Source organism: Festucalex cinctus, chromosome 3, assembly GCF_051991245.1.
Source record: "Festucalex cinctus isolate MCC-2025b chromosome 3, RoL_Fcin_1.0, whole genome shotgun sequence".
Taxonomy (NCBI): Eukaryota; Metazoa; Chordata; class Actinopteri; order Syngnathiformes; family Syngnathidae; genus Festucalex; species Festucalex cinctus.
In genome coordinates, this window is record NC_135413.1 from 9,331,979 (window position 1) to 9,404,067 (window position 72,089).

The 72,089-nt window shown below is 39.2% G+C and overlaps 1 long non-coding RNA gene across 2 annotated transcripts; it reads right to left on the reverse strand.

The window, feature by feature from the left end:
* Positions 1-33,741: 33,741 nt before the first annotated feature.
* LOC144016748 (uncharacterized) lies at positions 33,742-36,583 on the reverse strand. Of its 2 annotated transcripts, XR_013282992.1 has the most exons (4): positions 36,181-36,583; positions 36,019-36,102; positions 35,266-35,467; positions 33,742-34,333 (listed from the first exon to the last, which is right to left on the reverse strand). It is a non-coding gene; the product is annotated as an uncharacterized LOC144016748 (long non-coding RNA). The 2 variants fall into 2 exon arrangements; XR_013282991.1 differs by having other exon boundaries at positions 36,019-36,583.
* Positions 36,584-72,089: the final 35,506 nt, after the last annotated feature.

Genomic DNA, 72,089 nt, shown 5'->3' on the forward strand with positions numbered 1-72,089 from the left:
CTCTGAAATATGCCAACATAAGGCACCACAGAACAAATACAAAGTTCATGAATAACTCGCTATAACACTAAATTGTACAGAGCGGGCCTCCTGCGTGAGCATCACCTGTCGCTGTGAATCTATATTTCAAGTAAGTCTCCTGATATTATCTGTGACTGCTCCTTCCTCTTTCTTCTTAGTCAGAGGCTCATCACTGGGCCTTTTCCTCATTGCAAAGAACCTTCCCAAATATGTGTATTTTACTCATTTTGCTGGCTCGTAAATTTAGTATCAGCGCTATGCGACCGAGGTAATTAGAATCTTGTTATGTCATTAGTCCATCATAGCCAGTTGTACCAAAGAGAACCCAGTCACTTCAAAATAAGATGGGTTTTTTTTTTTAGCCTTGGATAAGAAATAAACTGGAAGTACAGTATGTATTTTTATTCTATCAACTGTCCAGCCCGCTGTGGGCCGGGTGGTTGGGAACTACTGTTCTAAAGGACAAAGCAAGTGGAACATAAAATTATTCGCCAAAAGGATGGGAATTGACAAAAATACAAGTAAGCTGCACTTGGACAAACCTTAGTCAAGTAAAAAGCAGGAGAAAACAAAAGGGAAGGACAAAGACATTAGGTGATAAAACTAGTAGAGGATAATGCAAGAGTCTAAAACTAGTAGAGGGAAACACTAGTAGAAGAGCTAGACAAAGCAAGACAATTATGTTTTGAGGACAAAGCTTATGGAGGAAAACAATTGTAGGAGATAAAATTAGAAACTAACCTGGCAATAGCTAGCTGGGTATGCGCTTCACTCAAGTGATGTCATATGTTTTGGTTTTGGTTAATTTTGGGCGTTTACGTTGTCTTTTGTCCGATTTTGTCTATCCTAGTCTCGTCATAGTTTACCTCGTCCACCTGTGTGTGTGTCTCCCCTCCCTGTATGTGTTGCTAATTAGTGCCCTGTGTTTCCCAGGTGTGTCTTGTTAGTGCCTCATTAGTGTTGTATTTAGTCAGTGGTGTTTGTTCACGCGTGGTGGTAGCATTGTCTTGTCTTGTCCAGTTGGGGTGTGCTAAGCTGTATTGGTAGTGTCTACATCTAATCAAGTTTCTGTACGTCTGGTCAAGTGTCTCCCCTCCAAGCCAAGTGTCTCCCCTCCAGGCCAAATGTCTCACACGTCCATGCTAAGCGTCTGTCTGTCTGTCTGTCTCTCTCTCTCTCTCTCTCTCTCTCTCTCTCTCTCTCTCTCTCTCTCTCTCTCTCTCTCTCTCTCTCACACGTCCAAGCAAAGTGTCTCTGCCATGTCTGTCCACATCATGCCCAGTCTGCCCACGTCCATTCCAGTCATGTCAACCAGCTTCCCCTTTCCCAGTCAAGCCTTGGTCCCCAGTCTTCTCACCTTCCATCCAGTCCTTCACTTAGTCACTGAAAATAAAATTCCTTATATTGTCCTTCCTGTTTGTCTCCCTGCTGTGTTTCTCCGCCTTTGGGTCCATCCACCACATCCACACACCTTAATCCGTGACAAGTGTATTCTCCGCAATATCCATCTGGTACCTCTCCACAGTAATTTGGTCAGGAAAGGCGGGACATTCTGTACAATAATTCAAGCTGATTGGATGATGCGACATTCTACACGTTTGTTTTAACCAATCACGGCCACGGGTGATAATTTCATGTTTGTTCTTGTCGAAGGGGGGAAAAGCACAAGCATCTTACCAGCTAGAAATGCATGAAGCGACGTTCGCTGTTCATCATTCAACAAGGAAACAGTGAGTAATTCTTCAAGAACAGAATTAATTGCAGCGTCCATTCGTCCATGTTAGGTTTGTTTGTTAGCCCCGGTGTCAGCGCTGGCTTCCTGGTTTCATCACAGTTGCATGTTCCGCCCCAAACATAATGTTGCTCTGTGACGGCGGATATCAGCGGGAGCAGTACAAGATGTATTGTCCGGGGTTTGTGAACTCACAAATACCGTGAGAATTCATCTTGCGAGAGCAAGGTTAGGACCAAACTAATAAAGGGTAAAAAATAGTCAAAGACAAAACTATTAGACAATGCAAGTAATGGAAACTAGGACAATGCTAGTAGAGTGTTAAATTAATAGAAGACAAAAAAAAGTAGAGGAATGTAGCAGAAGACAAAACTATCCATCCATCCATCCATTTTCTGAACTGCTAATTCCTCACAAGGGTCGCGGGGTTGCCGGAGCCTTTCCCAGCTGGCTACGGGCAGTAGGCGGGGTACACCCTGAACTGGTTGCCAGCCAATACAGGGTACACAGAGACGAACAACCATTCATACGCACAAGGGCATCTATAGGGACAATTTTGTGTGTCCAATCAACCTGCCGTGCATATCATTGGAATGTGGGAGGAAATCGGAGAAAACCCACGCAGGTATGGGCAGAACATGCAAACACCACCCAGGAAGGCCAAAGCCCGGAGTTGATCTCTGCACTGGGAGTTGGACGTGCTAACCGGTCAGCCAGGAGTCCCAGGACAAAACTAGTAGAGGAAAAATCTAGAAGACCACACCTGAAGGAGCAGTAGAGTACATGGGGATACAGTTCATTTAGAACGCAGACAAAGAAAGAGAGGCCAGATGGGGATATTTGGACCTCTACAGGAATCAACAGTGAATATGTTGGCTAGAAGACTAGAAATTGAGCTACCAGGTAGCAGACAGAGGAAAACCAGATTTGTGAATGTGGTAAGTCAGAATTGCAAATAGGCGGAAAAAAGGTGATTTGCTGTGGCCACCACTGAATTGAATTTTTGAGTGTGGTTAAGCCCAGAGAAATAGAAGACTCCTGGTCTACAAATACCAATATTAGCTGCATAAAAGCACACACATGCACACACCAGCTTGTCTTGATGTCCAATAATGGGCCCCACTCTTACTCTCTTTGTGTGCTTTCATCAGACTATGGATAAAATCATACTCCAGCAAAACGTCAACAAAAGGTTGTGTTTTGTGTGCAAGAACATGTTTAGGATACTTTGGCATTCAAGATGGTGGGTTAAAAGCGGACTAGGGTGTGTTGGCGATCCTTTGAAGATGCAAGTGTTAAAAATTCTCTGTGTGCTCTCTAAGTACCCCTGCAGATACCAAGTGAATCTCTAGCACTCTTGTGCCTTGTTTGCGGGTTTATTTTACTGTCTCTTGTTCGCCCTCGGCTTTATAGGAGTCATGTTGAGTTACTGCTGATGAAAACCCCCCAAACTCCTTCTTTTTGTCCCCCTCGACACAAAATCACTCAGAGGAGAAGATGTGGGGAAGAGTTTATTGTAAATTAAGGGTTTTATGCTGCAGAACCAAAACAAATGAGATGAGGCCCTGCTCATTCATCGGGGAGAATATCAGCGTTATCTCGGGTTGGCATCCTCCGCCGCCCCTGCTGTCAAATATTGCTCATTTGGATAAAGGAAGAGGAAATTTCCACGGGCATAAAATCAACAGTGAACCGGAGGGTGGTTATTGAACCAGGCACGAGCCAGAACCGCCCCTGATAACTCTCATTATCCCGACTGACAACATATTGGATTGGCTCTGAATTGCATGCTGGCTCGATAATAATAATAATAATAATAATAATAATAATAATAATAATAACTAGAGCTGCGAGCAGCTATAAAGGGCCCTCGCAACCTGGGCCACGTTGGGGTATTTGCACGTCGGGGTACTGGCATGTTGGGGTACTGTCAAATAGGAAACCATCTAAATTTTAAACGTTTTTGCCATGCTTTGTGTTTGTAAAGTTTCATGGAAAGGCCAAAAATGATGCACAATTAACAAAATAAAATCAAAATGGATTGGCACATGGCTATATAGAATACTTTTTGAATATATTAGGCATGCCTGCCAATATTCACACATCTAGCTGAATCATATAATCGGAAAGACTTCATAAAAATGTCTAGAGGGCGCTATTGAAGCATTTATTGCAAATTTAATAAGAAATCTCTCAAATATTCATGCTTATGACAAGCCTGATGTGTGTGTAAAGTTTCATGAGTTTTTGCACATGTTTAGACCAAAAAAAAAAGCAGCATTTTACTTGGCAAACAATGCATCGCCATGAAACGGCGTGCGACAAAATAAATAACTTTCGATAACTTTGTATCTTAAACATCTTAAGATGAAGCACACCAAGTTTGAAGACAGTCGGATAAATTTTGTAGGAGGAGTTCGTTAAAATATGACCCCTAAAAAAGGCACCAAAAAATAGCTACAAATCCCAACGTAAATCAAAATGGCGGACTTCCTGTTTGGTTTAGCAGATGGTTCCAAGAGACTTTTTTTGTACATCGTGGGCTCTTATGTATGCCTCTAAATTATCATAGCGCTAGGTGAAACGTACAACCGGGAATGCTTCGTTAAGGAGGAGTTTTTTACCTCAAAATGTGATGACCGGCCCCTACGGGACTTCCTGTTGGGTTTAGCACATGGCACCAAGAGACTTTTTTGTACATTGTGGGCTGTTAAATTTGTCTCCAAATTTTCGTAGCTCTAGCTGCTTCGTACAACTGTGAATGCTTCATTAAGAGGGAATTTTTTCCTTTGCAAACTGTGCATGCCACGGCAACAGCGTGCGACGAAATAAAAAGCTTTCAATAACTTTTCATCTTCAACATTTTAAGATGAATCACACCAAGTTTGGAGATGATCGGATAAACTCTGTAGGAGGAGTTTGTTAAAATAAGACCCCTATGAAATGGCCCAAAAAATGGCAACACGTTCCAAAGTAAATCAAAATGGCGGACTTCCTGTTCGGTTTAGCATATGGTTCAAAAAGAGTTTTTTGTACCTTGAGGGCTGTTACATATGTCTTCAAATGTTGGTAACTCTAGGTGAAATGTACAGCCGGGAATGCTTCATTAAATAAGAATTTTGAAACACAAAATTTGATGCCTCGCCTCTGGCGGACTTCCTGTTAGGTTTAGCATATGGCACCAACAGGCTTTTTTGTAGATCATAGTCTGTTACATATGTGTACCAATTTTCGTGGATCTCAATTAAACGTACCATGGCAATGCTTTGTTAAGTAAGAATTTTGAAACTGTAAATTTGATGCCCCGCCACCGTCATATAGTATGTCAAAAACTTTAGATTTTTTACCATGATGTTGTCCCAGGTGTTGAGATGGTACAGCCCAAGTTTGAAGTCAATCGGGTTAACCGTGTAGGAGAAGCGGGCAAAAGTATGACCCCTGTAAATGTGCAAAAATGGGCCAAAATTGGACATTCAAATACTCATACCTCACTTCCTGTCTATTTTAGGGTACACATATCAAAGAGGTTTTTGTTCATCTGGATGTGCTACAGGTGCCACACAATTTTCGTAGCCATAGGACAATCGTAGCGGGACAGGGATCCGTTAAACCTATGTAGGTGGCGCTACGGAGCCATTTTTCTGTTATCATGTATAGCGACTTTAAAATATCAAATTTTTCGCCAGGCCTGATGTGCGTGTAAAGTTTGGTGAGTTTTCGTTCATGTTTAGTGCGTCAAAAATGTGGTTGTTTGCGGAAAAGAATAATAACAAAGAAAAAGAAGAAGAAGAATAATAACTAGAGCTGCGAGCAGCTATAAAGGGCCCTCGCAGCCCGGGCCACATTGGGGTCCTTGCACGTTGGGGTACTTGCACGTTGGGGTACTGGCACGTTGGGGTACTGGCATATTGGAAGCAAAATTTCTTTGAAAATGGCATAATAAACGTTTACATGTAGAATATTTTTTTGCCAGTGTGTGTGTCAAGCTCAACGGGTTTTGGTGATTGTTAAGACCTGCAAAAATCAGCGTCCTTTTTTATTTTTAGGCAATGAGTTGCCCTGATTGGTATTTTTTTGTAAAAATGTATATACACATCATCGCTCGTTGTACTCATTGCACAATGTTACTTTTATTGTCCAAAGGGGCAATCAAAAATGAATAAAACAAAATGGAAACGTACATACGTTTGGATCGGTGTGAAGCCAGTGAACAATTTGAGTGGTGGAAACTCAAAGAATATTCATAAATGACTTAGTCATCACACTTAGAATGAGTTTAAATTTTTTTGTACAAAATACCGTATGTGGTTTTTTATATATATATATATATAAATGCCTCAAGGGCTAGGTGGCGCTGTATTTATAACTGAATGTTGTCATAGAGATACCTTCAGGCCTTGATTATAAGCATACATGTCAAGTGTGGGATTTTTTTTGGAGCATGTACCGTGGAGTTATTAAGCATATCCTTCATTCACGATATTGCTTTTAATGTCCACAGAGGCTATCAAAAATAAATAAAAATATATATATGTTTGGATAAGTCTGATGCCAGTGAACATTTTGAGTGGTGGAAACTAAAAGAATATTCATAAATGACTTCGTTATCACACTTAGAATGAGTTTACATTTTTTGTACAAAATACCGTATGTGGGGTATTTTTTTTTATGCCTCAAGGGCTAGGTGGCGCTGCATATATAACCGAATGTTGTCATAGAGATAGCTTCAGGCCTTGACGATAAACATACATGTCAAGTTTGGGATTTTTTGGAGCATGTACCGGGGAGTTATTAAGCATATCCTTTTTCAGTGCGAAACACAAATTTTGATGCCCCGCCTTCATCATATAGTATTTCGAAAGGTCAAGATTTTTCCCCCTGTCGTTGGCTCAGGTCTTGACATGGTCCAGGTCAAGTCTTAACTCAGTCAGATGAAACGTGTAGGAGAAGTGGGCAAAAGTCTGCCCCCTGTGAATGTGCAAAAATCGTCAAAAATGGGACATTCAAAAATTCGTAGCTCACTTCCTGTTCATTTTAGCATATGGGTCCAAGAGACTTTTTTGTAGGTCTTGGGCTCCCTCATACACCTAAAAATATTCGTCGTTTTTGCTTAAACGTACAACCGGGGCTGCTTCATTAAGAACTTCTAGGGGGCGCTATTGAGTCATTTTTGTAAAAATAGCACAATCAACAATAAAATATTGCTTATTTTACCAGGCCAGATGTGTGTGCCAAGTTTCATGAGTTTCTGTGCATGTTTAGACCCTCAAAACTGGCGTTGTTTTCTTGGCGAACAGCGCTGAGCCACACCCACAACAATTCGCGAAAACTCACAAACTTCGTGTTGTGACATCATGAAGGTCGAAACCCTCATCTGAGCAAATATGAGGTAGGTCCAGTTAACGTGTGTGGAGAAAAACGTAGAAGAAAATTCGTAAGAAAAAAATTTGCCACTAGGTGGCGCTATCAGTTAGATGAAATATAAGTCAGTAGATGTCTTTAGGGCTGGACTCTCATCAAATGTGTGAAATTTTGAGAAGATAGGATCATCTCGGTCAAGTTAATGCAGCTTTTATTTTCAAGAAAAATCTTCAGACTTTGCGTCACCGTAGCGGCCACACCCTTTGGCGAAAAGTTACAATATTCAGTGTGGGGCATGATCAACATCTTAAGGCTTTTCTGACCAATTTTCAACTGGATCCCTTCAACGAGCTCAGCGCAGTAGCTAAAAACGTAAAGTATGACATTTATTGTAACCACTAGGTGGCGCTATATGTATAACTGAATTTTATCATATAGATGTTTTCAGGCCGTGACTATTACGTTGCCTGATAAGTTTGAGATTTTTTGGAGCTTGAACATGGGAGTTATTAAGCATTTGCTCTTTCTGGACAAATGAAATTTTAAAGGCAATATTTGATGCCCCGCCCCCGTCATATAGTATTTCAAAAAGGCAAGATGTTTTGCCCAGTTGTTCTCTCAGGTCTTGAGATGATAAATGCCAAGTTTGAAGTCAATTGGATGAAAATTGTTTGCAAAGGGGGAAAAAGCATGACCACAGTGAATGTGCCAAAATAGGCCAAAATTGGACATTAAAAAATTCATAGCTCACTTCCTGTACATTTTAGCTACATGGTCCCAATAGACTTTTTTGTGCGTCTCGGGGTGCTACACGTGCCTGCCAATTTTCGTTGCTCTAGCTCAAACATGCCGGGCTTGGTTTATATTTTTCTATGCTAGGGGGCGCTATAGAGTCACGTTGTTATGACGACTTCATAATATCAAATTTTTCGCCGGGCCTGAGGAGTGTGCAAAGTTTGGTGAGTTTTCGTAAATGTTTAGGTACCCAAAATCGCGATCGTTTACGGAGAAGAAGAAGAAGAAGAAGAAGAATAATAATAACTAGAGCTGCGAGCAGCTATAAAGGGCCCTCGCAGCCCGGGCCACGTTGGGGTCCTTGCACGTTGGGGTACTTGCACGTTGGGGTACTGGCACGTTGGGGTACTGGCATATTGGAAGCAAAATTTCTTTGAAAATGGCATAATAAACGTTTACATGTAGAATATTTTTTTTGCCAGTGTCTGTCAAGCTCAACGGATTTTGGTGATTGTTAAGACCTGCAAAAATCAGCGTCCTTATTTATTTTTAGGCAATGAGTTGCCCTGATTGGTATTTTTTTGTAAAAGTGTATATACACATCATCGCTCGTTGTACTCATTGCACAATGTTTACTTTTATTGTCCAAAGGGGCAATCAAAAATGAATAAAACAAAATGGAAACGTACATACGTTTGGATCGGTGTGAAGCCAGTGAACAATTTGAGTGGTGGAAACTAAAAGAATATTCATAAATGACTTAGTTATCACACTTAGAATGAGTGTACATTTTTTGTACAAAATACCGTATGTGGGGTATTTTTTTAATTTTTTTTTATATAAGCCTCAACGGCTAGGTGGCGCTGTATTTATAACTGAATGTTGTCATAGAGATACCTTCAGGCCTTGATTATAAGCATACATGTCAAGTGTGGGATTTTTTTTGGAGCATGTACCGTGGAGTTATTAAGCATATCCTTCATTCACGATATTGCTTTTAATGTCCATAGAGGCTATCAAAAATAAATAAAAATATATATATGTTTGGATAAGTCTGATGCCAGTGAACATTTTGAGTGGTGGAAACTAAAAGAATATTCATAAATGACTGAGTTATCACACTTAGAATGAGTTTACATTTTTTGTACAAAATACCGTATGTGGGGTATTTTTTTTTTATGCCTCAAGGGCTAGGTGGCGCTGCATATATAACTGAATGTTGTCATAGAGATAACTTCAGGCCTTGACGATAAACATACATGTCAAGTTTGGGATTTTTTGGAGCATGTACCGGGGAGTTATCAAGCATATCCTTTTTCATTGCGAAACACAAATTTTGATGCCCCGCCCTCATCATATAGTATTTTGAAAAGTCAAAATTTTTCCCCCTGTCGTTGGCTCAGGTCTTGACATGGTCCAGGCCAAGTCTTAACTCAGTCGGATGAAACGTGTAGGAGAAGTGGGCAAAAGTCTGCGCCCTGTGAATGTGCAAAAATTGTCAAAAATGGGACATTCAAAAAATCGTAGCTCACTTCCTGTTCATTTTAGCATATGGGTAAAAGAGACTTTTTTGTAGGTCTTGGGCTCCCTCATACACCTAAAAATATTCGTCGTTCTTGCTTAAACGTACAACTGGGGCTGTTTCGTTAAAGATTTCTAGGGGGCGCTATTGAGTCATTTTTGTAAAAATAGCACAATCGCCGATAAAAAATTGCTCATTTTGCCAGGCCAGCTGTGTGTGCCAAGTTTCGTGTGTTTCTGTGCCAGTTTAGGCCCTCAAAATTGGCGTTGTTTTCTTGGCGAACAGCGCTTAGCCACGCCCACAGCGACTCGCGAAAACTCACAAACTTCGTGTTGTGACAGCATGAAGGCCGACACCCTCATCTGAGCAAATATGAGGTAGGTCCAGTTAACATGGTTGGAGAAAAACATTGAAGAAAAATCGTAAGAAAAAAAATTGCCAGTAGGTGGCGCTATCAGTAAGATGAAATATAAGTTTGTAGATGTCTTTAGGGCTGGACTCTCATCAATTGTGTAAAATTTTGAGAAGATAGCATCATCTCGGTCAAGTTAATGCAGCTTTTGTTGTCACGAGAAATCTTCAGACTTTGCGGCACCGTAGCGGCCACGCCCTTTGGCGAAAAGTTACAATATTCGGTGTGGGGCATGATCAACATCTTAAGGCTTTTCTGACCAATTTTCAACTGGATCCCTTCAACGAGCTCAGCACAGTAGCTAAAAACGTAAAGTATGACAATTATTGTTGCCACTAGGTGGCGCTACATGGATAACTGAATTTTATCATATAGATGTTTTCAGGCCGTGACTATTAAGTTGCCTGATAAGTTTGAGATTTTTTGGAGCTTGAACATGGGAGTTATTAAGCATTTGCTCTTTCTGGACAAATGAAATTTTAAAGGCAATATTTGATGCCCCGCCCCCGTCATATAGTATTTCGAAAAGGCAAGATTTTGTCCCCAGTTGTTCTCTCAGGTCTTGAGATGATAAATGCCAAGTTTGAAGTCAATTGGATGAAAAATGTTTGCAAAGGGGGAAAAAGCATGACCACAGTGAATGTGCCAAAATAGGCCAAAATTGGACATTAAAAAATTCATAGCTCACTTCCTGTACATTTTAGCTACATGGTCCCAATAGACTTTTTTGTGCGTCTCGGGGTGCTACACGTGCCTGCCAATTTTCGTTGCTCTAGCTCAAACATGCCGGGCTTGGTTTTTATTTTTCTATGCTAGGGGGCGCTATAGAGTCGCGTTGTTATGACGACTTCATAATATCAAATTTTTCGCCGGGCCTGAGGAGTGTGCAAAGTTTGGTGAGTTTTCGTAAATGTTTAGGTACCCAAAATCGTGATCGTTTACGGAGAAGAAGAAGAAGAAGAAGAAGAATAATAATAACTAGAGCTGCGAGCAGCTATAAAGGGCCCTCGCAGCCCGGGCCACGTTGGGGTCCTTGCACGTTGGGGTACTTGCACGTTGGGGTACTGGCACGTTGGGGTACTGGCATATTGGAAGCAAAATTTCTTTGAAAATGGCATAATAAACGTTTACATGTAGAATATTTTTTTGCCAGTGTGTGTGTCAAGCTCAACGGGTTTTGGTGATTGTTAAGACCTGCAAAAATCAGCGTCCTTTTTTATTTTTAGGCAATGAGTTGCCCTGATTGGTATTTTTTTGTAAAAGTGTATATACACATCATCGCTCGTTGTACTCATTGCACAATGTTACTTTTATTGTCCAAAGGGGCAATCAAAAATGAATAAAACAAAATGGAAACGTACATACGTTTGGATCGGTGTGAAGCCAGTGAACAATTTGAGTGGTGGAAACTAAAAGAATATTCATAAATGACTTAGTTATCACACTTAGAATGAGTGTACATTTTTTGTACAAAATACCGTTTGTGGGGTATTTTTTTTTATTTTTATATAAGCCTCAAGGGCTAGGTGGCGCTGTATTTATAACTGAATGTTGTCATAGAGATACCTTCAGGCCTTGATTATAAGCATACATGTCAAGTGTGGGATTTTTTTTTGGAGCATGTACCGTGGAGTTATTAAGCATATCCTTCATTCACGATATTGCTTTTAATGTCCATAGAGGCTATCAAAAATAAATAAAAATATATATATGTTTGGATAAGTCTGATGCCAGTGAACATTTTGAGTGGTGGAAACTAAAAAAATATTCATAAATGACTTAGTTATCACACTTAGAATGAGTGTACATTTTTTGTACAAAATACCGTATGTGGGGTATTTTTTTTTCATGCCTCAAGGGCTAGGTGGCGCTGCATATATAACTGAATGTTGTCATAGAGATACCTTCAGGCCTTGACGATAAACATACATGTCAAGTTTGGGATTTTTTGGAGCATGTACCGGGGAGTTATTAAGCATATCCTTTTTCAGTGCGAAACACAAATTTTGATGCCCCGCCCTCACCATATAGTATTTCCGAAAGTCAAGATTTTTCCGTCTGTTGTTGGCTCAGGTCTTGGCATGGTCCAGGTCAAGTCATAAGTCAGTCGGATAAAACGTGTAGGAGAAGTGGGCAAAAGTATGCCCCCTGAAAATGTGCAAAAATCGTCAAAAATGGGACATTCAAAAATTCGTAGCTCACTTCCTGTTCATTTTAGCATATGGGTACAAGAGACTTTTTTGTAGGTCTTGGGCTCCCTCATACACCTAAAAATATTCGTCGTTCTTGCTTAAACGTACAACCGGGGCTGCTTCGTTAAAAATTTCGAGGGGGCGCTATTGAGTCATTTTTTTAAAAATAGCACAATCAACAATAAAATATTGTTCATTTTACCAGGCCAGATGTGTGTGCCAAGTTTCATGAGTTTCTGCGCATGTTTAGACCCTCAAAACTGGCGTTGTTTTCTTGGCGAACAGTGCTTAGCCACGCCCACAGCGATTCGCGAAAACTCACAAACTTCGTGTTGTGACATCATGAAGGCCGAAACCCTCATCTGAGCAAATATGAGGTTGGTCCAGGTAACGTGTTTGGAGAAAAAATGTACAAGAAAATTCGTAAGAAAAAAAATTGCCACTAGGTGGCGCTATCAGTAAGATGAAATATAAGTTCGTAGATGTCTTTAGGGCTGGACTCTCATCAAATGTGTGAAATTTTGAGAAGATAGGATCATCTCGGTCAAGTTCATGCAGCTTTTATTGTCACGAAAAATCTTCAGACTTTGCGGCACCGTAGCGGCCACGCCCTTTGGCGAAAAGTTACAATATTCGGTGTGGGGCATGATCAACATCTTAAGGCTTTTCTGACCAACTTTCAACTGGATCCCTTCAACGGGCTCAGCGCAGTAGCTAAAAACGTAAAGTATGACATTTATTGTCACCACTAGGTGGCGCTATATGTATAACTGAATTTTATCATATAGATGTTTTCAGGCCGTGACTATTACGTTGCCTGAGAAGTTTGAGATTTTTTGGAGCTTGAACATGGGAGTTATTAAGCATTTGCTCTTTCTGGACAAATGAAATTTTAAAGACAATATTTGATGCCCCGCCCCCATCATATAGTATTTCGAAAAGGCAAGACTTTTTGCCCAGTTGTTCTCTCAGGTCTTGAGATGATAAATGCCAAGTTTGATGTGAATTGGATGAAAAATGTTTGCAGAGGGGGAAAAAGCATGACCACAGTGAATGTGCCAAAATAGGCCAAAATTGGACATAAAAAAATTCATAGCTCATTTCCTGTACATTTTAGCTACATGGTCCCAATAGACTTTTTTGTGCGTCTCGGGGTGCTACACGTGCCTGCCAATTTTCGTTGCTCTAGCTCAAACGTGCCAGGCTTGGTTTTTATTTTTCTACGCTAGGGGGCGCTATAGAGTCGCGTTGTTATGACGACTTCATAATATCAAATTTTTCGCCGGGCCTGAGGAGTGTGCAAAGTTCGGTGAGTTTTCGTGAATGTTTAGGTACCCAAAATCGCGATCGTTTACGGAGAAGAAGAAGAAGAAGAAGAAGAATAACTAGAGCTGCGAGCAGCTATAAAGGGCCCTCGCAGCCCGGGCCATGTTGGAGTCCTTGCACGTTGGGGTACTTGCACATTAGGGTACTGGCACGTTGGGGTACTGGCATATTGGAAGCAAAATTTCTTTGAAAATGGCATAATAAACGTTTACATGTAGAATATTTTTTTTGCCAGTGTGTATCAAGCTCAACGGGTTTTGGGGATTGTTAAGACCTGCAAAAATCTGCGTCCTTTTTTATTTTTAGGCAATGAGTTGCCCTGATTGGTATTTTTTGTAAAAGTGTATATATACATCATCGCTCGTTGTACTCATTGCACAATGTTACTTTTATTGTCCAAAGGGCCAATCAAAAATGAATAAAACAAAATGGAAACGTACATACGTTTGGATCGGTGTGAAGCCAGTGAACAATTTGAGTGGTGGAAACTAAAAGAATATTCATAAATGACTTAGTTATCACACTTAGAATGAGTTTACATTTTTTGTACAAAATACCGTATGTGGGTTTTTTTTTTTTTATATAAGCCTCAAGGGCTAGGTGGCGCTGTATTTATAACTGAATGTTGTCATCGAGATACCTTCAGGCCTTGATTATAAGCATACATGTCAAGTGTGGGATTTTTTTTGGAGCATGTACCGTGGAGTTATTAAGCATATCCTTCATTCACGATATTGCTTTTAATGTCCACAGAGGCTATCAAAAATAAATAAAAATATATATATGTTTGGATAAGTCTGATGCCAGTGAACATTTTGAGTGGTGGAAACTAAAAGAATATTCATAAATGACTTAGTTATCACACTTAGAATGAGTTTACATTTTTTGTACAAAATACCGTATGTGGGGTATTTTTTTTTTATGCCTCAAGGGCTAGGTGGCGCTGCATATATAACTGAATGTTGTCATAGAGATAGCTTCAGGCCTTGACGATAAACATACATGTCAAGGTTGGGATTTTTTGGAGCATGTACCGGGGAGTTATTAAGCATATCCTTTTTCAGTGCGAAACACAAATTTTGATGCCCCGCCTTCATCATATAGTATTTCGAAAGGTCAAGCTTTTTCCCCCTGTCGTTGGCTCAGGTCTTGACATGGTCCAGGTCAAGTCTTAACTCAGTCAGATGAAACGTGTAGGAGAAGTGGGCAAAAGTCTGCCCCCTGTGAATGTGCAAAAATAGTCAAAAATGGGACATTCAAAAATTCGTAGCTAACTTCCTGTTCATTTTAGCATATGGGTCCAAGAGACTTTTTTTGTAGGTCTTGGGCTCCCTCATACACCTAAAAATATTCGTCGTTCTTGCTTAAACGTACAACCGGGGCTGCTTCGTTAAAAATTTCTAGGGGGCGCTATTGAGTCATTTTTGTAAAAATAGCACAATCAACAATAAAATATTGCTAATTTTACCAGGCCAGATGTGTGTGCCAAGTTTCATGAGTTTCTGTGCATGTTTCGACCCTCAAAACTGGCGTTGTTTTCTTGGCGAACAGCGCTTAGCCACACCCACAGCAATTCGCGAAAACTCACAAACTTCGTGTTGTGACATCATGAAGGCCGAAACCCTCATCTGAGCAAATATGAGGTAGGTCCAGTTAACGTGTTTGGAGAAAAACGGAGAAGAAAATTCGTAAGAAAAAAAATTGCCACTAGGTGGCGCTATCAGTTAGATGAAATATAAGTCAGTAGATGTCTTTAGGGCTGGACTCTCATCAAATGTGTGAAATTTTGAGAAGATAGGATCATCTCGGTCAAGTTAATGCAGCTTTTATTTTCACGAAAAATCTTCAGACTTTGCGTCACCGTAGCGGCCACGCCCTTTGGCGAAAAGTTACAATATTCGGTGTGGGGCATGATCAACATCTTAAGGCTTTTCTGACCAATTTTCAAATGGATCCCTTCAACAAGCTCAGCACAGTAGCTAAAAACGTAAAGTATGACATTTATTGTAACCACTAGGTGGCGCTATATGTATAACTGAATTTTATCATATAGATGTTTTCAGGCCGTGACTATTACGTTGCCTGAGAAGTTTGAGATTTTTTGGAGCTTGAACATTGGGAGTTATTAAGCATTTGCTCTTTCTGGACAAATGAAATTTTAAAGGCAATATTTGATGCCCCGCCCCCGTCATATAGTATTTCAAAAAGGTAAGATGTTTTGCCCAGTTGTTCTCTCAGGTCTTGAGATGATAAATGCCAAGTTTGAAGTCAATTGGATGAAAAATGTTTGCAAAGGGGGAAAAAGCATGACCACAGTGAATGTGCCAAAATAGGCCAAAATTGGACATTAAAAAATTCATAGCTCACTTCCTGTACATTTTAGCTACATGGTCCCAATAGACTTTTTTGTGCGTCTCGGGGTGCTACACGTGCCTGCCAATTTTTGTTGCTCTATCTCAAACGTGCCGGGCTTGGTTTTTATTTTTCTACGCTAGGGGGCGCTATCGAGTCGCATTGTTATGACGACTTAATAATATCAAATTTTTCGCCGGGCCTGAGGAGTGTGCAAAGTTCGGTGAGTTTTCGTGAATGTTTAGGTACCCAAAATCGCGATCGTTTGCGGAGAATAAAGAATAATAATAATAACTAGAGCTGCGAGCAGCTATAAAGGGCCCTCGCAGCCCGGGCCACGTTGGAGTCCTTGCACGTTGGGGTACTTGCACGTTAGGGTACTGGCACGTTGGGGTACTGGCATATTGGAAGCAAAATTTCTTTGAAAATGGCATAATAAACGTTTACATGTAGAATATTTTTTTTGCCAGTGTGTGTCAAGCTCAACGGGTTTTGGTGATTGTTAAGACCTGCAAAAATCAGCGTCCTTATTTATTTTTAGGCAACGAGTTGCCCTGATTGGTATTTTTTGTAAAAGTGTATATATACATCATCGCTCGTTGTACTCATTGCACAATGTTACTTTTATTGTCCAAAGGGGCAATCAAAAATGAATAAAACAAAATGGAAACGTACATACGTTTGGATCGGTGTGAAGCCAGTGAACAATTTGAGTGGTGGAAACTAAAAGAATATTCATAAATGACTTAGTCATCACACTTAGAATGAGTTTACATTTTTTGTGCAAAATACCGTATGTGGGTTTCTTTTTTTTTATATAAGCCTCAAGGGCTAGGTGGCGCTGTATTTATAACTGAATGTTGTCATCGAGATACCTTCAGGCCTTGATTATAAGCATACATGTCAAGTGTGGGATTTTTTTTGGAGCATGTACCGTGGAGTTATTAAGCATATCCTTCATTCACGATATTGCTTTTAATGTCCACAGAGGCTATCAAAAATAAAAAAATATATATATATGTTTGGATAAGTCTGATGCCAGTGAACATTTTGAGTGGTGGAAACTAAAAGAATATTCATAAATGACTTAGTTATCACACTTAGAATGAGTTTACATTTTTTGTACAAAATACCGTATGTGGGGTATTTTTTTTTATGCCTCAAGGGCTAGGTGGCGCTGCATATATAACTGAATGTTGTCATAGAGATAGCTTCAGGCCTTGACGATAAACATACATGTCAAGTTTGGGATTTTTTGGAGCATGTACCGGGGAGTTATCAAGCATATCCTTTTTCATTGCGAAACACACATTTTGATGCCCCGCCCTCATCATATAGTATTTCGAAAAGTCAAAATTTTTCCCCCTGTCGTTGGCTCAGGTCTTGACATGGTCCAGGCCAAGTCTTAACTCAGTCGGATGAAACGTGTAGGAGAAGTGGGCAAAAGTCTGCCCCCTGTGAATGTGCAAAAATCGTCAAAAATGGGACATTCAAAAATTCGTAGCTCACTTCCTGTTCATTTTAGCATATGGGTACAAGAAACTTTTTTGTAGGTCTTGAGCTCCCTCATACACCTAAAAATATTCGTCGTTCTTGCTTAAACGTACAACCGGGGCTGCTTCGTTAAAAATTTCAAGGGGGCGCTATTGAGTCATTTTTTTAAAAATAGCACAATCAACAATAAAATATTGCTCATTTTACCAGGCCAGATGTGTGTGCCAAGTTTCAGGAGTTTCTGTGCATGTTTAGACCCTCAAAACTCGCGTTGTTTTCTTGGCTAACAGCGCTTAGCCACGCCCACAGCAATTCGCGAAAACTCACAAACTTCGTGTTGTGACATCATGAAGGCCGAAACCCTCATCTGAGCAAATATGAGGTAGGTCCAGTTAACGTGTTTGGAGAAAAACGTAGAAGAAAATTCGTAAGAAAAAAAATTGCCAGTAGGTGGCGCTATCAGTAAGATGAAATATAAGTTTGTAGATGTCTTTAGGGCTGGACTCTCATCAATTGTGTAAAATTTTGAGAAGATAGCATCATCTCGGTCAAGTTAATGCAGCTTTTGTTGTCACGAGAAATCTTCAGACTTTGCGGCACCGTAGCGGCCACGCCCTTTGGCGAAAAGTTACAATATTCGGTGTGGGGCATGATCAACATCTTAAGGCTTTTCTGACCAATTTTCAACTGGATCCCTTCAACGAGCTCAGCACAGTAGCTAAAAACGTAAAGTATGACAATTATTGTTACCACTAGGTGGCGCTACATGGATAACTGAATTTTATCATATAGATGTTTTCAGGCCGTGACTATTAAGTTGCCTGATAAGTTTGAGATTTTTTGGAGCTTAAACATGGGAGTTATTAAGCATTTGCTCTTTCTGGACAAATGAAATTTTAAAGGCAATATTTGATGCCCCGCCCCCGTCATATAGTATTTCGAAAAGGCAAGATTTTTTCCCCAGTTGTTCTCTCAGGTCTTGAGATGATAAATGCCAAGTTTGAAGTCAATTGGATGAAAAATGTTTGCAAAGGGGGAAAAAGCATGACCACAGTGAATGTGCCAAAATAGGCCAAAATTGGACATTAAAAAATTCATAGCTCACTTCCTGTACATTTTAGCTACATGGTCCCAATAGACTTTTTTGTGCGTCTCGGGGTGCTACACGTGCCTGCCAATTTTCGTTGCTCTAGCTCAAACATGCCGGGCTTGGTTTTTATTTTTCTATGCTAGGGGGCGCTATAGAGTCGCGTTGTTATGACGACTTCATAATATCAAATTTTTCGCCGGACCTGAGGAGTGTGCAAAGTTTGGTGAGTTTTCGTAAATGTTTAGGTACCCAAAATCGTGATCGTTTACGGAGAAGAAGAAGAAGAAGAAGAATAATAATAATAATAATAATAATAATCCGATCGAAAAACAATAGGGACCTCGCAGCGGTAGCTGCTCGGGCCCTAATAATAATAATAATAATAATAATAATAATAATAATAATAATAATAATTTTTACAAAAACAATAGGGACCTCGCAGCGGTCGCTGCTCGGGCCCTAATAATAATAATAATTCTTACAAAAACAAGAGGGACCTCGCAGCGGTCGCTGCTCGGGCCCTAATAACTAGAGCTGCGAGCAGCTATAAAGGGCCCTCGCAGCCCGGGCCACGTTGGGGTCCTTGCACGTTGGGGTACTTGCACGTTAGGGTACTGGCACGTTGGGGTACAGGCATATTGGAAGCAAAATTTCTTTGAAAATGGCATAATAAACGTTTACATGTAGAATATTTTTTTTGCCAGTGTCTGTCAAGCTCAATGGGTTTTGGTGATTGTTAAGACCTGCAAAAATCAGCGTCCTTATTTATTTTTAGGCAATGAGTTGCCCTGATTGGTATTTTTTGTAAAAGTGTATATATACATCATCGCTCGTTGTACTCATTGCACAATGTTACTTTTATTGTCCAAAGGGGCAATCAAAAATGAATAAAACAAAATGGAAACGTACATACGTTTGGATCGGTGTGAAGCCAGTGAACAATTTGAGTGGTGGAAACTAAAAGAATATTCATAAATGACTTAGTTATAACACTTAGAATGAGTTTACATTTTTTGTACAAAATACCGTATGTGTTTTTTTTTTTTATATAAGCCTCAAGGGCTAGGTGGCGCTGTATTTATAACTGAATGTTGTCATCGAGATACCTTCAGGCCTTGATTATAGGCATACATGTAAAGTGTGGGATTTTTTTTGGCGCATGTACCGTGGAGTTATTAAGCATATCCTTCATTCACGATATTGCTTTTAATGTCCACAGAGGCTATCAAAAATAAATAAAAATATATATATGTTTGGATAAGTCTGATGCCAGTGAACATTTTGAGTGGTGGAAACTAAAAGAATATTCATAAATGACTTAGTTATCACACTTAGAATGAGTTTACATTTTTTGTACAAAATACCGTATGTGGGGTATTTTTTTTTTATGCCTCAAGGGCTAGGTGACGCTGCACATATAACTGAATGTTGTCATTGAGATAGCTTCAGGCCTTGACGATAAACATACATGTCAAGTTTGGGATTTTTTGGAGCATGTACCGGGGAGTTATGAAGCATATCCTTTTTCAGTGCGAAACACAAAATTTGATGCCCCGCCTTCATCATATAGTATTTCGAAAAGTCAAGATTTTTCCCCCTGTCGTTGGCTCAGGTCTTGACATGGTCCAGGTCAAGTCTTAACTCAGTCAGATGAAACGTGTAGGAGAAGTGGGCAAAAGTCTGCCCCCTGTGAATGTGCAAAAATCGTCAAAAATGGGACATTCAAAAATTCGTAGCTCACTTCCTGTTCATTTTAGCATATGGGTCCAAGAGACTTTTTTGTAGGTCTTTGGCTCCCTCATACACCTAAAAATTTTCGTAGATCTTGCTTAAACGTACAATCGGGGCTACTTCGTTAAAAATTTCTAGGGGGCGCTATTGAGTCATTTTTGTAAAAATAGGACAATACATGATAAAATATTGCTCATTTTGCCAGGCCAGATATGTGTGCCAAGTTTCATGAGTTTCTGCGCATGTTTAGACCCTCAAAACTGGCGTTGTTTTCTTGGCGAACAGTGCTTAGCCACGCCCACAGCGATTCGCGAAAACTCACAAACTTCGTGTTGTGACATCATGAAAGCCGAATCCCTCATCTGAGCAAATATGAGGTAGGTCCAGTTCACGTGTTTGGAGAAAAAACGTAGAAGAAAATTCGTAAGAAAAAAAATTGCCACTAGTTGGCGCTATCAGTAAGATGAAATATAAGTTCATAGATGTCTTTAGGGCTGGACTCTCATCAAATGTGTGAAATTTTGAGAAGATAGGATCATCTCGGTCAAGTTCATGCAGCTTTTATTGTCACGAAAAATCTTTAGACTTTGCGGCACCGTAGCGGCCACGCCATTTGGCGAAAAGTTACAATATTCGGTGTGGGGCATGATCAACATCTTAAGGCTTTTCTGACCAATTTTCAACTGGATCCCTTCAACGAGCTCAGCACAGTAGCTAAAAACGTAAAGTATGACATTTATTGTAACCACTAGGTGGCGCTATATGTAGAACTGAATTTTGTCATATAGATGTTTTCAGGCCGTGTCGATTACGTTGCCTGAGAAGTTTGAGAATTTTTGGAGCTTATACATGGGAGTTATTCAGCATTTGCTCTTTCTGGACAAATGAAATTTTAAAGGCAATATTTGATGCCCCGCCCCCGTCATATAGTATTTCGAAAAGGCAAGACTTTTTGCCCAGCTGTTCTCTTAGGTCTTGAGATGAAAAATGCCAAGTTTGAAGTCAATGGGATGAAAAATTTTTGCATAGGGGGAAAAAGCATGACCACAGTGAATGTGCCAAAATAGGCCAAAATTGGACATTAAAAAATTCATAGCTCACTTCCTGTACATTTTAGCTATATGGTCCCAATAGACTTTTTTGTGCGTCTCGGGGTGCTACACGTGCCTACCAATTTTCGTTGCTCTAGCTCAAACGTGCCGGGCTTGGTTTTTATTTTTCTATGCTAGGGGGCGCTATAGAGTCGCGTTGTTATAACGACTTCATAATATCAAATTTTTCGCCGGACCTGAGGAGTGTGCAAAGTTCGGTGAGTTTTCGTGAATATTTAGGTACCCAAAATCGCGATTGTTTGCGGAGAATAAAGAATAATAATAATAATAATAACTAGAGCTGCGAGCAGCTATAAAGGGCCCTCGCAGCCCGGGCCACGTTGGGGTCCTTGCACGTTGGGGTACTTGCACGTTGGGGTACTGGCACGTTGGGGTACTGGCATATTGGAAGCAAAATTTCTTTGAAAATGGCATAATAAACGTTTACATGTAGAATATTTTTTTTGCCAGTGTCTGTCAAGCTCAACGGATTTTGGTGATTGTTAAGACCTGCAAAAATCAGCGTTCTTATTTATTTTTAGGCAATGAGTTGCCCTGATTGGTATTTTTTTGTAAAAGTGTATATACACATCATCGCTCGTTGTACTCATTGCACAATGTTTACTTTTATTGTCCAAAGGGGCAATCAAAAATGAATAAAACAAAATGGAAACGTACATACGTTTGGATCGTGTGAAGCCAGTGAACAATTTGAGTGGTGGAAACTAAAAGAATATTCATAAATGACTTAGTTATCACACTTAGAATGAGTGTACATTTTTTGTACAAAATACCGTATGTGGGGTATTTTTTAAATTTTTTTATATAAGCCTCAACGGCTAGGTGGCGCTGTATTTATAACTGAATGTTGTCATAGAGATACCTTCAGGCCTTGATTATAAGCATACATGTCAAGTGTGGGATTTTTTTTGGAGCATGTACCGTGGAGTTATTAAGCATATCCTTCATTCACGATATTGCTTTTAATGTCCATAGAGGCTATCAAAAATAAATAAAAATATATATATGTTTGGATAAGTCTGATGCCAGTGAACATTTTGAGTGGTGGAAACTAAAAGAATATTCATAAATGACTTCGTTATCACACTTAGAATGAGTGTACATTTTTTGTACAAAATACCGTATGTGGGGTATTTTTTTTTCATGCCTCAAGGGCTAGGTGGCGCTGCATATATAACTGAATGTTGTCATAGAGATAACTTCAGGCCTTGACGATAAACATACATGTCAAGTTTGGGATTTTTTGGAGCATGTACCGGGGAGTTATCAAGCATATCCTTTTTCATTGCGAAACACAAATTTTGATGCCCCGCCTTCATCATATAGTATTTCGAAAGGTCAAGATTTTTCCCCCTGTCGTTGGCTCAGGTCTTGACATGGTCCAGGTCAAGTCTTAACTCAGTCAGATGAAACGTGTAGGAGAAGTGGGCAAAAGTCTGCCCCCTGTGAATGTGCAAAAATTGTCAAAAATGGGACATTCAAAAATTCGTAGCTCATTTCCTGTTCATTTTAGCATAAGGGTCCGAGAGACTTTTTTGTAGGTCTTGGGCTCCCTCATACACCTAAAAATATTCGTCGTTCTTGCTTAAACGTACAACCGGGGCTGCTTCGTTAAAAATTTCGAGGGGGCGCTATTGAGTCATTTTTGTAAAAATAGCACAATCAACAATAAAATATTGCTCATTTTACCAGGCCAGATGTGTGTGCCAAGTTTCAGGAGTTTCTGTGCATGTTTAGACCCTCAAAACTGGCGTTGTTTTCTTGGCGAACAGCGCTTAGCCACACCCACAGCAATTCGCGAAAACTCACAAACTTCGTGTTGTGACATCATGAAGGCCGAAACCCTCATCTGAGCAAATATGAGGTAGGTCCAGTTAACGTGTTTGGAGAAAAACGTAGAAGAAAATTCTTTAAAAAAAAATTGCCACTAGGTGGCGCTATCAGTTAGATGAAATATAAGTCAGTAGATGTCTTTAGGGCTGGACTCTCATCAAATGTGTGAAATTTTGAGAAGATAGGATCATCTCGGTCAAGTTAATGCAGCTTTTATTTTCACGAAAGATCTTCAGACTTTGCGTCACCGTAGCGGCCACGCCCTTTGGCGAAAAGTTACAATATTCGGTGTGGGGCATGATCAACATCTTAAGGCTTTTCTGACCAATTTTCAAATGGATCCCTTCAACGAGCTCAGCACAGTAGCTAAAAACGTAAAGTATGACATTTATTGTTACCACTAGGTGGCGCTATATGTATAACTGAATTTTATCATATAGATGTTTTCAGGCCGTGACTATTACATTGCCTGAGAAGTTTGAGATTTTTTGGAGCTTGAACATGGGAGTTATTAAGCATTTGCTCTTTCTGGACAAATGAAATTTTAAAGGCAATATTTGATGCCCCGCCCCCGTCATATAGTATTTCAAAAAAGCAAGATATTTTGCCCAGTTGTTCTCTCAGGTCTTGAGATGATAAATGCCAAGTTTGAAGTCAATTGGATGAAAAATGTTTGCAAAGGGGGAAAAAGCATGACCACAGTGAATGTGCCAAAATAGGCCAAAATTGGACATAAAAAAATTCATAGCTCACTTCCTGTACATTTTAGCTACATGGTCCCAATAGACTTTTTTGTGCGTCTCGGGGTGCTACAGGTGCCTGCCAATTTTTGTTGCTCTAGCTCAAACGTGCCGGGCTTGGTTTTTATTTTTCTACGCTAGGGGGCGCTATCGAGTCGCATTGTTATGACGACTTAATAATATCAAATTTTTCGCCGGGCCTGAGGAGTCTGCAAAGTTCGGTGAGTTTTCGTGAATGTTTAGGTACCCAAAATCGCGATCGTTTGCGGAGAATAAAGAAGAAGAATAATAATAATAATAATAATAATAATAATAATTTTTACAAAAACAATAGGGACCTCGCAGCGGTCGCTGCTCGGGCCCTAATAATAATAATAATAATAATAATAATCCGATCGAAAAACAATAGGGACCTCGCAGCGGTAGCTGCTCGGGCCCTAATAATAATAATCCGATCGAAAAACAATAGGGACCTCGCAGCGGTAGCTGCTCGGGCCCTAACTAGAGCTGCGAGCAGCTATAAAGGGCCCTCGCAACCCGTGCCACGTTGGGGTATTTGCACGTCGGGGTACTCGCACGTTAGGGTACTGTTTCATAAGAAACCGTCTAAATTGTAAATGTTTTGCCATGCTTTTTGTGTTTGTTCACATTGCTATGGAATGCTTTATCGAGGTATTCGGCTGATAGGTATGCCTCCCAATATTCACACATCTAGCTGAATCATATAAAAAAAAAATTCTTTGCAAACAATGCATCGCTACAGCAAAGGCGTGCCACGTTGGGGTACTTGCACGTCGGGGTACTGGCACGTTGGGGTACTGTCAAATAGGACAAGGACCATCTAAAATGTTTTTGACAAGCCTTGTGTGTGCAAAGTTTAATCAAAACGCAAAATATGGTGCGCAATTCCCAAAATAAATTCAAAATGGCGGACTTCCTTTTAGGTTTAGCATACGGCTACAGAATACTTTTTGTAGGTCTTAAGCTAATAGGTATGCCTCCCAGTTTTCACAAATCTAGGTCAAGTCATCTTTAGTTGTGTATCGCTTGAATCATACAATTGGAAATGCTCCATAAAAATGCATAGAGGGCGCTATTGAGCACAACGTTGGGTTACTTGCACGTCAGGGTACTGGAACGTTGGGGTACTGTTACATGGAACAAGGACCATTTAAAATGTTAGTTTTTTCCATGCCTTGTCTGTGCAAAGTTTAATGAAGAAGGCCAAAAATTATGTATAATTCCCAAAATAAAATCAAAATAGCGGACTTCCTCTTTGGTTTGGCAAATGGCTACATAATACTTTTTTGTAGGTCTAGCATAATCATACAATCGGAAATGCTTCATAAAAATGTCTAGAGGGCGCTATTTATTGCAAATTGCACAATAAATCTCTGAAAATTCATGTTCATGACAAGTCTGATGTGTTTGCAAAGTTTCATGAGTTTTCATGTGTATAAAAAAAAAAAAAAGCAGCACTTGACAACTGTTACATGGAACAAGGACCATTTAAAATGTTAGTTTTTTCCATGCCTTTTCTGTGCAAAGTTGAATGAAAAAGGCCAAAAATGATGTATAATTCCCAAAATAAAATCAAAATAGCGGACTTCCTCTTTGGTTTGGCAAATGGCTACATAATACTTTTTTGTAGGTCTAGCTAGCATAATCATACAATCGGAAATGCTTCATAAAAATGTCTAGAGGGCGCTATTTATTGCAAATTGCACAATAAATCTCTGAAAATTCATGTTCATGACAAGTCTGATGTGTTTGCAAAGTTTCATGAGTTTTCATGTGTATAAAAAAAAAAAAAAGCAGCACTTGACAACTGTTACATGGAACAAGGACCATTTAAAATGTTAGTTTTTTCCATGCCTTGTCTGTGCAAAGTTGAATGAAAAAGGCCAAAAATGATGTATAATTCCCAAAATAAAATCAAAATAGCGGACTTCCTCTTTGGTTTGGCAAATGGCTACATAATACTTTTTTGTAGGTCTAGCATAATCATACAATCGGAAATGCTTCATAAAAAGGTCTAGAGGGCGCTATTTATTGCAAATTGCACAATAAATCTCTGAAAATTCATGTTCATGACAAGTCTGATGTGTTTGCAAAGTTCCATGAGTTTTCATGTGTATAAAAAAAAAAAAAGCAGCACTTGACAAACAATGCATTGCTATGGCAACAGCGTGTTACAAAATAAAAAACTTTCGATTACTTTGCATCTTAAACATCTTAAGATGAAACACACCAAGTTTGAAGACAGTCGGATAAATTTTGTAGGAGGGGTTCGTTAAAATATGACCCCTGAAAGTTTTTCCTTGCCCGGTTGGAGGGTTAGATCAGGGGATGTCGCAACTTGTTTGTGGTTAAGTGCTACAGAAGTAAATGTGTCTTAACAACCTCATGATTGAATGTGTTTTCAATTCTCTAGGATGTGATTGGATTGTATCAATTAAATGTTCTTATAACTGATTCAGTGAGTAGTAAAAATAGTGTGTCAAGTATAATGACATGAAATATAAGGAATACAAAAAACAAAACAAGAACCCTCTAAATTACACATTTTGTTCCAGGCTTTATGTGCGTGCATAGTTTGAGTATACACCTAGGTTTAGGCCAGGAGTGTTCAAACCTTTTGCAAAGAGGGCCGGGTATGGTAAGGTGAAAATGTGTGGGGCCTAATCAACCATTTAGTTTAGCCTGACATAATTTTTTTACATGCATATGTAAATATATATATGTGGACAAATGTGTACATATGTCTACAAATTTTTGTAGCTCGAGCTGCTTCGTCCAACTGGGAACGCTGCATTAAGAAGGATTTTTTTTTCCTTTGCCAACAGTGCATGCCATGACAACAGCGTGCGACGAAATAAAAAGCTTTCAATAACTTTTCATCGTCAACATCTTAAGATGAATCACACCAAGTTTGAAGATGATCGGATAAAGTCTGTAGGAGGAGTTCGTTAAAATAAGACCCCTATGAAATGGCCAAAAAAATGGCAACATGTTCCAAAGTAAATCAAAATGGCAGACTTCCTGTTAGGTTTAGCATATGGTTCAAAAAGAGTTTTTTGTACCTCGAGGGCTGTTACATATGTCTTCAAATTTTGGTCACTCTAGGTGAAACGTACAGCCGGAAATGCTTCATTAAGTAAAAATTTTGAAATGCAAAATTTGATGCCCTGCCTCTGGCGGACTTCCTGTTAGGTTTAGCATATGGCACCAACAGGCTTTTTTGTAGATCATAGTCTGTTACATATGTGTACCAATTTTCGTAGCTCTAGATTAAACGTATAACCGGCAATACTTCAGATGAAACATGCCAAAGAATGAAGACAATCTGATAAGTTTTGTAGAAAATATGAGGCCTATAAAAGGCCCCCAAAAAATGGCTACAAATAGCAAAGTAAATCAAAATGCCGGACTTCCTGTTTGGCTTAGCATATGGTTCTAAAAGACTTTTTTGTACATCGTGGGCTCTTATGTATGCCTCCAAATTATCATTGCGCTAGGTGAAAGGTACAACCGGGAATGCTTCGTTAAAGAGGAGTTTTTTAGCTCAAAAAGTGATGCCCGGCCCTTGCGGGACTTCCTGTTGGGTTTAGCACAAAGCAGCAAGAGACTTTTTTGTACATCGTGGGCTGTTACATATGTCTACAAATTTTCGTAGCTCTAGCTGCTTCGTACAACTGAGAATTCTTCATTAAGAAGAATTTTTTTCCTTTGCAAACAAGTGCATGCCACGACAACAGCGTGCAGCGAAATAAAAAGCTTTCAATAACTTTTCATCTTCAACATCTTAAGATGAATCACACCAAGTTTGAAGATGATCGGATAAACTCTGTAAGAGGAGTTCGTTAAAATAGGACCCCTATGAAATGGCCAAAAAAATGGGAACACGTTCCAAAGTAAATCAAAATGGTGGACTTTCTGTTAGGTTTAGCATATGGTTCAAAAAGAGTTTTTTGTACCTTGAGGGCTGTTACATATGTCTTTAAATTTTGGTAACTCTAGGTGAAACGTACAGCCGGGAATGCTTCATTAAGTAAGAATTTTGAAACTCAAAATTTGATGCCCCGCCTCTGGCGGACTTCCTGTTGGGTTTAGCATATGGCACCAACAGACTTTTTTGTAGGTCATAGTCTGTTACATATGTGTACCAATTTTCGTAGCTCTAGGTTAAACATACAACCGGCAATACTACGTTTAGTAAGAGTTTTGAAACTCTAAATTTGATGCCCCACCGCCGTCATATAGTATGTCGAAAACTTTAGATTTTTTACCATGGTGTTGTCCCAGGTCTTGAGATGGTACATCCCAAGTTTGAAGTCAATTGGATTACCCGTGTAGGAGAAGCAGGCAAAAGTATGACCCCTGTAAATGTGCAAAAATTGGCCAAAATTGGACATTTAAATACTCATATCTCACTTCCTGTCTATTTTAGGGTACACACATCAAAGAGGTTTTTGTTCATCTGGATGTGCTACAGGTGCCACACAATTTTCATAGCCGTCGGACAATCGTAGCGGGCCAGGGATCTGTTTAACCTATGTAGGTGGCGCTATGGAGCCATTTTTCTGTTATCACCTATGGCGACTTTAAAATATCAAATTTTTCGCCAGGCCTGACGTGTGTGTAAAGTTTGGTGAGTTTTCGTTCACGTTTAGTGTCTCAAAAATGTGATTGTTTGCGGAAAAGAATAATAACAAATAAAAAGAAGAAGAACTAGAGCTGCGAGCAGCTATAAAGGGCCCTCGCAACCCGGGCCACGTTGGGGTACTTGCGCGTCGGGGTACTGGCACGTTGGGGTACTGTCAAATAGGACAAGGACCATCTAAAATGTTTTTGACAAGCCTTGTGTGTGCAAAGTTTAATCAAAACGCAAAATATGGTGCGCAATTCCCAAAATAAATTCAAAATGGCGGACTTCCTTTTAGGTTTAGCATACGGCTACAGAATACTTTTTGTAGGTCTTAAGCTAATAGGTATGCCTCCCAGTTTTCACAAATCTAGGTCAAGTCATCTTTAGTTGTGTATCGCTTGAATCATACAATTGGAAATGCTCCATAAAAATGCATAGAGGGCGCTATTGAGCACAACGTTGGGTTACTTGCACGTCGGGGTACTGGCACGTTGGGGTACTGTTACATGGAACAAGGACCATTTAACTCATTCACTGCCTTTGACAAGTATACTTGTCAATTGTATTTTTTAGAGCGGTGCTAAATGGGGGAGAATCTGAGCATGCTCCACTGTAAATATCAAACTTGGAAACAACTTTACTGATGCCCAACCACCGGTAGATGACATCATTGCCCCATTTTATAGGAAATAAACACAGTTTCAGAGTCCATGGGAGAAATGGCTGTATTTTGGCAAACCTACATTTTTCTGCTGTCAATTATAAAAGAACGGGACGGGACAAAAAGTAGGGAGTCTATTCTGTTATTTGGTAGATTCAAATTATCATAGCGCTAGGTGAAACGTACAACCGGGAATGCTTCGTTAAAGAGGAGTTTTTTAGCTCAAAATGTGATGCCCGGCCCCTGGGGGACTTCCTGTTGGGTTTAGCACATGGCACCAAAAGACTTTTTTTGTACATCCTGGGCTGTTACATATGTCTACAATTTTTCGTCGTTCTAGCTGCTTCGTACAACTGGGAATGCTTCATTAAGAAGGATTTTTTTCCTTTGCAAAAAGTGCATGCCACGACAACAGCGTGTGATGAAATAAAAAACTTTCAATAACTTTTCATTTTCAACATCTTAAGATGAATCACACCAAGTTTGAAGATGATCGGATAAACTCTGTAGGAGGAGTTTGTTAAAATATGACCCCTATGAAATGGCCAAAAAAAATGGCAACACATTCCAAAGTAAATCAAAATGGCGGACACCCTGTTAGGTTTAGCATATGGTTCAAAAAGAGTTTTTTGTACCTCGAGGGCTGTTATATACCTCTACAAATGTTGGTAACTCTAGGTGAAACGTACAGCCGGGTATGCTTTGTTAAAGAGGAGTTTTTTAGCTCAAAATGTGATGCCCGGCCCCTGGGGGACTTCCTGTTGGGTTTAGCACAGGGCACCAAGAGACTTTTTTGTACATCTTGGGCTGTTACATATGTCTACAAATTTTCGTAGCTCTAGCTGCTTCGTACAAATGGGAATGCTTCTTTAAGGATATTTTTTTTCCTTTAAAAACAGTGCATGCCATAACAACAGCGTGCGACGAAATACAAAGCTTTCAATAACTTTTCATCTTCAACATCTTAAGATGAATCACACCAAGTTTGAAGATGATCGGATAAACACTGTAGGAGGAGTTCGTTAAAATAAGACCCCAATGAAATGGCCAAAAAAATGGCAACACGTTCCAAAATAAATCAAAATGGTGGACTTCCTGTTAGGTTTAGCATATGGTTCAAAAAGAGTTTTTTGTAGGTCATAGCCTGTTACATATGTGTACCAATTTTCGTAGCTCTAGATTAAACGTACAACCGGCAATGCTTCGTGAAGTAAGAATTTTTAAACTCTAAATTTGATGCGCCGCCGCCGTCATATAGTATATCAAAAACTTTTCATTTTTCACAATGATGTTGTCCCAGGTGTTGAGATGGTACATCCCAAGTTTGAAGTCAATCGGGTTAACCGTGTAGGAGAAGCGGGCAAAAGTATGACCCCTGTAAATGTGCAAAAATTGGCAAAAATTGGACATTTAAATACTCATACCTCACTTTCTGTCTATTTTAGGGTACACACTTCAAAGAGGTTTTTGTTCATTGGGATGTGCTACAGGTGCCACACAATTTTCATAGCCGTCGGACAATCGTAGCGGGACAGGGATCCGTTTAACCTATGTAGGGGGCGCTAAGGAGCCATTTTTCTGTTATCATGTATGGCGACTTTAAAATATCAAATTTTTCGCCAGGCCTGATGTGCGTGTAAAGTTTGGTGAGTTTTCGGTCACGTTTAGTGTCTCAAAAATGCGATTGTTTGCGGAGAAGAATAATAAGAATAAGAATAATAATAATAAGAAGAATTCCTACAAAAACAATAGGGCCTCGCAGCGGCACCGCCGCCGCCGCTGCTCGGGCCCTAACTAGAGCTGCGAGCAGCTATAAAGGGCCCTCGCAACCTGGGCCACGTTGGGGTACTTGCACGTCGGGGTACTGGCACGTTGGGGTACTGTCAAATCGGACAAGGACCATCTAAAATGTTTTTGACAAGCTTTGTGAGTGCAAAAGGCCAAAGATGGTGTGCAATTCCCAAAATAAATTCAAAATGGCGGACTTCCTTTTAGGTTTAGCATACGGCTACAGAATACTTTTTGTAGGTCTTAAGCTAATAGGTATGCCTCCCAGTTTTCAAAAATCTAGGTCAAGTCATCTTTCGTTGTGTATCGCTTGAATCATACAATTGGAAATGCTCCATAAAAATGCATAGAGGGCGCTATTGAGCACAACGTTGGGTTACTTGCACGTCAGGGTACTGGCACGTTGGGGTACTGTTACATGGAACAAGGACCATTTAAAATGTTAGTTTTTCCCATGCCTTGTCTGTGCAAAGTTCTATGAAAGAGGCCAAAAATGATGTATAATTCCCAAAATAAAATCAAAATAGCGGACTTCCTCTTTGGTTTGGCAAATGGCTACATAATACTTTTTTGTAGGTATTAGGCTGATAGGGGTCTGTCCTAATTTTCACAAATCTAGCAGAATCATACAATCGGAAATACTTCATAAAAATGTCTAGAGGGCGCTATTTATTGCAAATTGCACAATAAATCTCTAAAAATTCATGTTCATGACAAGTCTGATGTGTTTGCAAAGTTTCATGAGTTTTCAGACATGTATAGATAAAAAAACAAAGCAGCACTTTACTTGGCAAACAATGCATCGCTATAGCAGCAGCGTGCGACAAAATAAAAAACTTTCGATAACTTTGCATCTTAAACATCTTAAGATGAAACACACCAAGTTTGAAGACGGTCGGATGAACTTTGTACGAGGAGTTCGTTAAAATATGACCCCTGAAAAAGGCCACAAAAAATGGCAACAAATCCCATCGTAAATCAAAATGGCAGACTTCCTGTTTGGTTTAGCACATGGTTCCAAGAGACTTTTTTGTACATCGTGGGCTCTTATGTATGCCTGCAAATTATCATCGCGCTAGGTGAAACGTACAACCGGGAATGCTTCGTTAAAGAGGAGTTTTCTAGCTCAAAATGTGATGCCCGGCCCCTGGGGGACTTCCTGTTGGGTTTAGCACATGGCACGAAGAGACTTTTTTGTACATTGTGGGCTGTTACATATGTCTACAAATTTTTGTAGCTCTAGCTACTTCGTACAACTGGGAATGCTTCATTAAGAAGGATTTTTTTCCTTTGCAAAAAGTGCATGCCACGACAACAGCGTGCGACGAAATAAAGAGCTTTCAATAACTTTTCATCCTCAACATCTTAAGATGAGTCACACCAAGTTTGAAGATGATCGGATAAACTCTGTAGGAGGAGTTCGTTAAAATATGACCCCTATGAAATGGCCCAAAAAATGGCAACACATTCCAAAGTAAATCAAAATGGCGGACGTCCTGTTAGGTTTAGCATATGGTTCAAAAAGAGTTTTTTGTACCTCGAGGGCTGTTATATACCTCTACAAATTTTGGTAACTCTAGGTGAAACGTACAGCCGGGTATGCTTTGTTAAAGAGGAGTTTTTTAGCTCAAAATGTGATGCCCGGCCCCTGGGGGACTTCCTGTTGGGTTTAGCACAGGGCACCAAGAGACTTTTTTGTACATCTTGGGCTGTTACATATGTCTACAAATTTTCGTAGCTCTCGCTGCTTCGTATAAATGGGAATGCTTCTTTAAGGATATTTTTTTTCCTTTGCAAACAGTGCATGCCATGACAACAGCGTGTGACGAACTACAAAGCTTTCAATAACTTTCCATCTTCAACATCTTAAGATGAATTCACACCAAGTTTGAAGATGATCGGATAAACACTGTAGGAGGAGTTCGTTAAAATAAGACCCCAATGAAATGGCCAAAAAAATGGCAACACGTTCCAAAATAAATCAAAATGGTGGACTTCCTGTTAGGTTTAGCATATGGTTCAAAAAGAGTTTTTTGTAGGTCATAGCCTGTTACATATGTGTACCAATTTTCGTAGCTCTAGATTAAACGTACAACCGGCAATGCTTCGTGAAGTAAGAATTTTTAAACTCTAAATTTGATGCGCCACCGCCGTCATATAGCATATCAAAAACTTTTCATTTTTCACAATGATGTTGTCCCAGGTGTTGAGATGGTACATCCCAAGTTTGAAGTCAATCGGGTTAACCGTGTAGGAGAAGCGGGCAAAAGTATGACCCCTGTAAATGTGCAAAAATTGGCAAAAATTGTACATTTAAATACTCATACCTCACTTTCTGTCTATTTTAGGGTACACACTTCAAAGAGGTTTTTGTTCATTGGGATGTGCTACAGGTGCCACACAATTTTCATAGCCGTCGGACAATCGTAGCGGGACAGGGATCCGTTTAACCTATGTAGGGGGCGCTAAGGAGCCATTTTTCTGTTATCATGTATGGCGACTTTAAAATATCAAATTTTTCGCCAGGCCTGATGTGCGTGTAAAGTTTGGTGAGTTTTCGGTCACGTTTAGTGTCTCAAAAATGCGATTGTTTGCGGAGAAGAATAATAATAAGAATAATAATAATAAGAAGAATTCCTACAAAAACAATAGGGCCTCGCAGCGGCACCGCCGCCGCCGCTGCTCGGGCCCTAACTAGAGCTGCGAGCAGCTATAAAGGGCCCTCGCAACCCGGGCCACGTTGGGGTATATGCAAGTCGGGGGACTTGCACGTTGGGGTACTGTCAAATAGACAAGGACCATGGAAAATAGAAATGCATTTGCCGTGCCTTGTGTGTAAAAAGGTGCAGTAAAAGGCCAAAAATGATGCACAATTCCCAAAATAAATTCAAAAGTGTGGACTTTCTGATGTGTGTGCAAAGTTTCATGAAAAGTCGCTCGTTTGATATTCAAAACCAGCATCTGTTTATTTGAAAACATTGCATGGCACAGAGATGGTGTGTGATCAAATAAAAAGCTTTTTGATGACTCTTAATGTGGTGTCGCTGTGCAACACATATGTATTCATGACATAGTGAAGTATTGTGACAGTTTTGTAGGGTCCAGCAAACAGTAAATGTGTGACAGTTATTCAAGAAAAAATGTAGCTTTGAAGCAGGCTAACCAATGACATCATCTAAAGGGGAAAAAAGCACATGAGCAAGCATAGGTATAAGTAGAGGAGAAAAAGAGATGAAAGAAGTGCGAGAGATGGAACAGGAGAGGAATGCAGCTGTTTATGTATAGCTGTTGTAACAGGACAGATTAAATAACACTTTAACCTGGGGTTAACAGCGCCCTAGGACAGATAAACTCTTTAGTGTAAAAGTTTTCTGGGACAGATGAATCCCTTGGGGTCAAAGAGTTTGGGTTAGCACATAGTCTGTCTTAGGATAATGTACCTCCATGGATGAATTAGTCCTAGGACGCTTTGACCTGCGGGCTAAAAGTTCAGGGGGGTTAACCTGTCCTGTTATATTGTGATCATCGTCTTCGTGCATGTCCTCAGTGGCTTCTTCTGTCTGTGTGGCAGCATTTGATACATCTGTAGAACAAAAAAGAATGAAGAATCATGTTAGATCTGTGAAGTTTGGTTGTCTTAGGTGTAGTTTACAGAACAGTCGTGTGCATATTTTTAGCATGGTAGTGTCTTAATACAAATGCATATTATGTAATGCACTGTATATGGATATTACAGACGTAATATTTGACAGTGATCTTATATTCATAGTTTTTGCCCGTTAATAAATAATATAGCTAGTAAGTAATAAGACACGCAAAAATGGTATAGTTGAATCCTCTGGGTCAAAAAGCAATGTTTTAGGATTGTGTGATGAAATGATGAATAAAAGTAAGGATACGACAGGTACATAAATGGTTATGTAAGTGTAAAATTTGGCATGGTGTGTCCAGATACATGCAGGATAAGTATAAAATATTATGGTGTGTGATTGATTTTTTCTTAGTAAAAATTAGTATTGTAAAGGTCATGTCACAGTATGTCCAAAAAAATTTTTTTTTTAAATCTATGGTATAGAAACATCATAATCAGGGGCAAAGACATAAACATAATAATAGTAATTAATAATGATAGAATTTAAATACAATCTTTTCCATGAATATGTCAGTTATTTTGAGAAGATACAGAAAAAAAAGAACTTTGAAGTGTCTATCAGTGGATGAAAGAGGGCAAGATCACAGCATAGCTACATGATATCAGTCACATTTGAAAGTAATCAAGTGTAGTATGTATTCACATTATATACATTGAGAAATTGAGGCTCAATAATCAGTCAGTGTTTTAGTTAACAGTCCAATGTTACCTTCAAGATATTCCTAACAGAAAAAAAGGAACGTGCATTAACAAAAAAATGTAAAAATGTCCATTGTCAAACATGTCATTCATTATACACAATGTGTAGGATGGGGATGCTTGCTGTGTTAGTGTTTGTGTGTCTTCCATGTCATATAGCTTACCATCACGGACAAATGCATCACATGCATCCTTTATATCCAATGCAGTCTGGAGTTCTTTCACAAGCTTGGTTTTGAAGTCTATCTGTTTTTCAAGTGCTCGATTGACTCGAGTCACATGGACTAGTTGGTTCATTTGGGAATGAAGATCAAGGCTGCGCTGGTATAAGTCGTTGCGACTGAAAGCATGATCAATGCATGCATACTGTAATGACAAAGAATTCAATGAAAATCAGTCATGTTAGATTCCATGATTCTAAATAGCAGAGGTAACGTGTTGGTGCAAAACGTTGTGGTCGTGTTGCATGTTACTCAATGGCTGTGTGTGTCAAAACGAGTTTATTTGAAAGAATATACAAATATATACACACGGACATATATATTTATACAGTATAACAGTACCGCATGTATTGGTTTTAAGGAAAGAGTTGAAAAGCAGTGTTCAGAAAAAAGCATAAGACGCACAAAGTACCATTTCACTACATGTAATAAGTTGTCAAGTAGACATGTGAATTAAGTGGTTAAGATAGTGGCTACTGTGCAAGTAAGCTTCAATTGTCTCTAAAAGGTTAGCATATGTGTTCTACATGATATCAATGGCTAGACGTGCTCGTGGAGAAACATTACAAACAGAAAAACACACTAAAGGTGCCTTTAACAAACCTGTTAATAAATGAGAACTTAATACATATATGTATGGCATACTGTATATGATTGAGAAAGTTGTCCTGTTTAGTTTATGTATTGTATACTTACGGAAAAAAGTTGGCAATCTTTGCGTATGGAGATGATTAGAGGGTCTTTATCAAAAGAGAATTTGCTTGGTGATTTGTTCATGTTCTGTAGAAAAGCAAAGGAGTAGAAATAAATACAGTATCATACTTCATAAACATACAAGAAATTTGTAGCTGTATTAACCATTGTTGGTATTTGAAGTGATAATTTAGGAATAGAAGTGTAGTGATTGCAGAATTTATAGAGTGCTTACCTTGTATGACTTTGTAGATGGAAATGTCTTTTGTTGAAAGAGCTCTTTGTTGTCTACTATATATGCAAGGACAAGCATAAGTAGGTGTGGTTATGAAGTACTTGACCATTGAAATAAAGCAGTGGTATCAAATGTATGGACCGTGGTTTGGCTCAGGCCTGCAAAGGGGTTTAATGTGGCACAAGAGATAATCTTGTAAGGTACAAAAAATAATAATAATATAATAGGTATGCCTCTGAGTTTTCACAAATCTAGGTCAAGTCAAGTCATCTTTAGTTATTTCGCGCTTGAATCATCCAATCGGAAATGCTCCATAAAAAATGTATAGAGGGTGCGATTTATTGCAAATTGCACAAGAAATCTCTAAAAATTCATGTTAATGACAAGTCTGATGTGTGTGCAAAGTTTCACGAGTTTTCACACATGTATAGATAAAAAAACAACAAGCAGCACTTTACTTGGCAACCAATGCATCGCTATAGCAGCAGCGTGCGACAAAATAAAAAACTTTCGATAAATTTGCATCTTAAACATCTTAAGATGAAACACACCAAGTTTGAACACGGTCGGATGAATTTTGTAGGAGGAGTTAAAATATGACCCCTAAAAAAGGCCCCAAAAAAAGGCTACAAATCCCATCATAAATCAAAATGGCGGACTTCCTGTTTGGTTTAGCACATGGTTCCAAGAGACTTTTTTGTACATCGTGGGCTCTTATGTATGCCTCTAAATTATCATAGCGCTAGGTGAAACGTACAACCGGGAATGCTTCGTTAAAGAGGAGTTTTTTAGCTCAAAATGTGATGCCCGGCCCCTACGGGACTTCCTGTTGGGTTTAGCACATGGCACCAAGAGACTTTTTTGTACATCGTGGGCTGTTACATTTGTCTCCAAATTTTCGTAGCTCTAGCTGCTTCGTACAACTGGGAATGCTTCATTAAGAAGGAATTTTTTCCTTTGCAAACTGTGCATGCCACGGCAACAGCGTGCGACAAAATAAAAAGCTTTCAATAACTTTTCATCTTCAACATCTTAAGATGAATCACACCAAGTTTGGAGATGATCGGATAAACTCTGTAGGAGGAGTTCGTTAAAATAAGACCCCTATGAAATGGCCCAAAAAATGGCAACACGTTCCAAAGTAAATCAAAATGGCGGACTTCCTGTTCGGTTTAGCATATGGTTCAAAAAGAGTTTTTTGTACCTTGAGGGCTGTTACATATGTCTTCAAATATTGGTAACTCTAGGTGAAATGTACAGCCGGGAATGCTTCATTAAGTTAGAATTTTGAAACACAAAATTTGATGCCTCGCCTCTGGCGGACTTCCTGTTAGGTTTAGCATATGGCACCAACAGGCTTTTTTGTAGATCATAGTCTGTTACATATGTGTACCAATTTTCGTAGCTCTAGATTAAACGTACCACCGGCAATGCTTCGTTAAGTAAGAATTTTGAAACTGTAAATTTGATGCCCCGCCACCGTCATATAGTATGTCAAAAACTTTAGATTTTTTACCATGATGTTGTCCCAGGTGTTGAGATGGTACAGCCCAAGTTTGAAGTCAATCGGGTTAACCGTGTAGGAGAAGCGGGCAAAAGTATGACCCCTGTAAATGTGCAAAAATGGGCCAAAATTGGACATTCAAATACTCATACCTCACTTCCTGTCTATTTTAGGGTACACATATCAAAGAGGTTTTTGTTCATCTGGATGTGCTACAGGTGCCACACAATTTTCGTAGCCATAGGACAATCGTAGCGGGACAGGGATCCGTTAAACCTATGTAGGTGGCGCTACAGAGCCATTTTTCTGTTATCATGTATGGCGACTTTAAAATATCAAATTTTTCGCCAGACCCGATCTGCGTGTAAAGTTTGGTGAGTTTTCGTTCATGTTTAGTGCCTCAAAAATGTGGTTGTTTGCGGAAAAGAATAATAACAAAGAAAAAGAAGAAGAAGAATAACTAGAGCTGCGAGCAGCTATAAAGGGCCCTCGCAACCCGGGCCACGTTGGGGTATTTGCACGTCGGGGTACTGGCATGTTGGGGTACTGTCAAATAGGAAACCATCTAAATTGTAAACGTTTTTGCCATGCTTTGTGTTTTTAAAGTTTCATGGAAAGGCCAAAAACGATGCACAATTAACAAAATAAAATCAAAATGGATTGGCACATGGCTATATAGAATACTTTTTGAATATATTCGGCATGCCTGCCAATATTCACACATCTAGCTGAATCATATAATCGGAAAGACTTCATAAAAATGTCTAGAGGGCGCTATTGAGCCATTTATTACAAATAGCACAACAAATCTCTAAATAAAATATTCATGTTCTAGACAGGTCTGGTGCGTGTGCAAAGTTTTGTGAGTTTTCACCCATATTTAGACTCTCAAAAAAGCATTTTTCTTCACAAACAATGCATGGCTACAGCAAAGGCGTGTGACAAAATAAAAAAATTAAATAACTTTTCATCTTAAATATCTTAAGATGAAACACGCCAAAGAATGAAGACGATCTGATAAGTTCTGTTGAAAATATGACCCCTATAAAAGGCCCCAAAAAATGGCTACAAATACCAAAGTAAATCAAAATGGCAGACTTCCTTTTTGATTCAGCATATGGCTTTAGAAACCTTTTTGTAAGTCTTAGGCTGATAGGTATCCCAATTTTTACAAATCTAGCTGAATCATAAAACACAAAACATTTGCAAAAGCTTCATAAAAATGTCTAGAGGGCGCTATTGAACCATTTATTGCAAATTGAATAAGAAATCTCTAAAATATTCATGCTGATGACAAGCCTGATGTGTGTGTAAAGTTTCATGAGTTTTTGCACATGTTTAGACCAAAAAAAAAAAGTAACATTTTACTTGGCAAACAATGCATCGCCATGACAACGGCGTGCGACAAAATAAATAACTTTCGATAACTTTGCATCTTAAACATCTTAAGATGAAGCACACCAAGTTTAAAGACAGTCGGATAAATTTTGTAGGAGGAGTTCGTTAAAATATGACCCCTAAAAAAGGCCACAAAAAATGGCTACAAATCCCAACGTAAATCAAAATGGTGGACTTCCTGATTGGTTTAGCATATTGCTCCAAGAGACTTTTTTTGTACATCCTGAGCTCTTATGTTTGCCTGCAAATTATCATAGCTTTAGGTGTTTAATCAAAACGCAAAATATGGTGTGCAATTCCCATGCATTGCTATGGCAACAGCGTGTGACAAAATAAAAAACTTTCGATTACTTTGCATCTTAAACATCTTAAGATGAAACATACCAAGTTTGAAGACAGTCGGATAAATTTTGTAGGAGGGGTTCGTTAAAATATGACCCCTGAAAAAGGCCACAAAAAATGGCAACAAATCCCATCATAAATCAAAATGGCGGACTTCCTGTTTGGTTTAGCCCATGGTTCCAAGAGACTTTTTTGTACATCGTGGGCTCTTATGTATGCCTGCAAATTATCATAGCGCTAGGTGAAACGTACTACCGGGAATGCTTAGTTAAAGAGGAGTTTTTTAGCTCAAAATGTGATGCCCGGCCCCTGGGGGACTTCCTGTTGCGTTTAGCACATGGCACCAAGAGACATTTTTGTAGATCCTGGGCTGTTACATATGTCTACAATTTTTCGTCACTCTAGCTGCTTCGTACAACTGGGAATGCTTCATTAAGAAGGATTTTTTTCCTTTGCAAAAAGTGCATGCCACGATAACAGCATGTGACGAAATAAAAAACTTTCAATAACTTTTCATTTTCAACATCTTAAGATGAATCACACCAAGTTTGAAGATGATCGGATAAACTCTGTAGGAGGAGTTTGTTAAAATATGACCCCTATGAAATGGCCAAAAAAAATGGCAACACATTCCAAAGTAAATCAAAATGGCGGACGTCCTGTTAGGTTTAGCATATGGTTCAAAAAGAGTTTTTTGTAAATCGAGGGCTGTTATATACCTCTACAAATTTTGGTAACTCTAGGTGAAACGTACAGCCGGGTATGCTTTGTTAAAGAGGAGTTTTTTTTAGCTCAAAATGTGATGCCCGGCCCCTGGGGGACTTCCTGTTGGGTTTAGCACAGGGCACCAGGAGACTTTTTTGTACATCTTGGGCTGTTACATATGTCTACAAATTTTCGTAGCTCTAGCTGCTTCGTACAACTGGCAATGCTTCTTTAAGGATATTTTTTTTCCTTTGCAAACAGTGCATGCCATGACAACAGCGTGCGACGAAATACAAAGCTTTCAATAACTTTTCATCTTCAACATCTTAAGATGAATCACACCAAGTTTGAAGATGATCGGATAAACAATGTAGGAGGAGTTCGTTAAAATAAGACTCCAATGAAATGGCCAAAAAAATGGCAACACGTTCCAAAATAAATCAAAATGGTGGACTTCCTGTTAGGTTTAGCATATGGTTCAAAAAGAGTTTTTTGTAGGTCATAGCCTGTTACATATGTGTACCAATTTTCGTAGCTCTAGATTAAACGTACAACCGGCAATGCCTCGTGAAGTAAGAATTTTTAAACTCTAAATTTGATGCGCCGCCGCCGTCATATAGTATATCAAAAACTTTTCATTTTTCACAATGATGTTGTCCCAGGTGTTGAGATGGTACATCCCAAGTTTGAAGTCAATCGGGTTAACCGTGTAGGAGAAGCGGGCAAAAGTATGACCCCTGTAAATGTGCAAAAATTGGCAAAAATTGGACATTTAAATACTCATACCTCACTTTCTGTCTATTTTAGGGTACACACTTCAAAGAGGTTTTTGTTCATTGGGATGTGCTACAGGTGCCACACAATTTTCATAGCCGTCGGACAATCGTAGCGGGACAGGGATCCGTTTAACCTATGTAGGGGGCGCTAAGGAGCCATTTTTCTGTTATCATGTATGGCGACTTTAAAATATCAAATTTTTCGCCAGGCCTGATGTGCGTGTAAAGTTTGGTGAGTTTTCGGTCACGTTTAGTGTCTCAAAAATGCGATTGTTTGCGGAGAAGAATAATAATAAGAATAACTAGAGCTGCGAGCAGCTATAAAGGGCCCTCGCAACCCGGGCCACGTTGGGGTATATGCAAGTCGGGGGACTTGCACGTTGGGGTACTGTTAAATAGACAAGGACCATGGAAAATAGAAATGCATTTGCCGTGCCTTGTGTGTAAAAAGGTGCAGTAAAAGGCCAAAAATGATGCACAATTCCCAAAATAAATTCAAAAGTGTGGACTTTCTGATGTGTGTGCAAAGTTTCATGAAAAGTCGCTCGTTTGATATTCAAAACCAGCATCTGTTCATTTGAAAACATTGCATGGCACAGAGATGGTGTGTGATCAAATAAAAAGCTTTTTGATGACTCTTAATGTGGTGTCGCTGTGCAACACATATGTATTCATGACATAGTGAAGTATTGTGACAGTTTTGTAGGGTCCAGCAAACAGTAAATGTGTGACAGTTATTCAAGAAAAAATGTAGCTTTGAAGCAGGCTAACCAATGACATCATCTAAAGGGGAAAAAAGCACATGAGCAAGCATAGGTATAAGTAGAGGAGAAAAAGAGATGAAAGAAGTGCGAGAGATGGAACAGGAGAGGAATGCAGCTGTTTATGTATAGCTGTTGTAACAGGACAGATTAAATAACACTTTAACCTGGGGTTAACAGCGCCCTAGGACAGATAAACTCTTTAGTGTAAAAGTTTTCTGGGACAGATGAATCCCTTGGGGTCAAAGAGTTTGGGTTAGCACATAGTCTGTCTTAGGATAATGTAACCTCCATGGATGAATTAGTCCTAGGACGCTTTGACCTGCGGGCTAAAACTTCAGGGGGGTTAACCTGTCCTGTTATATTGTGATCATCGTCTTCGTGCATGTCCTCAGTGGCTTCTTCTGTCTCTGTGGCAGCATTTGATACATCTGTAGAACAAAAAAGAATGAAGAATCATGTTAGATCTGTGAAGTTTGGTTGTCTTAGGTGTAGTTTACAGAACAGTCGTGTGCATATTTTTAGCATGGTAGTGTCTTAATACAAATGCATATTATGTAATGCACTGTATATGGATATTACAGACGTAATATTTGACGGTGATCTTATATTCATAGTTTTTGCCCGTTAATAAATAATATAGCTAGTAAGTAATAAGACACGCAAAAATGGTATAGTTGAATCATCTGGGTCAAAAAGCAATGTTTTAGGATTGTGTGATGAAATGATGAATAAAAGTAAGGATACGACAGGTACATAAATGGTTATGTAAGTGTAACGTGTTGGTGCAAAACGTTGTGGTCGTGTTGCATGTTACTCAATGGCTGTGTGTGTCAAAACGAGTTTATTTGAAAGAATATACAAATATATACACACGGACATATATATTTGTACAGTATAACAGTACCGCATGTATTGGTTTTAAGGAAAGAGTTGAAAAGCAGTGTTCAGAAAAAAGCATAAGACGCACAAAGTACCATTTCACTACATGTAATAAGTTGTCAAGTAGACATGTGAATTAAGTGGTTAAGATAGTGGCTACTGTGCAAGTAAGCTTCAATTGTCTCTAAAAGGTTAGCATATGTGTTCTACATGATATCAATGGCTAGACGTGCTCGTGGAGAAACATTACAAACAGAAAAACACACTAAAGGTGCCTTTAACAAACCTGTTAATAAATGAGAACTTAATACATATATGTATGGCATACTGTATATGATTGAGAAAGTTGTCCTGTTTAGTTTATGTATTGTATACTTACGGAAAAAAGTTGGCAATCTTTGCGTATGGAGATGATTAGAGGGTCTTTATCAAAAGAGAATTTGCTTGGTGATTTGTTCATGTTCTGTAGAAAAGCAAAGGAGTAGAAATAAATACAGTATCATACTTCATAAACATACAAGAAATTTGTAGCTGTATTAACCATTGTTGGTATTTGAAGTGATAATTTAGGAATAGAAGTGTAGTGATTGCAGAATTTATAGAGTGCTTACCTTGTATGACTTTGTAGATGGAAATGTCTTTTGTTGAAAGAGCTCTTTGTTGTCTACTATATATGCAAGGACAAGCATAAGTAGGTGTGGTTATGAAGTACTTGACCATTGAAATAAAGCAGTGGTATCAAATGTATGGACCGTGGTTTGGCTCAGGCCTGCAAAGGGGTTTAATGTGGCACAAGAGATAATCTTGTAAGGTACAAAAAATAATAATAATATAATAGGTATGCCTCTGAGTTTTCACAAATCTAGGTCAAGTCAAGTCATCTTTAGTTATTTCGCGCTTGAATCATCCAATCGGAAATGCTCCATAAAAAATGTATAGAGGGTGCGATTTATTGCAAATTGCACAAGAAATCTCTAAAAATTCATGTTAATGACAAGTCTGATGTGTGTGCAAAGTTTCACGAGTTTTCACACATGTATAGATAAAAAAAAAACAAAGCAGCACTTTACTTGGCAACCAATGCATCGCTATAGCAGCAGCGTGCGACAAAATAAACAACTTTCGATAAATTTGCATCTTAAACATCTTAAGATGAAACACACCAAGTTTGAACACGGTCGGATGAATTTTGTAGGAGGAGTTAAAATATGACCCCTAAAAAAGGCCACAAAAAAAGGCTACAAATCCCATCATAAATCAAAATGGCGGACTTCCTGTTTGGTTTAGCACATGGTTCCAAGAGACTTTTTTGTACATCGTGGGCTCTTATGTATGCCTCTAAATTATCATAGCGCTAGGTGAAACGTACAACCGGGAATGCTTCGTTAAAGAGGAGTTTTTTAGCTCAAAATGTGATGCCCGGCCCCTACGGGACTTCCTGTTGGGTTTAGCACATGGCACCAGGAGCCTTTTTTGTACATTGTGGGCTGTTACATTTGTCTCCAAATTTTCGTAGCTCTAGCTGCTTCGTACAACTGGGAATGCTTCATTAAGAAGGAATTTTTTCCTTTGCAAACTGTGCATGCCACGGCAACAGCGTGCGACAAAATAAAAAGCTTTCAATAACTTTTCATCTTCAACATCTTAAGATGAATCACACCAAGTTTGGAGATGATCGGATAAACTCTGTAGGAGGAGTTCGTTAAAATAAGACCCCTATGAAATGGCCCAAAAAATGGCAACACGTTCCAAAGTAAATCAAAATGGCGGACTTCCTGTTCGGTTTAGCATATGGTTCAAAAAGAGTTTTTTGTACCTTGAGGGCTGTTACATATGTCTTCAAATATTGGTAACTCTAGGTGAAATGTACAGCCGGGAATGCTTCATTAAGTTAGAATTTTGAAACACAAAATTTGATGCCTCGCCTCTGGCGGACTTCCTGTTAGGTTTAGCATATGGCACCAACAGGCTTTTTTGTAGATCATAGTCTGTTACATATGTGTACCAATTTTCGTAGCTCTAGATTAAACGTACCACCGGCAATGCTTCGTTAAGTAAGAATTTTGAAACTGTAAATTTGATGCCCCGCCACCGTCATATAGTATGTCAAAAACTTTAGATTTTTTACCATGATGTTGTCCCAGGTGTTGAGATGGTACAGCCCAAGTTTGAAGTCAATCGGGTTAACCGTGTAGGAGAAGCGGGCAAAAGTATGACCCCTGTAAATGTGCAAAAATGGGCCAAAATTGGACATTCAAATACTCATACCTCACTTCCTGTCTATTTTAGGGTACACATATCAAAGAGGTTTTTGTTCATCTGGATGTGCTACAGGTGCCACACAATTTTCGTAGCCATAGGACAATCGTAGCGGGACAGGGATCCGTTAAACCTATGTAGGTGGCGCTACAGAGCCATTTTTCTGTTATCATGTATGGCGACTTTAAAATATCAAATTTTTCGCCAGACCCGATCTGCGTGTAAAGTTTGGTGAGTTTTCGTTCATGTTTAGTGCCTCAAAAATGTGGTTGTTTGCGGAAAAGAATAATAACAAAGAAAAAGAAGAAGAAGAAGAATAATAATAAGAATTCCTTCAGGAACAATAGGGACCTCGCAGCGGTCGCTGCTCGGGCCCTAACTAGAGCTGCGAGCAGCTATAAAGGGCCCTCGCAACCCGGGCCACGTTGGGGTATTTGCACGTCGGGGTACTGGCATGTTGGGGTACTGTCAAATAGGAAACCATCTAAATTGTAAACGTTTTTGCCATGCTTTGTGTTTTTAAAGTTTCATGGAAAGGCCAAAAACGATGCACAATTAACAAAATAAAATCAAAATGGATTGGCACATGGCTATATAGAATACTTTTTGAATATATTCGGCATGCCTGCCAATATTCACACATCTAGCTGAATCATATAATCGGAAAGACTTCATAAAAATGTCTAGAGGGCGCTATTGAGCCATTTATTACAAATAGCACAACAAATCTCTAAATAAAATATTCATGTTCTAGACAGGTCTGGTGCGTGTGCAAAGTTTTGTGAGTTTTCACCCATATTTAGACTCTCAAAAAAGCATTTTTCTTCACAAACAATGCATGGCTACAGCAAAGGCGTGTGACAAAATAAAAAAATTCAATAACTTTTCATCTTAAATATCTTAAGATGAAACACGCCAAAGAATGAAGACGATCTGATAAGTTCTGTTGAAAATATGACCCCTATAAAAGGCCCCAAAAAATGGCTACAAATACCAAAGTAAATCAAAATGGCAGACTTCCTTTTTGATTCAGCATATGGCTTTAGAAACCTTTTTGTAAGTCTTAGGCTGATAGGTATCCCAATTTTTACAAATCTAGCTGAATCATAAAACACAAAACATTTGCAAAAGCTTCATAAAAATGTCTAGAGGGCGCTATTGAACCATTTATTGCAAATTGAATAAGAAATCTCTAAAATATTCATGCTGATGACAAGCCTGATGTGTGTGTAAAGTTTCATGAGTTTTTGCACATGTTTAGACCCAAAAAAAAAAGTAACATTTTACTTGGCAAACAATGCATCGCCATGACAACGGCGTGCGACAAAATAAATAACTTTCGATAACTTTGCATCTTAAACATCTTAAGATGAAGCACACCAAGTTTAAAGACAGTCGGATAAATTTTGTAGGAGGAGTTCGTTAAAATATGACCCCTAAAAAAGGCCACAAAAAATGGCTACAAATCCCAACGTAAATCAAAATGGTGGACTTCCTGATTGGTTTAGCATATTGCTCCAAGAGACTTTTTTTGTACATCCTGAGCTCTTATGTTTGCCTGCAAATTATCATAGCTTTAGGTGTTTAATCAAAACGCAAAATATGGTGTGCAATTCCCATGCATTGCTATGGCAACAGCGTGTGACAAAATAAAAAACTTTCGATTACTTTGCATCTTAAACATCTTAAGATGAAACATACCAAGTTTGAAGACAGTCGGATAAATTTTGTAGGAGGGGTTCGTTAAAATATGACCCCTGAAAAAGGCCACAAAAAATGGCAACAAATCCCATCATAAATCAAAATGGCGGACTTCCTGTTTGGTTTAGCCCATGGTTCCAAGAGACTTTTTTGTACATCGTGGGCTCTTATGTATGCCTGCAAATTATCATAGCGCTAGGTGAAACGTACAACCGGGAATGCTTAGTTAAAGAGGAGTTTTTTAGCTCAAAATGTGATGCCCGGCCCCTGGGGGACTTCCTGTTGCGTTTAGCACATGGCACCAAGAGACATTTTTGTAGATCCTGGGCTGTTACATATGTCTACAATTTTTCGTCACTCTAGCTGCTTCGTACAACTGGGAATGCTTCATTAAGAAGGATTTTTTTCCTTTGCAAAAAGTGCATGCCACGATAACAGCATGTGACGAAATAAAAAACTTTCAATAACTTTTCATTTTCAACATCTTAAGATGAATCACACCAAGTTTGAAGATGATTGGATAAACTCTGTAGGAGGAGTTTGTTAAAATATGACCCCTATGAAATGGCCAAAGAAAATGGCAACACATTCCAAAGTAAATCAAAATGGCGGACGTCCTGTTAGGTTTAGCATATGGTTCAAAAAGAGTTTTTTGTAAATCGAGGGCTGTTATATACCTCTACAAATTTTGGTAACTCTAGGTGAAACGTACAGCCGGGTATGCTTTGTTAAAGAGGAGTTTTTTTTAGCTCAAAATGTGATGCCCGGCCCCTGGGGGACTTCCTGTTGGGTTTAGCACAGGGCACCAGGAGACTTTTTTGTACATCTTGGGCTGTTACATATGTCTACAAATTTTCGTAGCTCTAGCTGCTTCGTACAACTGGCAATGCTTCTTTAAGGATATTTTTTTTCCTTTGCAAACAGTGCATGCCATGACAACAGCGTGCGACGAAATACAAAGCTTTCAATAACTTTTCATCTTCAACATCTTAAGATGAATCACACCAAGTTTGAAGATGATCGGATAAACACTGTAGGAGGAGTTCGTTAAAATAAGACTCCAATGAAATGGCCAAAAAAATGGCAACACGTTCCAAAATAAATCAAAATGGTGGACTTCCTGTTAGGTTTAGCATATGGTTCAAAAAGAGTTTTTTGTAGGTCATAGCCTGTTACATATGTGTACCAATTTTCGTAGCTCTAGATTAAACGTACAACCGGCAATGCCTCGTGAAGTAAGAATTTTTAAACTCTAAATTTGATGCGCCGCCGCCGTCATATAGTATATCAAAAACTTTTCATTTTTCACAATGATGTTGTCCCAGGTGTTGAGATGGTACATCCCAAGTTTGAAGTCAATCGGGTTAACCGTGTAGGAGAAGCGGGCAAAAGTATGACCCCTGTAAATGTGCAAAAATTGGCAAAAATTGGACATTTAAATACTCATACCTCACTTTCTGTCTATTTTAGGGTACACACTTCAAAGAGGTTTTTGTTCATTGGGATGTGCTACAGGTGCCACACAATTTTCATAGCCGTCGGACAATCGTAGCGGGACAGGGATCCGTTTAACCTATGTAGGGGGCGCTAAGGAGCCATTTTTCTGTTATCATGTATGGCGACTTTAAAATATCAAATTTTTCGCCAGGCCTGATGTGCGTGTAAAGTTTGGTGAGTTTTCGGTCACGTTTAGTGTCTCAAAAATGCGATTGTTTGCGGAGAAGAATAATAATAAGAATAATAATAACTAGAGCTGCGAGCAGCTATAAAGGGCCCTCGCAACCTGGGCCACGTTGGGGTACTTGCACGTCGGGGTACTGGCACGTTGGGGTACTGTCAAATAGGACAAGGACCATCTAAAATGTTTTTGACAAGCCTTGTGTGTGCAAAGTTTTATCAAAAGGCCAAAGATGGTGCGCAATTCCCAAAATAAATTCAAAATGGCGGACTTCCTTTTAGGTTTAGCAAACGGCTACAGAATACTTTTTGTAGGTCTTAGGCTAATAGGTATGCCTCCCAGTTTTCACAAATCTTGGTCAAGTCATCTTTAGTTATATAGTGCTTGAATCATACAATCGGAAATGCTCCATAAAAATGCATAGAGGGCGCTATTGAGCACAACGTTGGGTTATTTGCACGTTGGGGTACTGTTACATGGAACAAGTTCCATTTAAAATGTTAATGTTTTTTCCATGCCTTGTGTGTGCAAAGTTTCATGAAAAAGGCCAAAAATGATGCATAATTCCCAAAATAAAATCAGAATAGCGGACTTCCTCTTTGGTTTGGCAAATGGCTACATAATACTTTTTTGTAGGTCTAGCATAATCATACAATCGGAAATGCTTCATAAAAATGCCTAGAGGGCGCTATTTATTGCAAATTGCACAATAAATCTCTGAAAATTCATGTTCATGACAAGTCTGATGTGTTTGCAAAGTTTCATGAGTTTTCATGTGTATAAAAAAAAAAAAAAAAGCAGCACTTGACAACTGTTACATGGAACAAGGACCATTTAAAATGTTAGTTTTTTCCATGCCTTTTCTGTGCAAAGTTTAATGAAAAAGGCCAAAAATGATGTATATTTCCCAAAATAAAATCAAAATAGCGGACTTCCTCTTTGGTTTGGCAAATGGCTACATAATACTTTTTTGTAGGTCTAGCATAATCATACAATCGGAAATGCTTCATAAAAATGTCTAGAGGGCGCTATTTATTGCAAATTGCACAATAAATCTCTGGAAATTCATGTTCATGACAAGTCTGATGTGTTTGCAAAGTTTCATGAGTTGTCATGTGTATAAAAAAAAAAAAGCAGCACTTGACAAACAATGCATTGCTATGGCAACAGCGTGTTACAAAAAAAAAAACTTTCGATTACTTTGCATCTTAAACATCTTAAGATGAAACACACCAAGTTTGAAGACAGTCGGATAAATTTTGTAGGAGGGGTTCGTTAAAATATGACCCCTGAAAAAGGCCACAAAAAATGGCAACAAATCCCATCATAAATCAAAATGGCAGACTTCCTGTTTTGTTTAGCACATGGTTCCAAGAGACTTTTTTTGTACATCACGGGCTCTTATGTATGCCTGCAAATTATCATAGCGCTAGGTGAAACGTACAACCGGGAATGCTTCGTTAAAGAGGAGTTTTTTAGCTCAAAATGTGATGCCCGGCCCCTGGGAGACTTCCTGTTGGGTTTAGCACATGGCACCAAGAGACTTTTTTGTACATCCTGGGCTGTTACATATGTCTACAATTTTTCGTCGCTCTAGCTGCTTCGTACAACTGGGAATGCTTCATTAAGAAGGATTTTTTTTCCTTTGCAAAAAGTGCATGCCACGACAACAGCGTGTTACGAAATAAAAAACTTTCAATAACTTTTCATTTTCAACATCTTAAGATGAATCACACCAAGTTTGAAGATGATCGGATAAACTCTGTAGGAGGAGTTTGTTAAAATATGACCCCTATGAAATGGCCAAAAAAAATGGCAACACATTCCAAAGTAAATCAAAATAGCGGACGTCATGTTAGGTTTAGCATATGGTTCAAAAAGAGTTTTTTGTACCTCGAGGGCTGTTATACACCTCTACAAATGTTGGTAACTCTATGTGAAACGTACAGCCGGGTATGCTTTGTTAAAGAGGAGTTTTTTAGCTCAAAATGTGATGCCCGGCCCCTGGGGGACTTCCTGTTGGGTTTAGCACAGGGCACCAAGAGACTTTTTTGTACATCTTGGGCTGTTACATATGTCTACAAATTTTCATAGCTCTAGCTGCTTCGTACAAATGGGAATGCTTCTTGAAGGATATATTTTTTTCCTTTAAAAACAGTGCATGCCATGACAACAGCGTGCGACGAAATACAAAGCTTTCAATAACTTTTCATCTTCAACATCTTAAGATGAATCACACCAAGTTTGAAGATGATCGGATAAACACTGTAGGAGGAGTTCGTTAAAATAAGACCCCAATGAAATGGCCAAAAAAATGGCAACACGTTCCAAAATAAATCAAAATGGTGGACTTCCTGTTAGGTTTAGCATATGGTTCAAAAAGAGTTTTTTGTAGGTCATAGCCTGTTACATATGTGTACCAATTTTTGTAGCTCTAGATTAAACGTACAACCGGCAATGCTTCGTGAAGTAAGAATTTTTAAACTCTAAATTTGATGCGCCGCCGCCGTCATATAGTATATCAAAAACTTTTCATTTTTCACAATGATGTTGTCCCAGGTGTTGAGATGGTACATCCCAAGTTTGAAGTCAATCGGGTTAACCGTGTAGGAGAAGCGGGCAAAAGTATGACCCCTGTAAATGTGCAAAAATTGGCAAAAATTGGACATTTAAATACTCATACCTCACTTTCTGTCTATTTTAGGGTACACACTTCAAAGAGGTTTTTGTTCATTGGGATGTGCTACAGGTGCCACACAATTTTCATAGCCGTCGGACAATCGTAGCGGGACAGGGATCCGTTTAACCTATGTAGGGGGCGCTAAGGAACCATTTTTCTGTTATCATGTATGGCGACTTTAAAATATCAAATTTTTCGCCAGGCCTGATGTGCGTGTAAAGTTTGGTGAGTTTTTGGTCACGTTTAGTGTCTCAAAAATGCGATTGTTTGCGGAGAAGAATAATAATAAGAACTAGAGCTGCGAGCAGCTATAAAGGGCCCTCGCAACCTGGGCCACGTTGGGGTACTTGCACGTCGGGGTACTGGCACGTTGGGGTACTGTCAAATCGGACAAGGACCATCTAAAATGTTTTTGACAAGCTTTGTGAGTGCAAAAGGCCAAAGATGGTGTGCAATTCCCAAAATAAATTCAAAATGGCGGACTTCCTTTTAGGTTTAGCATACGGCTACAGAATACTTTTTGTAGGTCTTAAGCTAATAGGTATGCCTCCCAGTTTTCAAAAATCTAGGTCAAGTCATCTTTAGTTGTGTATCGCTTGAATCATACAATTGGAAATGCTCCATAAAAATGCATAGAGGGCGCTATTGAGCACAACGTTGGGTTACTTGCACGTCAGGGTACTGGCACGTTGGGGTACTGTTACATGGAACAAGGACCATTTAAAATGTTAGTTTTTCCCATGCCTTGTCTGTGCAAAGTTCTATGAAAGAGGCCAAAAATGATGTATAATTCCCAAAATAAAATCAAAATAGCGGACTTCCTCTTTGGTTTGGCAAATGGCTACATAATACTTTTTTGTAGGTATTAGGCTGATAGGGGTCTGTCCTAATTTTCACAAATCTAGCAGAATCATACAATCGGAAATACTTCATAAAAATGTCTAGAGGGCGCTATTTATTGCAAATTGCACAATAAATCTCTAAAAATTCATGTTCATGACAAGTCTGATGTGTTTGCAAAGTTTCATGAGTTTTCAGACATGTATAGATAAAAAAACAAAGCAGCACTTTACTTGGCAAACAATGCATCGCTATAGCAGCAGCGTGCGACAAAATAAAAAACTTTCGATAACTTTGCATCTTAAACATCTTAAGATGAAACACACCAAGTTTGAAGACGGTCGGATGAACTTTGTACGAGGAGTTCGTTAAAATATGACCCCTGAAAAAGGCCACAAAAAATGGCAACAAATCCCATCGTAAATCAAAATGGCAGACTTCCTGTTTGGTTTAGCACATGGTTCCAAGAGACTTTTTTGTACATCGTGGGCTCTTATGTATGCCTGCAAATTATCATCGCGCTAGGTGAAACGTACAACCGGGAATGCTTCGTTAAAGAGGAGTTTTCTAGCTCAAAATGTGATGCCCGGCCCCTGGGGGACTTCCTGTTGGGTTTAGCACATGGCACCAAGAGACTTTTTTGTACATTGTGGGCTGTTACATATGTCTACAAATTTTTGTAGCTCTAGCTACTTCGTACAACTGGGAATGCTTCATTAAGAAGGATTTTTTTCCTTTGCAAAAAGTGCATGCCACGACAACAGCGTGCGACGAAATAAAGAGCTTTCAATAACTTTTCATCCTCAACATCTTAAGATGAGTCACACCAAGTTTGAAGATGATCGGATAAACTCTGTAGGAGGAGTTCGTTAAAATATGACCCCTATGAAATGGCCCAAAAAATGGCAACACATTCCAAAGTAAATCAAAATGGCGGACGTCCTGTTAGGTTTAGCATATGGTTCAAAAAGAGTTTTTTGTACCTCGAGGGCTGTTATATACCTCTACAAATTTTGGTAACTCTAGGTGAAACGTACAGCCGGGTATGCTTTGTTAAAGAGGAGTTTTTTAGCTCAAAATGTGATGCCCGGCCCCTGGGGGACTTCCTGTTGGGTTTAGCACAGGGCACCAAGAGACTTTTTTGTACATCTTGGGCTATTACATATGTCTACAAATTTTCGTAGCTCTCGCTGCTTCGTATAAATGGGAATGCTTCTTTAAGGATATTTTTTTTCCTTTGCAAACAGTGCATGCCATGACAACAGCGTGTGACGAACTACAAAGCTTTCAATAACTTTCCATCTTCAACATCTTAAGATGAATTCACACCAAGTTTGAAGATGATCGGATAAACACTGTAGGAGGAGTTCGTTAAAATAAGACCCCAATGAAATGGCCAAAAAAATGGCAACACGTTCCAAAATAAATCAAAATGGTGGACTTCCTGTTAGGTTTAGCATATGGTTCAAAAAGAGTTTTTTGTAGGTCATAGCCTGTTACATATGTGTACCAATTTTCGTAGCTCTAGATTAAACGTACAACCGGCAATGCTTCGTGAAGTAAGAATTTTTAAACTCTAAATTTGATGCGCCACCGCCGTCATATAGTATATCAAAAACTTTTCATTTTTCACAATGATGTTGTCCCAGGTGTTGAGATGGTACATCCCAAGTTTGAAGTCAATCGGGTTAACCGTGTAGGAGAAGCGGGCAAAAGTATGACCCCTGTAAATGTGCAAAAATTGGCAAAAATTGGACATTTAAATACTCATACCTCACTTTCTGTCTATTTTAGGGTACACACTTCAAAGAGGTTTTTGTTCATTGGGATGTGCTACAGGTGCCACACAATTTTCATAGCCGTCGGACAATCGTAGCGGGACAGGGATCCGTTTAACCTATGTAGGGGGCGCTAAGGAGCCATTTTTCTGTTATCATGTATGGCGACTTTAAAATATCAAATTTTTCGCCAGGCCTGATGTGCGTGTAAAGTTTGGTGAGTTTTCGGTCACGTTTAGTGTCTCAAAAATGCGATTGTTTGCGGAGAAGAATAATAATAAGAATAATAATAAGAAGAATTCCTACAAAAACAATAGGGCCTCGCAGCGGCACCGCCGCCGCCGCTGCTCGGGCCCTAACTAGAGCTGCGAGCAGCTATAAAGGGCCCTCGCAACCCGGGCCACGTTGGGGTACTTGCACGTCGGGGTACTGGCACGTTGGGGTACTGTAAAATAGGACAAGGACCATCTAAAATGTTTTTGACAAGCCTTGTGTGTGCAAAGTTTAATCAAAACGCAAAATATGGTGCGCAATTCCCAAAATAAATTCAAAATGGCGGACTTCCTTTTAGGTTTAGCATACGGCTACAGAATACTTTTTGTAGGTCTTAAGCTAATAGGTATGCCTCCCAGTTTTCACAAATCTAGGTCAAGTCATCTTTAGTTGTGTATCGCTTGAATCATACAATTGGAAATGCTCCATAAAAATGCATAGAGGGCGCTATTGAGCACAACGTTGGGTTACTTGCACGTCAGGGTACTGGCACGTTGGGGTACTGTTACATGGAACAAGGACCATTTAAAATGTTAGTTTTTTCCATGCCTTGTCTGTGCAAAGTTTAATGAAAAAGGCCAAAAATGATGTATAGTTCCCAAAATAAAATCAAAATAGCGGACTTCCTCTTTGGTTTGGCAAATGGCTACATAATACTTTTTTGTAGGTCTAGCATAATCATACAATCGGAAATGCTTCATAAAAATGCCTAGAGGGCGCTATTTATTGCAAATTGCACAATAAATCTCTGAAAATTCATGTTCATGACAAGTCTGATGTGTTTGCAAAGTTTCATGAGTTTTCATGTGTATAAAAAAAAAAAAAAAAGCAGCACTTGACAACTGTTACATGGAACAAGGACCATTTAAAATGTTAGTTTTTTCCATGCCTTTTCTGTGCAAAGTTTAATGAAAAAGGCCAAAAATGATGTATATTTCCCAAAATAAAATCAAAATAGCGGACTTCCTCTTTGGTTTGGCAAATGGCTACATAATACTTTTTTGTAGGTCTAGCATAATCATACAATCGGAAATGCTTCATAAAAATGTCTAGAGGGCGCTATTTATTGCAAATTGCACAATAAATCTCTGAAAATTCATGTTCATGACAAGTCTGATGTGTTTGCAAAGTTTCATGAGTTTTCATGTGTATAAAAAAAAAAAAAGCAGCACTTGACAAACAATGCATTGCTATGGCAACAGCGTGTTACAAAATAAAAAACTTTCGATTACTTTGCATCTTAAACATCTTAAGATGAAACACACCAAGTTTGAAGACAGTCGGATAAATTTTGTAGGAGGGGTTCGTTAAAATATGACCCCTGAAAAAGGCCACAAAAAATGGCAACAAATCCCATCATAAATCAAAATGGCAGACTTCCTGTTTTGTTTAGCACATGGTTCCCAGAGACTTTTTTTGTACATCACGGGCTCTTATGTATGCCTGCAAATTATCATAGCGCTAGGTGAAACGTACAACCGGGAATGCTTCGTTAAAGAGGAGTTTTTTAGCTCAAAATGTGATGCCCGGCCCCTGGGGGACTTCCTGTTGGGTTTAGCACATGGCACCAAGAGACTTTTTTGTACATCCTGGGCTGTTACATATGTCTACAATTTTTCGTCGCTCTAGCTGCTTCGTACAACTGGGAATGCTTCATTAAGAAGGATTTTTTTTCCTTTGCAAAAAGTGCATGCCACGACAACAGCGTGTGACGAAATAAAAAACTTTCAATAACTTTTCATTTTCAACATCTTAAGATGAATCACACCAAGTTTGAAGATGATCGGATAAACTCTGTAGGAGGAGTTTGTTAAAATATGACCCCTATGAAATGGCCAAAAAAAATGGCAACACATTCCAAAGTAAATCAAAATAGCGGACGTCATGTTAGGTTTAGCATATGGTTCAAAAAGAGTTTTTTGTACCTCGAGGGCTGTTATACACCTCTACAAATGTTGGTAACTCTATGTGAAACGTACAGCCGGGTATGCTTTGTTAAAGAGGAGTTTTTTAGCTCAAAATGTGATGCCCGGCCCCTGGGGGACTTCCTGTTGGGTTTAGCACAGGGCACCAAGAGACTTTTTTGTACATCTTGGGCTGTTACATATGTCTACAAATTTTCATAGCTCTAGCTGCTTCGTACAAATGGGAATGCTTCTTGAAGGATATTTTTTTTTCCTTTAAAAACAGTGCATGCCATGACAACAGCGTGCGACGAAATACAAAGCTTTCAATAACTTTTCATCTTCAACATCTTAAGATGAATCACACCAAGTTTGAAGATGATCGGATAAACACTGTAGGAGGAGTTTGTTAAAATAAGACCCCAATGAAATGGCCAAAAAAATGGCAACACGTTCCAAAATAAATCAAAATGGTGGACTTCCTGTTAGGTTTAGCATATGGTTCAAAAGAGTTTTTTGTAGGTCATAGCCTGTTACATATGTGTACCAATTTTTGTAGCTCTAGATTAAACGTACAACCGGCAATGCTTCGTGAAGTAAGAATTTTTAAACTCTAAATTTGATGCGCCGCCGCCGTCATATAGTATATCAAAAACTTTTCATTTTTCACAATGATGTTGTCCCAGGTGTTGAGATGGTACATCCCAAGTTTGAAGTCAATCGGGTTAACCGTGTAGGAGAAGCGGGCAAAAGTATGACCCCTGTAAATGTGCAAAAATTGGCAAAAATTGGACATTTAAATACTCATACCTCACTTTCTGTCTATTTTAGGGTACACACTTCAAAGAGGTTTTTGTTCATTGGGATGTGCTACAGGTGCCACACAATTTTCATAGCCGTCGGACAATCGTAGCGGGACAGGGATCCGTTTAACCTATGTAGGGGGCGCTAAGGAACCATTTTTCTGTTATCATGTATGGCGACTTTAAAATATCAAATTTTTCGCCAGGCCTGATGTGCGTGTAAAGTTTGGTGAGTTTTTGGTCACGTTTAGTGTCTCAAAAATGCGATTGTTTGCGGAGAAGAAGAATAATAAGAATAACTAGAGCTGCGAGCAGCTATAAAGGGCCCTCGCAACCCGGGCCACGTTGGGGTACTTGCACGTCGGGGTACTGGCACGTTGGGGTACTGTCAAATAGGACAAGGACCATCTAAAATGTTTTTGACAAGCCTTGTGTGTGCAAAGTTTAATCAAAACGCAAAATATGGTGTGAAATTCCCAAAATAAATTCAAAATGGCGGACTTCCTTTTAGGTTTAGCATACGGCTACAGAATACTTTTTGTAGGTCTTAGACTAATAGGTATGCCTCTGAGTTTTCACAAATCTCGGTCAAGTCAAGTCATCTTTAGTTATTTCGCGCTTGAATCATCCAATCGGAAATGCTCCATAAAAATGTACAGAGGGCGCGATTTATTGCAAATTGCACAAGAAATCTCTAAAAATTCATGTTCATGACAAGTCTGATGTGTGTGCAAAGTTTCATGAGTTTTCACACATGTATAGACCAAAAAAATAAGCAGCACTTTACTTGGAAAACAATGCATCGCTATGGCAACAGCATGTGACAAAATAAAAAACTTTCGATAACTTTTCATCTTAAACATCTTTAGATGAAACACACCAAGTTTGAAGACGGTCGGATGAATTTTGTACGAGGAGTTCATGAAAATATGACCCCTAAGAAAGGCCACAAAACATGGCTACAAATGCCGACGTAAATCAAAATGGCGGACTTCCTGTTTGGTTTAGCAGATGGTTCCATGAGACTTTTTTGTACATCGTGGGCTCTTATGTATGCCTCCAAATTATCATTACGCTAGGTGGAACGTACAACCGGGAATGCTTCGTTAAAGAGGAGTTTTTTTTTAGCTCAAAATGTGATGCCCGGCCCCTGCGGGACTTCCTGTTGGGTTTAGCACATGGCACCAAGAGACTTTTTTGTACATCCTGGGCTGTTACATATGTCTACAATTTTTCGTCGCTCTTGCTGCTTCGTACAACTGGGAATGCTTCATTAAGAAGGATTTTTTTCCTTTGCAAAAAGTGCATGCCACGACAACAGCGTGTGGCGAAATAAAAAACTTTCAATAACTTTTCATTTTCAACATCTTAAGATGAATCACACCAAGTTTGAAGATGATCGGATAAACTCTGTAGGAGGAGTTTGTTAAAATATGACCCCTATGAAATGGCCAAAAAAAATGGCAACACATTCCAAAGTAAATCAAAATGGCGGACGTCCTGTGAGGTTTAGCATATGGTTCAAAAAGAGTTTTTTGTAGGTCATAGCCTGTTACATATGTGTACCAATTTTCGTAGCTCTAGATCAAACGTACAACCGGCAATGCTTCGTGAAGTAAGAATTTTTAAACTCTAAATTTGATGCGTTGCCGCCGTCATATAGTATATCAAAAACTTTAGATCTTTTACAATGATGTTGTCCCAGGTGTTGAGATGGTCCATCCCATGTTTGAAGTCAATCGGGTTAACCGTGTAGGAGAAACGGGCAAAAGTATGACCCCTGTAAATGTGCAAAACTGGGCCAAAATTGGACATTCAGATGATCATACCTCACTTTCTGTCTATTTTAGGGTACACACATCAAAGAGGTTTTTGTTCATCTGGATGTGCTACGGGTGCCACACAATTTTCGTCGCCATAGGACAATCGTAGCGGGACAGGGATCCGTTTAACCTATGTAGGTGGCGCTATGGAGCCATTTTTCTGTTATCATGTATGGCGACTTTAAAATATCAAATTTTTCGCCAGGCCTGATGTGCGTGTAAAGTTTGGTGAGTTTTCGTTCACGTTTAGCGTCTCAAAAATGCGATTGTTTGCGGAGAAGAATAATAATAAGAATAATAAATCAAAATGGCGGACTTCCTGTTTGGTTTTGCACATGATTCCAAGATACTTTTTTGTACATCGTGGGCTCTTAAGTATGCCTGCAAATGATCATAGCTCTAGGTAAAACATACAACCGGGAATGCTTCGTTAAAGAGGAGTTTTTGTTTTTTTAGCTCAAAATGTGATGCCCGGCCCCTGGGGGACTTCCTGTTGGGTTTAGCACATGGCACCAAGAGACTTTTTTGGACACCGTGGGCTGTTACATATGTCTCCAAATTTTCGTAGCTCTAGCTGCTTCGTAGAACTGGGAATGCTTCATTAAGAAGGATTTTTTTCCTTTGAAAAAAGTGCATGCCACGACAACAGAGTGCAACGAAATAAAAAGCTTTCAATAACATTTCATCTTCAACATCTTAAGATGAATCACACCAAGTTTGGAGATGATCGGATAAGCTCTGTAGGAGGAGTTCGTTAAAATAAGCCCCCTATGAAATGGCCCAAAAAATGTCAACACGTTCCAAAGTAAATCAAAATGGCGGACTTCCTGTTCGGTTTAGCATATGGTTCAAGAAGAGTTTTTTGTACCGTGAGGGCTGTTACATATGTCTTCAAATTTTGGTAACTCTAGGTAAAACGTACAACCGGGAATGCTTCGTTAAAGAGGAGTTTTTTAGCTCAAAAAGTGATGCCCGGCCCCTGGGGGACTTCCTGTTGGGTTTAGCATATGGTTCAAAAAGAGTTTTTTGTACCTTGAGGGCTGTTACATATGTCTTAAAATTTTGGTAACTCGAGGTGAAACGTACAGCCTTGAATGCTTCTTTAAGTAAGAATTTTGAAACGCAAAATTTGCTGCCCCGCCTCTGGCGGACTTCCTGTTGGGTTTAACATATGGCACCAACAGACTTTTTTGTAGATCATAGTCTGTTACATATGTGTACCAATTTTCGTAGCTCTTGGTTAAACGTACAACCGGCAATACTACGTTTAGTAAGAGTTTTGAAACTCTAAATTTGATGCCTCACCCCCGTCATATAATAGGTCAAAGAATTTTTATTTTTTTACCATGATGTTGTCCCAGGTGTTGAGATGGTACAGCCCAAGTTTGAAGTCAATCGGGTTAACCGTGTAGAAGAAGTGGGCAAAAGAATGACCTCTGTAAATGTACAAAAATGGGCTTAAATTGGACATTTAAATCCTCATACCTCACTTCCTGTCTATTTTAGGGTACACATATCAAAGAGGTTTTTGTTCATCTGGATGTGCTACAGGTGCCACACAATTTTCGTCGCCATAGGGCAATCGTAGCGGGACAGGGATCCGTTAAACCTATGTAGGTGGCGCTATGGAGCCATTTTTCTGTTATCACGTATGGCGACTTTAAAATATCAAATTTTTCGCCAGACCTGAAGTGTGTGTAAAGTTTGGTGAGTTTTCGTTCACGTTTAGTGTCTCAAAAATGTGATTGTTTGCGGAAAAGAATAATAACAAAGAAAAAGAATAATCGGAAAGACTTCATAAAAATGTCTAGAGGGCGCTATTGAAGCATTTATTGCAAATTTAATAAGAAATCTCTAAAATATTCATGCTTATGACAAGCCTGATGTGTGTGTAAAGTTTCATGAGTTTTTGCACATGTTTAGACCAAAAAAAAAAGCAGCATTTTACTTGGCAAACAATGCATCGCCATGAAACGGTGTGGGACAAAATAAATAACTTTCGATAACTTTGTATCTTAAACATCTTAAGATGAAGCACACCAAGTTTGAAGACAGTCGGATAAATTTTGTAGGAGGAATTCGTTAAAATATGACCCCTAAAAAAGGCCACAAAAAATGGCTACAAATCCCAACGTAAATCAAAATGGCGGACTTCCTGTTTGTTTTGGAAGATGGTTCCAAGAGACTATTTTGTACATCGTGGGCTCTTATGTATGCCTCTAAATTATCATAGCGCTAGGTGAAACGTACAACCGGGAATGCTTCGTTAAAGAGGAGTTTTTTACCTCAAAATGTGATGACCGGCCCTTACGGGACTTCCTGTTGGGTTTAGCACATGGCACCAATAGACTTTTTTGTACATTGTGGGCTGTTAAATTTGTCTCCAAATTTTCGTAGCTCGAGCTGCTTCGTATAACTGTGAATGCTTCATTAAGAGGGAATTTTTTCCTTTGCAAACTGTGCATGCCACGGCAATAGCGTGCGACGAAATAAAAAGCTTTCAATAACTTTTCATCTTCAACATTTTAAGATGAATCACACCAAGTTTGGAGATGATCGGATAAACTCTGTAGGAGGAGTTCGTTAAAATAAGACCCCTATGAAATGGCCCAAAAAATGGCAACACGTTCCAAAGTAAATCAAAATGGCGGACTTCCTGTTCGGTTTAGCATATGGTTCAAAAAGAGTTTTTTGTACCTTGAGGGCTGTTACATATGTCTTCAAATGTTGGTAACTCTAGGTGAAATGTACAGCCGGGAATGCTTCATTAAATAAGAATTTTGAAACACAAAATTTGATGCCTCGCCTCTGGCGGACTTCCTGTTAGGTTTAGCATATGGTTCAAAAAGAGTTTTTTGTAGATCATAGTCTGTTACATATGTGTACCAATTTTCGTGGCTCTCAATTAAACGTACCACGGCAATGCTTTGTTAAGTAAGAATTTTGAAACTGTAAATTTGATGCCCCGCCACCGTCATATAGTATGTCAAAAACTTTAGATTTTTTACCATGATGTTGTCCCAGGTGTTGAGATGGTACAGCCCAAGTTTGAAGTCAATCGGGTTAACCGTGTAGGAGAAGCGGGCAAAAGTATGACCCCTGTAAATGTGCAAAAATGGGCCAAAATTGGACATTCAAATACTCATACCTCACTTCCTGTCTATTTTAGGGTACACATATCAAAGAGGTTTTTGTTCATCTGGATGTGCTACAGGTGCCACACAATTTTCGTAGCCATAGGACAATCGTAGCGGGACAGGGATCCGTTAAACCTATGTAGGTGGCGCTACAGAGCCATTTTTCATGTATCATGTATGGCGACTTTAAAATATAAAATTTTTCGCCAGGCCCGATCTCCGTGTAAAGTTTGGTGAGTTTTCGTTCATGTTTAGTGCCTCAAAAATGTGGTTGTTTGCGGAAAAGAATAATAACAAAGAAAAAGAAGAAGAAGAATAATAACTAGAGCTGCGAGCAGCTATAAAGGGCCCTCGCAACCTGGGCCACGTTGGGGTACTTGCACGTCGGGGTACTGGCACGTTGGGGTACTGTCAAATCGGACAAGGACCATCTAAAATGTTTTTGACAAGCTTTGTGAGTGCAAAAGGCCAAAGATGGTGTGCAATTCCCAAAATAAATTCAAAATGGCGGACTTCCTTTTAGGTTTAGCATACGGCTACAGAATACTTTTTGTAGGTCTTAAGCTAATAGGTATGCCTCCCAGTTTTCAAAAATCTAGGTCAAGTCATCTTTAGTTGTGTATCGCTTGAATCATACAATTGGAAATGCTCCATAAAAATGCATAGAGGGCGCTATTGAGCACAACGTTGGGTTACTTGCACGTCAGGGTACTGGCACGTTGGGGTACTGTTACATGGAACAAGGACCATTTAAAATGTTAGTTTTTCCCATGCCTTGTCTGTGCAAAGTTCTATGAAAGAGGCCAAAAATGATGTATAATTCCCAAAATAAAATCAAAATAGCGGACTTCCTCTTTGGTTTGGCAAATGGCTACATAATACTTTTTTGTAGGTATTAGGCTGATAGGGGTCTGTCCTAATTTTCACAAATCTAGCAGAATCATACAATCGGAAATACTTCATAAAAATGTCTAGAGGGCGCTATTTATTGCAAATTGCACAATAAATCTCTAAAAATTCATGTTCATGACAAGTCTGATGTGTTTGCAAAGTTTCATGAGTTTTCAGACATGTATAGATAAAAAAACAAAGCAGCACTTTACTTGGCAAACAATGCATCGCTATAGCAGCAGCGTGCGACAAAATAAAAAACTTTCGATAACTTTGCATCTTAAACATCTTAAGATGAAACACACCAAGTTTGAAGACGGTCGGATGAACTTTGTACGAGGAGTTCGTTAAAATATGACCCCTGAAAAAGGCCACAAAAAATGGCAACAAATCCCATCGTAAATCAAAATGGCAGACTTCCTGTTTGGTTTAGCACATGGTTCCAAGAGACTTTTTTGTACATCGTGGGCTCTTATGTATGCCTGCAAATTATCATCGCGCTAGGTGAAACGTACAACCGGGAATGCTTCGTTAAAGAGGAGTTTTCTAGCTCAAAATGTGATGCCCGGCCCCTGGGGGACTTCCTGTTGGGTTTAGCACATGGCACGAAGAGACTTTTTTGTACATTGTGGGCTGTTACATATGTCTACAAATTTTTGTAGCTCTAGCTACTTCGTACAACTGGGAATGCTTCATTAAGAAGGATTTTTTTCCTTTGCAAAAAGTGCATGCCACGACAACAGCGTGCGACGAAATAAAGAGCTTTCAATAACTTTTCATCCTCAACATCTTAAGATGAGTCACACCAAGTTTGAAGATGATCGGATAAACTCTGTAGGAGGAGTTCGTTAAAATATGACCCCTATGAAATGGCCCAAAAAATGGCAACACATTCCAAAGTAAATCAAAATGGCGGACGTCCTGTTAGGTTTAGCATATGGTTCAAAAAGAGTTTTTTGTACCTCGAGGGCTGTTATATACCTCTACAAATTTTGGTAACTCTAGGTGAAACGTACAGCCGGGTATGCTTTGTTAAAGAGGAGTTTTTTAGCTCAAAATGTGATGCCCGGCCCCTGGGGGACTTCCTGTTGGGTTTAGCACAGGGCACCAAGAGACTTTTTTTGTACATCTTGGGCTGTTACATATGTCTACAAATTTTCGTAGCTCTCGCTGCTTCGTATAAATGGGAATGCTTCTTTAAGGATATTTTTTTTCCTTTGCAAACAGTGCATGCCATGACAACAGCGTGTGACGAACTACAAAGCTTTCAATAACTTTCCATCTTCAACATCTTAAGATGAATTCACACCAAGTTTGAAGATGATCGGATAAACACTGTAGGAGGAGTTCGTTAAAATAAGACCCCAATGAAATGGCCAAAAAAATGGCAACACGTTCCAAAATAAATCAAAATGGTGGACTTCCTGTTAGGTTTAGCATATGGTTCAAAAAGAGTTTTTTGTAGGTCATAGCCTGTTACATATGTGTACCAATTTTCGTAGCTCTAGATTAAACGTACAACCGGCAATGCTTCGTGAAGTAAGAATTTTTAAACTCTAAATTTGATGCGCCACCGCCGTCATATAGTATATCAAAAACTTTTCATTTTTCACAATGATGTTGTCCCAGGTGTTGAGATGGTACATCCCAAGTTTGAAGTCAATCGGGTTAACCGTGTAGGAGAAGCGGGCAAAAGTATGACCCCTGTAAATGTGCAAAAATTGGCAAAAATTGGACATTTAAATACTCATACCTCACTTTCTGTCTATTTTAGGGTACACACTTCAAAGAGGTTTTTGTTCATTGGGATGTGCTACAGGTGCCACACAATTTTCATAGCCGTCGGACAATCGTAGCGGGACAGGGATCCGTTTAACCTATGTAGGGGGCGCTAAGGAGCCATTTTTCTGTTATCATGTATGGCGACTTTAAAATATCAAATTTTTCGCCAGGCCTGATGTGCGTGTAAAGTTTGGTGAGTTTTCGGTCACGTTTAGTGTCTCAAAAATGCGATTGTTTGCGGAGAAGAATAATAATAAGAATAACTAGAGCTGCGAGCAGCTATAAAGGGCCCTCGCAACCTGGGTCACGTTGGGGTACTTGCACGTCGGGGTACTGGCACGTTGGGGTACTGTCAAATCGGACAAGGACCATCTAAAATGTTTTTGACAAGCTTTGTGAGCAGTGTTGCCGGTAACGCGTTACTTAGTAACGCGTTACTCAAAAAAGTTGCTTTCTAAAGTAACTAATAGTCTAACGCGTTACTTTATTCTACAAAGTAGTCTGATTAAAGTTAGTGTCCAGAGAATCAATGCGTTACTCCACATTTTCATGAAGAAGGCAAACTAATCTCACTGTTGTAACAGTCACAAACAACTACTGCTAACTACGAAGATGAGGCAGAAGTCATTGATCACCACACTGAATTCAGCCATGGTCTGGTCATGAATGGTTTGCACATTCAAAACAAAAGTGATGATACTTTTACTACTAGTTTTATTAACCAACAGGCACACAACACAACAAAAAAAGTGTGCATTATGGACCATAAAAGTGGTAAAAAAAATAATTTATTTCCATCCTCAACTGGTCCGTGAAGCATTATGGGATGAGGTCGTCTCCGCCCTCTCGCCAGGGGGAGTGACGTCAGACAAGTTACGTTTTCAGTAGGGGTGGAACAAAAAAACGATTCGACCGAACCATCGTTCGTCAAGGGGAGCTAAACGACCGTATCGGTTGCGAGTGAGGCTTTATGGTTTTCATAACAATAGCAAGAGTTCTGCGCCGTGCTCTACTTGTTTTGTTTACATTTCAGTAGCATCACCATTCAAGCTACTTCCGTGTTTCCGTGCTCGCGACACGGCGCGCGCGCGCGCAACGAGTGACAACATACAAATGGAGACAGTTAGCAGAAGCCGGTGCCGTACATCTCGGTATTTCCCATGGCTATCGAGTCCTCTCGGTGCACTTGTATGTCCCGGGCCGGCGTTGGTACTGCGCGCGAGCCAAAAAGAATAACTCCCGTGACGATCCAATGCATGGATTCAAACGACACAGGTATGTCCCACAGCCAACACACCAGCTAAGCTAAAAGCACACTGCAAGTATCTCATTTCTCAGTTTGTGGCTCCCTGTCAATGTCTACAACTAGCATGAGCAGCAGATAGGAGAACTGAGACGTGCCCGCGATTACGACAGCCCAAAAAACAAAATATAAACAGTAGTGATTCTGTGTTCATCATCGTGTCACAGATTAAAAAAACAAAAAAAGATGTCATACATTAACCAAAAATGAAAGTGATGACAAAAGAAAAAACAATTGTTAAATACAAAAATTGTTGATTAAAAAGGGAAATGAACTTTTGGAAATATTTTTGCATATATTAAGTGGTTAAAATGTGTTTGATAGATTTATTGTTCCATAAGGTGGCTTCATATTTCTTTTGGCTGGACGGTAGGTTTATTTCATGTCTTAAATTGATGTTTCTGAAATACTTCACAATGTGCAAATATTCTGTTTAATTGTGTTGGTGTCTGTCTAAAGGTGAAATATTTATATTTAACATTAAATTATCAACCTTTTGTTTTCCTGATCCTTATTTTGAAGAGAAAAAACAAACAAACCAAAAAACAATTATAACTGTCAATAACTACTAATAAATATTTAAACTGATACATGTGTACACACTGGAATAGCGGAACAAACAAACAATAGAGGAATTTAGGGGATTTTCATTTTCAACCTGGATAGATTTTTATTTTTTGTTTTATAAAAAGTATTTACGTTACAAGAAGTCAAGAGAGACTGCCTATTTTGTTTTTCATAAAAAAAAACTTTATTTTCATGTTAAAAATACACTTTCAATAAAGTATTTGGAACTCCGTTTCTACTGCATTATTTTTATGTTGAGATGGTGTTATCGGCAGCTGCTGAAAGTAACTAAAAAAGTAACTTTTAATCTAACTTAGTTACTTTTAAAATCAAGTAATCAGTAAAGTAACTAAGTTACTTTTTCAAGGTAACTGTGGCAACACTGTTTGTGAGTGCAAAAGGCCAAAGATGGTGTGCAATTCCCAAAATAAATTCAAAATGGCGGACTTCCTTTTAGGTTTAGCATACGGCTACAGAATACTTTTTGTAGGTCTTAAGCTAATAGGTATGCCTCCCAGTTTTCACAAATCTAGGTCAAGTCATCTTTAGTTGTGTATCGCTTGAATTATACAATTGGAAATGCTCCATAAAAATGCATAGAGGGCGCTATTGAGCACAACGTTGGGTTACTTGCACGTCAGGGTACTGGCACGTTGGGGTACTGTTACATGGAACAAGGACCATTTAAAATGTTAGTTTTTTCCATGCCTTGTTTGTGCAAAGTTTAATGAAAGAGGCCAAAAATGATGTATAATTCCCAAAATAAAATCAAAATAGCGGACTTCCTCTTTGGTTTGGCAAATGGCTACATAATACTTTTTTGTAGGTATTAGGCTGATAGGGGTCTGTCCTAATTTTCACAAATCTAGCAGAATCATACAATCGGAAATACTTCATAAAAATGTCTAGAGGGCGCTATTTATTGCAATTTGCACAATAAATCTCTAAAAATTCATGTTCATGACAAGTCTGATGTGTTTGCAAAGTTTCATGAGTTTTCACACATGTATAGATAAAAAAACAAAGCAGCACTTTACTTGGCAAACAATGCATCGCTATAGCAGCAGCGTGCGACAAAATAAAAAACTTTCGATAACTTTGCATCTTAAACATCTTAAGATGAAACACACCAAGTTTGAAGACGGTCGGATGAACTTTGTACGAGGAGTTCGTTAAAATATGACCCCTGAAAAAGGCCACAAAAAATGGCAACAAATCCCATCGTAAATCAAAATGGCGGACTTCCTGTTTGGTTTAGCACATGGTTCCAAGAGACTTTTTTGTACATCGTGGGCTCTTATGTATGCCTGGAAATTATCATCGCGCTAGGTGAAACGTACAACCGGGAATGCTTCGTTAAAGAGGAGTTTTCTAGCTCAAAATGTGATGCCCGGCCCCTGGGGGACTTCCTGTTGGGTTTAGCACATGGCACCAAGAGACTTTTTTGTACATTGTGGGTTGTTACATATGTCTACAAATTTTTGTAGCTCTAGCTACTTCGTACAACTGGGAATGCTTCATTAAGAAGGATTTTTTTCCTTTGCAAAAAGTGCATGCCACGACAACAGCGTGCGACGAAATAAAGAGCTTTCAATAACTTTTCATCCTCAACATCTTAAGATGAGTCACACCAAGTTTGAAGATGATCGGATAAACTCTGTAGGAGGAGTTCGTTAAAATAAGACCCCTACGAAATGGCCCAAAAAATGGCAACACATTCCAAAGTAAATCAAAATGGCGGACGTCCTGTTCGGTTTAGCATATGGTTCAAAAAGAGTTTTTTGTACCTCGAGGGCTGTTATATACCTCTACAAATTTTGGTAACTCTAGGTGAAACGTACAGCCGGGTATGCTTTGATAAAGAGGAGTTTTTTAGCTCAAAATGTGATGCCCGGCCCCTGGGGGACTTCCTGTTGGGTTTAGCACAGGGCACCAAGAGACTTTTTTGTACATCTTGGGCTGTTACATGTCTACAAATTTTCGTAGCTCTCGCTGCTTCGTACAAATGGGAATGCTTCTTTAAGGATATTTTTTTTCCTTTGCAAACAGTGCATGCCATGACAACAGCGTGCGACGAAATACAAAGCTTTCAATAACTTTTCATCTTCAACATCTTAAGATGAATCACACCAAGTTTGAAGATGATCGGATAAACACTGTAGGAGGAGTTCGTTAAAATAAGACCCCAATGAAATGGCCAAAAAAATGGCAACACGTTCCAAAATAAATCAAAATGGCGGACTTCCTGTGAGGTTTAGCATATGGTTCAAAAAGAGTTTTTTGTAGGTCATAGCCTGTTACATATGTGTACCAATTTTCGTAGCTCTAGATTAAACGTACAACCGGCAATGCTTCGTGAAGTAAGAATTTTTAAACTCTAAATTTGATGCGTCGCCGCCGTCATATAGTATATCAAAAACTTTAGATTTTTTACAATGATGTTGTCCCAGGTGTTGAGATGGTCCATCCCAAGTTTGAAGTCAATCGGGTTAACCGTGTAGGAGAAGCGGGCAAAAGTATGACCCCTGTAAATGTGCAAAACTGGGCCAAAATTGGACATTCAGATGATCATACCTCACTTTCTGTCTATTTTAGGGTACACACATCAAAGAGGTTTTTGTTCATCTGGATGTGCTACGGGTGCCACACAATTTTCGTCGCCATAGGACAATCGTAGCGGGACAGGGATCCGTTTAACCTATGTAGGTGGCGCTATGGAGCCATTTTTCTGTTATCATGTATGGCGACTTTAAAATATCAAATTTTTCGCCAGGCCTGATGTGCGTGTAAAGTTTGGTGAGTTTTCGTTCACGTTTAGCGTCTCAAAAATGCGATTGTTTGCGGAGAAGAATAATAATAAGAATAATAATAATAAGAAGAATTCCTACAAAAACAATAGGGCCTCGCAGCGGCACCGCCGCCGCCGCTGCTCGGGCCCTAATAATAAGAAGAATTCCTACAAAAACAATAGGGCCTCGCAGCGGCACCGCCGCCGCCGCTGCTCGGGCCCTAATAAGAATTCCTTCAGGAACAATAGGGACCTCGCAGCGGTCGCTGCTCGGGCCCTAATAATAAGAAGAATTCCTACAAAAACAATAGGGCCTCGCAGCGGCACCGCCGCCGCCGCTGCTCGGGCCCTAATTAAACGTTTTTGCCATGCTTTGTGTTTGTAAAGTTTCATGGAAAGGCCAAAAATGATGCACAATTAACAAAATAAAATCAAAATGGATTGGCACATGGCTATATAGAATACTTTTTGAATATATTAGGCATGCCTGCCAATATTCACACATCTAGCTGAATCATATAATCGGAAAGACTTCATAAAAATGTCTAGAGGGCGCTATTGAAGCATTTATTGCAAATTTAATAAGAAATCTCTAAAATATTCATGCTTATGACAAGCCTGATTGATGTGTGTGTAAAGTTTCATGAGTTTTTGCACATGTTTAGACCAAAAAAAAAAAGCAGCATTTTACTTGGCAAACAATGCATCGCCATGAAACGGCGTGCGACAAAATAAATAACTTTCGATAACTTTGTATCTTAAACATCTTAAGATGAAGCACACCAAGTTTGAAGACAGTCGGATAAATTTTGTAGGAGGAGTTCGTTAAAATATGACCCCTAAAAAAGGCCACAAAAAATGGCTACAAATCCCAACGTAAATCAAAATGGTGGACTTCCTGATTGGTTTAGCATATGGCTCCAAGAGACTTTTTTGTACATCCTGAGCTCTTATGTTTGCCTGCAAATTATCATAGCTTTAGGTGAAACGTACAACCGGGAATGCTTCGTTAAAGAGGAGTTTTTTCCTCAAAATGTGATGACCGGCCCCTACGGGACTTCCTGTTGGGTTTAGCACATGGCACCAAGAGACTTTTTTGTACATCGTGGGCTGTTAAATTTGTCTCCAAATTTTCGTAGCTCTAGCTGCTTCGTACAACTGGGAATGCTTCATTAAGAGGGAATTTTTTCCTTTGCAAACTGTGCATGCCACGGCAACAGCGTGCGACGAAATAAAAAGCTTTCAATAACTTTTCATCTTCAACATTTTAAGATGAATCACACCAAGTTTGGAGATGATCGGATAAACTCTGTAGGAGGAGTTCGTTAAAATAAGACCCCTATGAAATGGCCCAAAAAATGGCAACACGTTCCAAAGTAAATCAAAATGGCGGACTTCCTGTTCGGTTTAGCATATGGTTCAAAATGAGTTTTTTGTACCTTGAGGGCTGTTACATATGTCTTCAAATGTTGGTAACTCTAGTTGAAATGTACAGCCGGGAATGCTTCATTAAATAAGAATTTTGAAACACAAAATTTGATGCCTCGCCTCTGGCGGACTTCCTGTTAGGTTTAGCATATGGCACCAACAGGCTTTTTTGTAGATCATAGTCTGTTACATATGTGTACCAATTTTCGTGGCTCTCAATTAAACGTACCACCGGCAATGCTTTGTTAAGTAAGAATTTTGAAACTGTAAATTTGATGCCCCGCCACCGTCATATAGTATGTCAAAAACTTTAGATTTTTTACCATGATGTTGTCCCAGGTGTTGAGATGGTACAGCCCAAGTTTGAAGTCAATCGGGTTAACCGTGTAGGAGAAGCGGGCAAAAGTATGACCCCTGTAAATGTGCAAAAATGGGCCAAAATTGGACATTCAAATACTCATACCTCACTCCCTGTCTATTTTAGGGTACACATATCAAAGAGGTTTTTGTTCATCTGGATGTGCTACAGGTGCCACACAATTTTCGTAGCCATAGGACAATTGTAGCGGGACAGGGATCCGTTAAACCTATGTAGGTGGCGCTACAGAGCCATTTTTCTGTTATCATGTATGGCGACTTTAAAATATCAAATTTTTCGCCAGGCCCGATCTGCGTGTAAAGTTTGGTGAGTTTTCGTTCATGTTTAGTGCCTCAAAAATGTGGTTGTTTGCGGAAAAGAATAATAACAAAGAAAAAGAAGAAGAAGAAGAATAATAACTAGAGCTGCGAGCAGCTATAAAGGGCCCTCGCAACCCGGGCCACGTTGGGGTATATGCAAGTCGGGGGACTTGCACGTTGGGGTACTGTTAAATAGATAAGGACCATGGAAAATAGAAATGCATTTGCCTTGCCTTGTGTGTAAAAAGGTGCAGTAAAAGGCCAAAAATGATGCACAATTCCCAAAATAAATTCAAAAGTGTGGATTTTCTGATGTGTGTGCAAAGTTTCATGAAAAGTCGCTCGTTTGATATTCAAAACCAGCATCTGTTCATTTGAAAACATTGCATGGCACAGAGATGGTGTGTGATCAAATAAAAAGCTTTTTGATGACTCTTAATGTGGTGTCGCTGTGCAACACATATGTATTCATGACATAGTGAAGTATTGTGACAGTTTTGTAGGGTCCAGCAAACAGTAAATGTGTGACAGTTATTCAAGAAAAAATGTAGCTTTGAAGCAGGCTAACCAATGACATCATCTAAAGGGGAAAAAAGCACATGAGCAAGCATAGGTATAAGTAGAGGAGAAAAAGAGACGAAAGAAGTGCGAGAGATGGAACAGGAGAGGAATGCAGCTGTTTATGTATAGCTGTTGTAACAGGACAGATTAAATAACACTTTAACCTGGGGTTAACAGCGCCCTAGGACAGATAAACTCTTTAGTGTAAAAGTTTTCTGGGACAGATGAATCCCTTGGGGTCAAAGAGTTTGGGTTAGCACATAGTCTGTCTTAGGATAATGTAACCTCCATGGATGAATTAGTCCTAGGACGCTTTGACCTGCGGGCTAAAACTTCAGGGGGGTTAACCTGTCCTGTTATATTGTGATCATCGTCTTCGTGCATGTCCTCAGTGGCTTCTTCTGTCTGTGTGGCAGCATTTGATACATCTGTAGAACAAAAAAGAATGAAGAATCATGTTAGATCTGTGAAGTTTGGTTGTCTTAGGTGTAGTTTACAGAACAGTCGTGTGCATATTTTTAGCATGGTAGTGTCTTAATACAAATGCATATTATGTAATGCACTGTATATGGATATTACAGACGTAATATTTGACGG